The sequence below is a fragment of the Anopheles marshallii genome, chromosome 2 (assembly GCF_943734725.1).
Source record: "Anopheles marshallii chromosome 2, idAnoMarsDA_429_01, whole genome shotgun sequence".
In the NCBI taxonomy this organism is placed as follows: domain Eukaryota; kingdom Metazoa; phylum Arthropoda; class Insecta; order Diptera; family Culicidae; genus Anopheles; species Anopheles marshallii.
This window is the reverse complement of record NC_071326.1, coordinates 38,488,669-38,560,757: the sequence shown is the minus strand read 5'-3', so window position 1 is coordinate 38,560,757 and position 72,089 is coordinate 38,488,669. Positions and strand designations below refer to the sequence as shown.

At 41.5% G+C, this 72,089-nt stretch overlaps 2 protein-coding genes across 2 annotated transcripts; one reads left to right on the top strand and one right to left on the bottom strand.

Annotated features, from left to right (window-relative positions):
- Positions 1–37,702: 37,702 nt before the first annotated feature.
- Positions 37,703–47,270, bottom strand: LOC128708087 (uncharacterized). Its single transcript, XM_053803044.1, has 9 exons — positions 47,198–47,270; positions 41,901–42,020; positions 41,502–41,731; positions 41,147–41,285; positions 40,800–40,949; positions 40,474–40,617; positions 40,046–40,273; positions 39,637–39,920; positions 37,703–38,368 (listed from the first exon to the last, which is right to left on the bottom strand). The coding sequence occupies exons 1-9, from the start codon at positions 47,268–47,270 to the stop codon at positions 37,703–37,705; spliced, it is 2,034 nt and encodes a 677-aa protein (XP_053659019.1).
- Positions 47,271–64,006: 16,736 nt separating this feature from the next.
- Positions 64,007–65,026, top strand: LOC128719798 (protein MAK16 homolog). Its single transcript, XM_053813435.1, has one exon. The coding sequence runs from the start codon at positions 64,007–64,009 to the stop codon at positions 65,024–65,026; it is 1,020 nt and encodes a 339-aa protein (XP_053669410.1).
- Positions 65,027–72,089: the final 7,063 nt, after the last annotated feature.

The window sequence follows — 72,089 nt, the reverse complement described above, 5'->3', positions numbered from 1 at the left end:
TACTCCCTGCTAGTGTAACGCTAGGTACGCAATCAACACGGACATCGAACGATTTGAAATAGTTACTTCCCGGTTCCCGGCTATGGATGTGTCGGCTTCGGCAGAAAGGTGGATCGACGTGTGCGAAATGAGCTTCGTACGGGAGCAACAATTTTGCATTTGCACAACCCGTTAGCGTACAAGTGGGCATGGGTCAGTGGGATAATTTATAACGATTGCACCGCTAAAACTGGTCCACCTTAAACTTGTTTATGTCGTTACATGTAGCAGCAGCAGTATGGGTATGTTCGCCAATGCTACTGTCGTTTGATATGAGTCCTTTTTGAATGTTTGGTTTTACATGTAGGTGGGGCATTTTATTTCATTTGATAGTACAGTTTCGAAATAAGTTTTGGGTAAATTAACGTAATAAAAATTGATTTTATAAAGAGATTTGTGCCGATTGGGTCAAAGCTTTTGGGTAGATTTGTACAAGAAACCAGGCGTCTCCATCGTAAGTAAATTTAAGCTGATGTGAGGTTGAATAAATAATAAACAATTCTGCATCTGGTTAAAAATTAGTGTTTTTTAGTTTATTTGATATTTAAATATTTGACTGTATGAATACGTGAATGCATTTATGTTTTTAATGTAATGTGTACGATCATGCCGCCGATGAATTCAACATAATTATGGGATTACATCCAGACCAAACAAAATAAAGTTTAAGAAAAATTATTTGCTTTCAGTTATTTACGTTAACGATGATAAAGAATAACAAACATTCGAGTAAGGTATAATTTAGGAAGTGTCTCTCATTTCACTGTAACATCCGTTTTCTCGACAAGCAAAAGAAACGACATTACGCACACAATTAATGTTTCCCTTGAGAGCCATTTCATTAAACGCCTACGTTAAGGCGATTAACTACAGAACATCCTTAATTAGCGACTTCAAACGATTCCCATTCAGTTGCGCTAATCAATATATCGCGCCGCTCGGGCAAACGATTGTTTTATGCGAGAGGGAAAATGAAAATTGACGCCAGAAGCCACCGTAACCTTCCGTTTTGCCTCTCGCTAACAATCGCAGCCAACCGATACGGATGAAGGTTTCCCTGGTATTTTAGCTTAAAGGAACATTTACAAACGGCTGGCCGAAATACCCGGTAGTCCGAGCTAATTGTTTTTAATTAACTGCGATGTTGACGATACGGTGTTATTTGTAATCAACACGCACACGCATTGTTTTTGGGAAGCTAATTACAGTGCATTGATTTCACGTTTAAACCGTTCTACGGAGTAGAGCTGGCTAAAACTAGCGTCGGTTACGATTCACCGTCGGGAGGAAGATGATGTTTCCACGAAACTTTCTGTATAAATTGTCTCACTGCGAAATCGCACCATTTTAACTAGCAAACCTTCTGCGCGAATTCAGTTGAAATGTGACATAACAAACAAATCATCTTTTACTTTACGCGTAGCGAAAGTCGGATGATAACTGTGGCCGAAAGCAATAATTGAGGTGCAAACTGTCGCTCAGGTGGTTTGATAAAGCACACACTCATGCCACATCCCGTGTCGTCGTTGGGCACGTCTGCAAAGTTAAGATTATGGGCGTGTGGTGCAAACAAATGTGTTACCTGCGGGCTCATCCTAAACTAAAATGATAACTAACTGCAGTTCCTAGACACGGACCCGCAACTCGTTGGTGGAAGGTTCTCTTTTCCGCCTTGCTGTAGCACGTTATTTGTGAGCGTTATCACTCGCGAGGTAGCAAATGGTAACGTTACCTCCTAGCTTTCGTCTTTGGACCCGGTAGAACTTTGTCTGGAAGCACACAAACTTCTCCGCACTCACCGCACTCTCCGGATGTGGGTGTGTGGTTGTGTGCGTTTCTACTTTTCTCTTCTTTTCTGTGACAAAGTTTTAGCTTCTGCCGCGAACGGTTTTTTCGTTGCTCCTGTTTTTCGGCACTGTTGTTTTTACCACGGCGCACTAACTAAGGCCACCTTCATGCTTCGCTTCCCTAAATAGTGAACACTGTTGTTCGGAGCCGATCATCCGAACGGCCAAAGCTGCTGAATAATGTGATCCCTCTTCGGGAAACCCTGCCGCATAATATCTCAAACGGGTAAAGTTTGCAGTTCGCCAAATCCGTACGGAAAGTTGCTCCGACGAATCTTCTGTTGATGTTTATTGTGTTGGTTTGGCGCTACTCCCACGGTTTGGGCTTTGTTTTGTGCCCGTTTGAAATGTGCGAGAAGTAGGAGAAGGCGAACTAGTGGCAAAAGTTTTCTTTGCTCCTTGTTTAAAAGACAATTTTTTTTTATTATCACACCGATCGAGCTTTCTTGGGAAAATTATCCACACGGAATATGACGAATCGTAATCGATTGGGATGAACACCGAACGATGATTTCAACACACTGTAAAATAGAGAAGCACCTAAAATAGATTGCAAAACTTTTTCGTAACACGAAACCATTCGCCAGGAAACTTTTTTGGGAACGTTCGATTTTATGTCGTTATTGATGGTTATTGTTATGGAATCAATTGTTTGGATACATCTCTGTTACCGGACCTTTTTTTGTAGATGCGCCCATTTTGATCAGTTGGTGAAACAAAGAGCGCCATCGGTAACGCATCAAATCACTTTACTTATTGCATTTTAAACCATGGCGTTTCGAGTAGTTAGCATAATAATGCATTCCTGCTAACGTTTGGATCAGTCGATCATTGGGATGTAGCTAGAAGCAAAAACGTAGAATATAAACTTGACCAAACGACTCTCGGCAGAAGGACGTTGTAAAGTTTTAAGCTGCCTTTCACTTCTCTTTTAGTATCATGTTTCCTTCTGCAAAGGAATTGAGTTGCTTGCGTTCATTTATCCAGTCTGTTGAAGTTGCACTCTGTTGCTCTGACGCATACTCGCATAGTGATGGACATTTAGCAGGGAAAACTTTTAATTGGGTATTTTGGAGCTGGGCGACCAGCGTGTGTCTACTAATGGTTTGCTTTTTTTAGCTGTGACATACCACATACAGCCATATGGTCAGCTGTAGTTTGTCACGACATTTATTTCCTGTTTTGATAGAGTTGCGAGCTCGGGTGTGAGTGTAGTGGAGTTTTGTATGGATAAGAAGATAATCGTTTTCAAAAAGGTTTCCCTTTACAGTGGAGATCGTTCACGCCACCGGCGTACCAGCGTTCGAATAGCTTCGTAACCATTTGATCCACTTTTAACGAGTTTCTTTGTTTTCACCTATTATGTCGTTATTCGTCGTCAGCATCGTTATCGTTCAATTTGATACGGCTGCACAATTATAATGATATCTTTTTGACTGTGACTTGAAAGCGCGGACGCGGTTTGCATCGCTGTGCAGTGTTCCATCGCTTGCTTATTTATCGGGCATTACGATCGCTTTGTTGGTTTGCTTTTGTTGGTCGAAGGAATATCGAAAAGTGACACTTTGCGACTTTGCTGGATGTAGACGATAGACGATTTCATGGAGACTCCAACATTGCTTCCAATTTATTATGGAAAAGATGAGGTGTGTAGGATATTAAGTTAACAAGATATCATATTTTTAAATATTTTTTACTTTAAAGTCCACAAACTTTTAGTAGATTGGGAGAGTAAATATAATTATTTGGAACTGAACTTGACTCTTTAAGCTATAGCTTTTGTAAGCTGTTTTACTAGGTATATTAACAAACTGAAGATTTTTATACTTCATTTAGTTTCAGCAAGATAACCGTATTCATATATTTACAATGACGATTAGACGTAGACGTATTCCGTGGTTCTTTATTACCATTTTTTCTTTGCTGCATAACCGTTAGGACTATTTCTGCAGCTTTTGTGGTGTTCCAACAATAGTTTTATCAATCCGTTACTCAGTAAGTTATTCCGTAGTTCTTCTTGTGTACATACGTAGTACGTTGTGCTCCAAATATGTTGTTTGAAGATATAACATCAACTAGTAACAGTCTGCGATCGACATGCGATGCGAAAAACGACATGCGATCGATCAAGACGTATGGGTATGTACAATCAGACTTCATCGAACGTACCACACTAATAAGATGTCTAACTAGACGTTTTGATATGTTTGAGTTGCAAATTGCAGTTTTGTAAAGCTTAAGTCGTAGAACGATTATTTAGTAATAATTTTAACAATGTAATGTAAATTTTTTGTTCGTATAACTTTAAGTTCTGATAAAAATGATTAATCTGATCATATGATATTGAAATAAAACGACACTTTTCCATTGTTGTACTTATCGCTCATTTATCAATAAGGACAAATTAATTAGGTGCAAATAAGGCGATTCGATTACTTTTTATGAACGTCTCCAGAAAACGAATGTTTTATTGTGTTTCAATCTCAGTCAGAATGCGGATTCAATAGGCAAATCAGCATTTTTTCCCACACATTTTACCACAGAGAAAAGCGGGTGGTCATGTGCGAAAACCCCATACTGATAGCTGCGCCAAAGAAATTAATACTTACACAATCTTATCGTTGACGATGTGTTCCATTGGACGGTGGCTTTATGTGTCTGCGTCGGTGCTAAATGGCTATTGTCTGCCGCAGCATAATGAATTGCGATAATCGTCTGCAATAATAATGAAAAAGAACGGCACTGATGCCTGGTCACGGAGTAGGAGGTTACGAGTCGTAGCATTAAGTATCGTCTAATCATGAAAGCAAACGGGGCAGCATGCTCGGTTGCGAAAAGGGGGACGATCGAATAGTGACGGTATCATGAGCAAACAATCACCAACAATTGGCACTCAAACAATCGACTACCGTACGTTACGGCTAGCTTCACTAGCGGCAAGTGAGCAATCGGGCAATCGAGGTTTGGCGTTCCGACAGGACGCAACTGGTTTTGTTCGGTACAGGTAAGGTACTAATTCTACGTGTACATGATATGGGTAACATTTTGCAACGCAGTCGCTGGGATATAGTGAACTCAACCGTCGCCCATGGCCGGCATCGGGTAAAGGTTAGTTTTAGTCCGTCATATAACTTGCTACGCAATGGTTTTGATGGTTCTGGCTTGCTCTTTTCTTTTATACTTGACGTACGTTTCGAAAATATCTGCTATTGCTGTGAAGGAAAACGTACCAATTTTATGGACGTAGCGTACCTGATTTGAGAAGCTACTCTCCCGGTTTTCATGATGCTGCAGCTGCTTTTTCGTGCCGTACTATTCCTGACGTATTCATCACTGGTCAGTTGATCTTTACGATCTGTGGGCCAGAGCGTGCCTTGGCAAAGGCTAACTGGACCAAGAACCGTTCTATCCATTGCGTTTCATTTTATTGATTAACTTGCTGTTCTACGGATGTGTATCGCATTCCAACCGAGCCCAAGATTGCTTTCTTACGTCCAGCGAGGCCTTTTATGTGGGAACTTGCTAAACTCATTTGTGAAACGCTATTCGATACGCCACTTCCCCACGGCAGCTTTAGCGTTGCTTTGCTTCAATGCGTAAGGACTGGAACGTCTTCTCGTGTGTTTCAAGGTACATGGACCCAACAAGGTCGGATTGCCGCCAGTTATCCGGCCGCCCAACTTCGTTCCTGTCCGCAATTCTGCTACACCGCTAGCATTGCTGCTAGGTCATTTTCTAAGTAAGATTTCATTCGCCACGAGCCCCAGCTGGGTGAAGGTACGTCAAGCGGGCAGGCAAACATATCGTAAATAAAGGCACGCCTTACACACGTGCACTATTCGTGAGAGCACTGCCTAATGAACGAAACGGAGAATCAATTTGTTGCTGCCAGGTTGTATGATTTTCTCGTTTCGATTCCACGATGCCCTACCCCCGGTGGTTCGCTGCTGCCCGAATGAAACAAGCAAACGCCAATTTAGGACAAAACCTTGTGCAAACAGCGTGCCCAAAAACTAGGCTACAGATGTGGGTTTCGTTGGCAACGTTCCTACCTGTCATCTGATAAGCCTTCACGGGCAGCTACATTAGCAAATCAGGCGGAAAAGACCAACAAATCCGATATTTCGAGCCTCCAGCCAGCAAGAGTATCTTTTTGTGCCGGTGCTCAATTTAACGGGATGATTGATTGATTGTTTGATTGATTTGATCAGCAGATCATCGGGAAGTGCAGTTGCAGTTTCGTAATAAAATGATTGTCGTAGTTGCTAATTGGTTTTGGCAACAGTGACTGTGTGCGATCGACGGCATGACATTATTGTTGGAAAGAACGGCTGTTTAGCACTCCCAAATCTCAGGCAGTGCTAATATCATGAGATGCAACGATGTTCAGTTGTTTGCACAAAATTGAACCAAACTGCATCGGTCAACTCACAAAGAACAATAGGTAAGTTAATGAATACACAGTCAGATATAACAAATAGGGTATCTTTAGTTATGAGAATAATTCCCGGAATGAGCAATGTACTTCTACTATTATCGCTACTGTTAGTGATACTGAAGCAACGGAGGTATTGGATTCCAGAAAAGTCTTTTAACGATTTTCGAATTAATTATATTTAGTTGCATCCTCAGCAGGATACTTCTTACAGAGTCTGCCTACAGCGTTCTTTGGTACTCTTTCTGTCGTGTGGGTATCTCCGCTCCAAAAACCTACAATAATATCAAATAAAAAACTTGTTAAAAAAGTATAACAGTTCTTTGCTTACTACATTGTTCACAATATTTCCAACAATGCTGTGATTGATGTAGAAATCCTTAAATGTTGATTGTAAACTGGTTTTTGTTTCTTCTTTCATTTTTCTGTTTTCCCTTTTTTTAATTATAAGTAAAGATTTTTATTTCTCCTTTTTTAAACGATTATTCAATAAACATAAACGAGGTTTATCGACAATGGAAGGCAATCTTAGTTTCGAAAGTCGTTGAACAAAAATGATGTTCTTTGTTGATTTCGGAGGTATTAATTCAGATCATCTGAACAAATTATACCGTAAAACAAAACTAAAAATAATACCTGGAGGGCATTGTTTATTCAGGGTTTAAACTTAAACAACAATGCGTACGTTCATCAGATTTGGAGCTAAGGTTCGTAATATGCAACAAAAACAAAACACATTACCAACAGTTCAGGTTGGAATACTTCAGTGAAACCTTCATTGAGAGTGTTTTATTTATTCACACACAGACACACCCGTGCGTAGGTTGTCGCAATCATCAAAATTAACATAATCATGGCTGTAATTTCCAATTATATGATAATCTTCACTGCAAGGAAAAATATTGACTTAACCGTCACATATCACGGCTGAAATCATACTGCCGATCTTTCATGCACCGACACATCTTTGGATTTATTTTGCTCTTTTTTTGCTGTTGTTACAATCAATCGGGGAAAAAGGGGAAACACCAGCTGCACCCCACAATTCCCTTTTTCCCGTCAGCACACCCCACGCGCGCGCACGCCACTGGCTCTTTGCGCACGTAACACCGCATGATTCCGACAAAACAAGCAAACTCAATTACACTTCGGATTCGGGGGTTTTTCCTCCACAGTTCACAGCTCGCAATCGTGTACCCCGTACCAGTGGGCAAATCCGTACCAGGCCCACATCAAGCTTGTCATGTAGCCTGGGCTAACGGTGGGGTGCCTTGCCATTGCGATACGGTTGAGTTATAAACAACCCATAAGTAAATTATGACATCGAAGCGTCAGATCCGAGCAGGATAACATATGCTCCGTGCCGGTATTACTCATGTTCGCTGGCTAAACCTTGAGCTAAACGGGACCCTCGGTCTCGATCTCGGCCGGTCGTACGTCTGCTTCACGAGCACGTTTTGGTTGCGGATTGGACACCCAGCAAACCTCCGGGCTACAGATGACAGTTGTTTATTCTGACACTTTTCAGGCTTTTGTACCGATGGGGCTAGTAAATCTTTAGTACCCGGTACTTTGGTAATCATAAATTCATCGCCTGCAAAGCGAAAGCTCGTCCCAGTTCGTTTGATTCGACTAGTGGAACGTTTGGTAGACCGCTGGTTTACTGGTAATGGCACCATTAGCACCACTAGCGGCGGGTCCCAACAAACCCGACCGCTGTCATTAGACATTCAGGTCAAGTTTAGCATAAGGTCGATGGTGTATTATCGATATTAGCATTCGTCGCTTGCTTTTCCTGTGCTACCACTGTTTGCATTTGTACTCATGGCATTATTACCGAACGAAGTTTGACGGGACAACTCTGCCACGATACAATGGCACCACGAAGGAGTGCGACGGCCAGGCTGACTAGAGAACAAGTCGTAATACATGCATAAAATAATTAATTCAATCTTTAAACACAACGTTGCATTCATGATCGTGCACGTGGTTTCACGATAACAACCGACACCGGACGACCACGACGCACGGGTGTGTTCGACGGTATTAAATTTCAACAACGACTTTAAACACTCTGTACTCGGGAAGGTACAGATATTTGCGTCACACCCGAAACATTCCTTGCGGTGTAGTGATTGAACCAATTTTATTCTCCATTTACCACATCAATCAACGTGCCGTTTGGTGCTGTTGAGTTTTGATTGTTGGAAAAACGCTTAATGTGAAAGTACAAAAAAAAGGCGGCTACGTGCTCCAAATAATTCCATCAGACACCATGCCGCAACTGGAAAGCAAAAATCATGTCCACTGTATAATACAATAAAGCACCACCAAATACCATCGGAGGTTTTTTTTTTCGTGTGGTCCCGTTTTTCTATCCAGTTTTTTTTTTCCTTCCCTTCTTTTTCGTGTCCTTTTTTTTCCTTCGTACAGCATTATGCATCAGTGTTGAAGCTGGTTGGTGTGAAACTGGGTTTGAAACTCTAGCGAAAGTTTGACTAGTACCCAACCACTTGCTACCATATGTGACCAGTTGGGACGTTTGGCCGGGCCGAAAGGATGCAGCACAAATCGTTTGCAGCGTGGTAAACTGTATTTCATACAAACGGGAACGCTTGGGAGCCAGATTTTTCCCGTCTCCCGGTTCGCCCGGCAATCCCACTGTACCCGCACTGCAGAAACAAACTGCACAAACATGCATATTTGTGTACGTTCGAAGTTGGTATGTTTTTCGGTTCTACTACTAGCTTCATCGGCAGCCGTTGCCTCGTGTCGGTGCATTGCTGTTTTTGAAACTAATAGGATTACTGTGCGGGTGTCGAAAAATGTCACGGTAGTCGGGTGTGCGGGTGGACGACACCAGAGGGGGAGTTTTGTGGAAAATATGAATTTTAAATTACGTTCCTTCGTTCGCGAAAAGGGGTTTTAGCTGTTTTCACACCCCTGAAAAATGAAGGATGCTTCTAGAAGAAGTTTTATGTCGGCGCTTGATGCAGGGAGGCCAATATTCAGATTTTGTCCTGCTTTTTAGTTGTTATTAAAGCAACGAAACGAGCTGTGATAGGAAGAGACTTTAAAGCTCTCAATAAGAGGTAGATGAGAGAAGAATGAATAAATGCGTAAAGATGAGTGAAGAGTTTGATAAAATAACATCTTCAGTTATGGATTTGAGATGTGAAGTGAAGTAAAGATTGCATTCAGTGGCCTTCGAAACCAAAACAAACTGTCCTTCGCAGAGGTGATGTACGGACAGGCGATCGCAGCTTATACGGGAACCAAGTTGTAAGTTGGCCAACCGCACCTTTAGAAGGTGCTTTGTATGTAGGACCTTGGCGAAATTGGATTGTAACTTGAGCGTAATGTCCTCGCTTCCGGAAGCTGAATCCCTTTGAAGGGAGTAATACTTGACAGACTTTGGAGGACTGCTCTAGCCGTTCGAACGACACCGGAAGATCCAGCCTTTAGTACCGTTTTAGTCCAAATACGTGGACAGAGTAGTTGTGGTAGATCTAATTTATGATGGAGTTCTGGTGTGGCTGTGTAAATCAGAATGATCGGAATAATGGATTGTTTGTCGACGGCGTTCAACCGTGGGCCATTTAGAAGGATCCTACCATAGCCAAAGATTGGGGAGCTGGCGGATTTAAGCACCAAATAAGAAAATAAAAAGGGAAGAATTTGTACAAAGGCACATAACCAAATTTTCAGTACGAATAGATTCCACAGCTTTGCAAGCAACTCATTACATCATTTCGTGTGCCTGACGTTTTCCTGTCAAATAGCAAACAAATCAAAAATTATTTATCGTCTTCGTGGTTATGGGCAAAGTTTTTCAATTGATTTCCGATGTCTTTGCCACGTTTCCGGCTGGGCTGAATTAATTGGATAAGTATTTATTTCGTTCGACAGAAAACGCACTTACTGAAAACCATTGGAGAAGAGCCTCAGGTGCCATCACTCTTACCATCCGGTTGGAATTGTTGGTGCTGGATTAAAAAAAAAACTTATCACTTGGGTAAAGGAAGCGACAGAAACGGTAGGGAAAATTTACGATATAATATTCATCGACGCAATAACCGTACGTCACGTTCACAGCACACGCAGCCCAGACACGCCGGTTAGTTGAATTCCTTCCGGGTTTCCGCATGCAATGCTAGTGGCATATCTTGGGATGCTAATAAGGCGCAATAATCGATTCTGATGATTGACGCTTTTCGAACATGATTTGAATGGTTCGAATACCCATTCGATCTAAATGCGCTTTAATTGAATTTATCCACAATTCGTAAGATATTGTTTCCTTGACTGGGAGCGTATCGTATCAGTTTGCATTTTGACAGTATATTAACATCTTGTTTCCGTCGTTATTCTACTGCAATAAACTCCAGAAAATCACCATTCATTATTGCGTTTCCTTTGCTCATGGTACGGTAACCAGCATACCAGCTGTCCAGCAATACCGGTGCCGGGGAAAACGTGATGAAAAAGAAAAACGAAACAAAAAAATCAAAGTACGGAACTGATCGCCACAAAGCGGTAAATGGATCCGAGCACAAAACTCGCCAAGGGCGTTTTCATGGTTTATGAGCTGAAGCGAAAGAATCTATATTACATCCTTTTTCAATTTTGCGATTTCAATCGCGTTTAATCTCCCGATAAGCCCTAGACGGTAAGATTGATTTTTAGTGTTTCGCTCGAATGCTTGTACATCACCGAAACGGAAAATGTTACTGTTGTTGTTCTTTTTGTTGCGCCAAGCATGCTGCAAATAAACCAAAATTGGATCTATTCAGCTAGAATTAAAATGCGTTTGCAGTAGACTGAAAGTGGCCACCCCGTTTGGTACGTTTAAATCTTTTTGTTTTTCTTGTGTTTAAAAGCATAATTCATAAAACGGGAACTGCCGACTCAATGCGAGGCATCATTTTTGATGTGCTGTTTCCGCACACGTGCTCGTTTGCTGATCGCTGGCGAGATAGACCGGGTACACAGAACGGGGGATGAGATGTATGCATATATAAATTCACTCACCAACAGCAACAGTGTGGTAACTGCGAAGAATCTTTAACAATATCCTTGGTTGCCAGCGAACGGTCGCCCTTTTTGCCATCCCTCGCAACCCAGGTACATACATCATAAAGCCAAATTGAACAATCCCCCGGCCGACCGATGAGGAATTGCCCGGATGAAGGATTGAAGGACACGTACAGGTTAGCCCATCGACTACGGTCGAGCCTGCTTCCGCACCAGGATAATGATGCCCTTTTTTCAGCCACTTTCTCACAAACCACAGCACGTAGTGGAAGATGTAGTTGGCACGATTCGTTTCGAGAAGGCGGCGATGGCCGGGAAAAAGGGAGCGGGGATGGTAACGCTTTTCGGTGTGCTTTAACAAACCCCATTCCCGAAGCCGGCTTGTTTGGCCCCTTTGGCAGAAACGTTATTGCACACCTGGGCCCCAAACCGGAAGGAACGGACACTCGCATGCACCGGGGCATCGGCATCGTTACCGTTGATGGAGGTAATGGGTTTGAATATATTTAGATTAACAACACACACACACATACGACGACCCGTTGTCGTCGGTATGCGCACTCACCGAACATGCTGTACAACGGCTATCGGTTGTACTTGGAACCGGCACTTTTCGTAAAACGGATACTAACATTCATAAAGCCAACCCCCGGCCAGCAAACGCCACGCTAGTTATGGTCACTCGTTATATCTTAACGAGCCCTGGCCCGATAAGGTGTGTTTATGTGCCGGGAGATGTAGTTTATGTGGGCCGAAAATGCAGACAAGTGGAACCGGAGTTGAAACTCTCTGGAATGATAAACACGATTTTTCATCAGACATAATCATTGCAGATGATAAACCTGCGCAGGATAGTACACGCTGAACAGTTTAATAGTAGTTAATAGAGATGCAAGGCAGTTCGTGTTTATGTGACGATCTAGTGTTATTGTAACAAAAAAAATATCTACAGTAACAAAAAAAAAAAACAAGTAACAACAAAAATGCAGTCAATTGATACTCGCTAGGTAAATATTATAAAAATCTCGTGTTCATTCATTCGATTGCTAATTTTAAACTCTACTCCATTTACTCCATTTCGACATCTCATTCCGATTACATTCCAAGTCCCAAATGTTCTGCATGAATGTTTGTAAAAAATCCTCTCAGCAAGGATTACTCAGCAAAAAGGTGGACCGAAAAAAGATAGGAACAGAAAAATAGATTGAACCATCGGCTATTATCGTATCAAAGGAGTTTTAGCATTCCTATTCACTGCGAAACTGCTTCGTCGATTGATCTTGGAAAATAGTGTTATCGTGATTGCATTTTTGTTAAAATCCAACCCCTTTTTTCCCCGAGCAGGTATGGCATTTTAAGGGATACCTTTCGTAAAATCCTCCTTGTGGAACGGGCATCATCCCCAACTTGGTTCATAAATCTTTGATGAGAAGGCATACCGCCTGTTCACCTCAAAGGTATTTTAAACCTTTTTAAAGCAAAATTTACCTTCGAATCGGTATTGGTCGGTTGGTCTAAAGCGAGCAATAATTCACATTAATGTAACAACGAAATGGTTGCACTGTATATTGGGAGCAGTGTTTTGTTCTGTTATATTACAACTTATTTAAGTTTTATGTTTCTCTTCCAAAGCATCATGATGTGAACAGTGTCAATTTTGTGTGTTTTCACACATCATTCCTCAATATAACTGATGCTCCGTTTTCTATGTTACAATTTGTATTAAAAATTATTGATTTAAAGCAATATGAAAACAATAGAAAGCATCGTAGTCATACTTTAAGGAGCAATTTACCTCGTCACCAAACCATGGTCCTTTAATACGTTACGCTTAAATGATACCTTCCGTTTTCTGTTCCGTTTTAATGATGCTCACTAACTGTACCATACGTTAGGGCGAGCAGTTGACAAAAATGTTGCAGTGAAACATGTTAAATGTTCATCATGAACAGCCATGTGGGCTACAGTCCTGGTTGAGGCAACGTGGGCAAGCAAATCGATTCAATATAAATGCAAATGAGCGTACAGTGGTATACACGGGGTGTACGAGTTCCTGTCATGAAGTGGCGGTGACTCATGAGAAGAAGTACCCTTAAAAAAGCCAGCTACTAGAATCAGATGAAGCAAGGGTACTTACATGCGAACCTTCATCAATCTAAAGTGCTTGCATTAATTTGTGTCACACTTGAATTTGTCACCGCTTTGTAAGGTTTCCACAATGATTGCAAATTGATTTTAGCCCTCATTTTAGTGTGTAATATTTTTCCCCGTGAGTAGAGTCACTAAACGGCTAAATTTCTGTTACGTAGGTATTTGATTTTAATTAAGTTATGTTTTTATTTTGGTTTAATATATTGCAGAATTCTCGAGATGAAGTGGTAAATCGGGAACCATCTTCGGTTTCTGTTGAGGTTGAAGTTGAATTTGTTGAAGTTCTGGTTTTGAAATTTTCCCATTTTGCGGAACTTATGCAAGCTAGCTTATATGACATCGATTCTGCTCAAAGCTTGTTCAGACCGTCAAGATGACAGTTATGTAGTTTGATGCATTGAGAATGGCCCAGAAAAGGATACAGAAATTGGGGAGGATTCCAAGTCTACCTCGCCAAAATTTTGGTTCAACTTTCAACAAAATATAGAAATGGTTCAAACTTTGCCACATGACCACAAAATCGTTATATTATTGCCAGCACTTCCAAATAACAAACAAAACTCCATAATTGTGTCACTCGTTATGCGTCCTGTTAGGATTGCTATTTGATCATTTTTCAATTTCGTTGTAAAAAAACTGTTTTAAAGCCATGAAAACAACGAAATACGATTGTGGGCGAGTTTAACATAATTTTCTCTTGTGAAAGTCTAGCACGTAGCTGTTTCGTTCCACAGCAGCCAAATATTATTCTCTTTTGGTTAGCATCATTAATCATTTCTCACACTTCGCTAATGGCGTTTGCATCAAACATCGGTACGATAATTATAGGTATTTTGTCAACACTAACGAGTTGACGAGTTGATGCCGACGAGCCCCCGAACTGGCCCAGCACCAAAAGCTTTTCATCAACGGCGTGACAACGTGTTTTATCGGTGAAACGTGATCGCAGTCCGTTTGGCGTCTCTCCTTTCTTGTGCTACCGTAGCAGCGATTGATTGCATGGTGGCTAGAGATTTTACTGTACGGTGAAACGATTCATGCTACTCATTATGCGTTTGAAAGCGTTCAGTGCCAAGTGCAACTCTTTCAATCACTTGATCGGTTGAGGTGTTATCGCAATGGTACAGAGTGCTGAAAAGGGCAACCACACAACTACAGAAATGCAAACGATTACAGACGAACTGGACGGCGAAACATGTTGCCATGTGGTGCATGGGCGTGAGAACGGGAAAACTTATTTTACCGTAACCACAATCCATGGAACAGCATGTAGCATGGATGCATGGAGTGTAGAGAGATTGTTTCCCCCAAACCATTTTAATGCTTTTTTGTTTTGCTATCCGGAAAAAAAAACTTTTGTTTGGTTTCTGTGGAGTTTGCAGCCCGTTGCACCTTTTTTCGATTTGCTTAGGAAAGTTTACATTTGTATCAGCTGAGGATGTAGTGGATTGTATTACATTCATCGTTTTACCAAAGCAGCGCTTTACCACGATACAATTGAACTTTTTTCGGTGCAGCAACTTTTGATGAAACGCTTCGTTTTGTTGTTTTGTTTTATGAAACACATTTAGAGGGACGGATGGAGCAGTGAGTTTACAAAAACTGGGATGATATTTCCTGCATAATTTACACCCACTGGTATCGTTCCACAAACATTTGAAGTGTTAATTAATAACGTAGGTAAATTATTTAGAATTTTATCAGAGTTATGATTATTAATCAATGTGAGCAAAAATGCAGATGGTCTTTTGTCATAGCTTCATGAAATCATAATCAGCATTTAAGAAATGATTTACCGTCATAATTTTCCCTTGCATTCAACCCAGCAACAACTCTGGCAATCAAGAAAAAAAAAATCTTGTGCAAAAATGATTTTGAAGGCTGCTCTGCTTGAACGATGGACATGCTTTTTCAGGATTTGTTATACCTGCTCAGTGTTTGGTATAGGTACCGGAACACCTGTACACGATCTGACCCAAGTGCAAGGAAGCCGGAGCACTGTTTCGATGGTTTTCGCTTGCAAAAACTTTGAGGCCATTTAGTGGTGTACGGTTTCGCATTAAGCGGGGCAACTTGAAACGACCGAAAGAAATAACAAGAAAGAAAAAAAAACTCACTCCGTCTGCCACAAACGCATTGAAAACTCGGCTAAAAGTTCTAGCTTACCGTTTTCCGTACCGGACAGATGGTGTTCCGAAAGTACAACCAGTTGGTGTGTGTGTGTGTGTGTGTGTGTGTGTGTGTGTGTGTGTGTGTGTGTGTGCGGGCAGCATAGCCATCCCAAAAAGGCTGCAAGTGGAAATGAAATTAAGAAAGTGATGAGAAAAGTGAAAATGCAGCTGAAGTGAACCACCGAGACGGGGTGTTCCGTTTCATCCTTTGCTTTATACCTTGGCTTTCATTATTTTCTGCAATTGCATAGCCGGTATGTACAACCGTATGCCGTAGTCGACTTTTGACCCTTTCAACCCGTTCACCTGGTAACCATATCTTTGGAAGTGTTTCAGTCCGATCGTTTCGTTTGGCACATTAGACTGTAACTAACGTTAATTGCAACGGACGGTATGGAGTATGTGTTGAAGCTTGAATTACTCATGACACGCTCAGGTCAAGCTGTGCCTGGTGCTTCGCTGTACGCTTAGATATGATGTAGATCGTACAGACAATGGGTTGAACTTGTGATGAAAGTTGCGGTATATACCATTCTTAGCATCACATTAATTATTACCGTTTCTATTAAAAACAAAATTTGAGTGTACAAGGCTTGACAAAATACTCGTGCAGTATTAAGAGTTTTCAGTATGTTTGAAAAAATCTATTTTTTCTATCTACATTCACTTCAAGCTCAAGGTGTAAAGAACATTCAGATCAATACACTGATGTGCAATAAAGCTACGGTAGAAAGAGTTAATACAATGACATGCGTAACTTTTAGATGGTTCAAAAAATTGGTACTCAAAATGCATCGAAGACTTGCAAATCGATTGATTCGTTGTCATTTAACAAATACACGCCAAAATCTGATGAAGCCAGTAGAAGACTTAAAAGCTTCAGTGTTTTCTAACTAGATATTTTAAAAATTTGTTTGTTTTTGTTGATTGGAGCGGCCGGGTGACATGACGGTAGTGGCACCGGTCTTCGCACGAATGGGTCGGACCAAAATCCCATCCGGACCCCTATACGCTACGGGTAAATAAAGTCATAGAAAGCCAGAAATGGGAGACCTAGACCTCTTGAGGTTGTTGTGCCGATAAAGAAGATTTTGAAATTCCAAAATGGCCCTCTTAAACTCTGTAGGGTCCGCGTGTTAGTAACATTTGAAAATTCATTCTTAAATTGGTCGATGGATTCGGTTTTCAGGATTATCACGGTAATCTGATTAGATTTAATAATCAATGCATCGGCAGATAACAAAGCTACAGCGAAGTGGCCTCCCAAGCGTCGTATGCTTAATGTGAAAGTGCGCTGTTCTCAAAACAATGTTGTACAAATCGGTTCCCAGAATACCTAGCACTTGTGTCTTTCTGACGAATTTGGATTTGATGGTTGTTGGAGGAATGCTATTTAGAGAAAAGGCTATTAAATCGTTTTGTTTTTAATATTTCGTTTTTTTTATCAGCTACAACAACAATACTTCTTTACATCCTGGGTTATTTTCTTATATGTGTATACGTATTCGCTAAAAAGTACTGCAAAAGCGACATTCAAATTAACTGTTATTAAAAAAAACTCGTATATAACCCAGTTTTCGAACTGCTGAGAGTAATATCTGTCGTTAATCTGAAGTATTTAAGTTCGAACATTAATCAATCGATGTGGATACACACAAATGAAAAATTAACATAATAAATATTTGAATCAAATGAATAATGTTTTTTGAAGTTAATAATTCATCGGCAACATATTACAGCTTGGTTTTTTTCCTTCTCTTGCTCAGCTTGCTTGCACCATCTAGCTCAGCTGCAGCAAGCACAATAAAGCTTTCCAGTGTGCTTCATTCATTCATCCTCCAGTTCGTCGAGCAAAGAAATTGAACGTTGCTGTAGAAACGCGTCATTAATTGCAGCATGCTAAAGCGACACAAAAACAAAGCAAACAAAAAAACAGAATGAAACCATCATCGTTCTCGAGCATCTCGGCAATGCCTGAGGTATGCCCGCCTAGGCCGTCGGGTCCGCCGCGAACGAACGGAATCGGTGCCAAGCGACCGGACAGGATTAAATGGGAGTCCATAAATAATCGCCAGGCACTACCTACCAAGGCTAGGTAACACTCAGGCGCAGAAATAAACCCCGAACTCGAAACGTCCATAAGACTGGACGCCACCATTAGCCTGGGATGCATTTGGGAAGTGAGTTCCCGATACAGCTGCACATGCATTGCTCCCGGTGTGCATTAAAATACAAAAGGCGAGCAAAGCAAAAAAAAGGAATATGCAGAATGCGGCATAAAGAAACAAACAAACAATTGCTGAATGCAAAATGTGGCTACTACGGTTTGGGCGGGCGTGGCAACCAGCTGTATCCTATTGTAAACAGTGTGGGAAATGTGTGTTTCATTCCATACTCTTTTTTATCACACCAGTGTTGATGATGCCTCCGTCACTGTATGTGTGTATGCCTGCATTACACCAATAAATTTGTTTTACTGTGCTCACCAAAGTGTCACTTTCCCGGACATATCGTACGACGTTTGCATTTTTTATGGCAGAAAATTATTATTATCATAATAAAGTTAACACAGGCACGTTGGAACACGTCATGCCGAACAGAAATGCGCAGGTACGGTGATGGGGAGAAAACACCCATTTACACGTGTGCCATTTAAAAGTGAGTGAGAGAAAAATCAATGGCACGTTAGTGTGCCTGATTGTGACGTCAAAAAATTGCGCAAAAATTGTACATCCCATTTGCTCACTTTCGTTCGTTAGTGTCCGCACCGAGGGTAGCGAACTGGTTCACACTCAGTATCATCAAGGGAATACGGGTGCGCTGTTAGTTAGTAAAATCAGTACGTGAATGCTCGTCAAATTTGGTTGTCAGCATGCAGCATCACCGAGGTACAGAGATTATCGATTTCTGCTTCCTATTAGGGTTACGAGGAAATACATCCCCTTCCTTTATGCCCCCAAACGGACGCCTGCAATGATTGATGCTGCTGTCAAAGTTTCGTCAGCTTGTCTATCATTCGGGAGCACATTTTAATTATTCTAATGTGTATGCGTATGCGTGTCCTGGATACGTTTGATGTTGTTCGGCTTTGATGCTTGCAGCGTTGATTAAAATTTTGCATTACTTTTCTGCCAATGGGTGAAAGCAAATAAAGAAAATTCTCACCTTAATCTCCTTCCAGCTGCAAGGAAATACGGTTTTGGGACTATACTTTCGACGGCCTGATCCAGCTGACACATCCGAGTGTGAAGTGATCGGAATTATTTAATATGCTCATCCCATCAGTTTGTCAAATGCTAGCAAATGCGGCTTCCATCCGGCATCCTTTTGTGTGTGCTCAATCGTTCTTCCGGGTTTTTTTTGCTCCTTTGCTCTATTATACAATATTGATGAGATTTCTGTGTAATCAAAACGGCGTGATTTAGACCGAATGCGATAAAATCCCGTAGCGCCACAGACACACATATGGATCGCTTACCTAACCCAAAAGGCGTTCTGGGCATGCTCGGATGGGGTTAGATAGCAATGCACTGAATGGAGGCAGATTCGATTTACGAACTGTCTATGGTGTCCCCGTCATCGCTTAGCTTTTGTTGGGTGCACACCTATCGACACCTCAGCTGGGCGCACACGTCAACAGGTCCTTCTGCGAATGGGTTCGGGAGTTGGTGTGGTGTGTCTTGCGGAAGCCGGAAAACCCTGGAAACCGGATTGTATGGTACTGGCCCGGTCAGGGTTGAAAATTTCGGAAGGATGTTGTGGTGTGTGATAGATTGAAATGTGATTTCCATCATCTTATTCCCGTATGTTGATGATAAATGGGTATGATTTTTCGTGGGATGATTTTTTTTTGCGTTCGGATGGGTTTATTTGCGTTTTTATAGCTAGGGATTTCCTTTATTATTTACTATCATATTTTGTTATATTATTTTGCTCACTTACCAACGATTCATAATGCAGATGTTTATACCAATAAGTAGTTAGATAATGTTTGAAAAAAAATATCGCATGCAGATATAGCGAAAACAGTTTCCATAAAGCAATAAACATTCATCTTCTACACGCTTTCGACTAAACCTTCGTACAAACGCTGCGAAATACCATTTGCAACGGTTCATTTGAAGTCGTATTATCTTTCCATACACAACCATACACGCTGTGCAGAAATTGAACAATTTGCTGACGCCTGGTTGATTACCACGCACCGCGTTGGTTGATACGTGAAACATACATTTCTGGCACGCAACAAAATCCTTCCGGATCCGGGTGAATGCGCCTCGAACAGTTAATCCTATTAGGCCCAAAACAAATTCCCTATCGAGCCTACCTAAACCGACGACTAAGCACCTTGACGGTTCAACAGTTTCCGGTCGAAACTACAAAAGGCACCGATTTTGAGCTTTTGCACTGTATTTCCCTTAGCTTTACTCGGCGGAGTTCGCACTCTCGGCCTAAAGTTTTGAAGCGTGCTATGCGTGTCCACAGAGGCTGCACTTTGTTTGATTACTTTTGCTACGGGTTTCGTTGGCGAGCTTAAGTACACCAACGTACGAAAGTTCCAGCTAGCTACGACGCGAAATGGAACAAGTACGAGAAGGAAGACATATTTCATGGTGGTCGCATAATGCCTTGCCCCTAGAATTGCAGCTATCGCGAAACGAGCGTCCGAAACCCTATACGGAACTATTTGTGTAGGGAATCAAAAGGAGGAAAGTGTGGTCAACTTTAATTTGTACATTGCTTTCGTGGTAGCTAAATACTCTCGGGATTTCTAGAATTGCTGCCAGAGATTAAGAGTATCTGTCATTCTGCACGAACTTAATCAAACCAAATTCAACCAAAACCCTTTGAAAGTAATACGCAAACAATTTGGTTTGTCGTTTCATTGATGTGGAGCAATGGACAACACGGCTAAAAGGAACAAGTTTTAATGGTTTTTGCATGGTGTTTATCAATCTCAAAGGTTTGTGGTTTACGAGACATGTGGCTTGAATTATCGTTCTGCGTTCTGTGTGTAGCTTTTACCAGTTGGAGTACCATACAAATTGTCATCCTTTAGCAAACCGCACATACTAAAGGGAACACAAGCACAGAATTTGGAAAGAAAGCTTGCAAAAATTATCCGCAAACAAAGACATTCGAGTATATAGGAACTTACAACAGAACTAGAAAATAGTGGCTGTTGTGTTAAAATCCATACGGACCTTAAATCACCGATGTATAATTGATGATCAAAAAGAACTGGAACGAGACATAAAAGTAGATAAAATGTGACATTCAAATTCATTACAAAAGAAACGTAGATCATACACAAAATGTTTAAAAAATGTGTAAATTGAATATCCCAGCAAAGTTGTGGTATATTGCAGCTCTATTTCATCGATCAATCTCACCAAATGACACATTTGTTTAGGGACAAATAAAGAATTCCCGCTCCAATGCTAATAGTTTCCCTAAAAGAGGAGACCTACTGAAAATGCTTGGTAGATCTCTTTTCATCCACAAATAGTGCAAAGAAATAAATTTTTTTCGTTAGAACGCCCTGGCCGTATCGACTTATTTTACCACGTAGCCGGATAGTCAGTCCTTGCTACGCGGGTTTGGCCCGTATGGGATTTTGGTCCGGTCCGTTCATGTGAAGACCGGCGCCGCTACCATCATGCCACAGGGTCGCCCCTATGCAGAGAAATACATATTGTCTGAACAATAAAAACAATTCAGCATACATCATCCTTCCAAAACCATCACAATCAAACACGAAAAAAATCTGAAAAAATGCGTCTTTCGTCCCCTTATTACCTTCATGAATAACTCATATAAAATATTTCCCAGCGCTAACAACATACTTATTGAATATTTATTTACTTATGAGCTTTAGAGGATAAAATGGAGCATTCGAATAAATAGCTTACTAGTATTTACCCTATAATGCAAATAATAAACTTTAATGTTACACAATTGAAATTCGCAGTCTGATCTTTGATCATTCATTTTCTCTTCGTTCTTATCATTCTTTCTATAATGACATTTAAAAACTCGATTAAAACCTACTAATATCGCATTAACGTGGAAAGCTTTCTTTGGCTATGAAGAAGTTAAAAATTATCCGCAATATTTTGAGCAATCATTATCATATTTAATTTGCAAAGGTCCCTTCAAGCACTTCCAGCTAACAGGAACAGTAGGACAATTTAAAAAGAATCATTAATTCTGATCCAATGTGCAAACCCAACATTCCACCGCTTCCAAACAGACAGCTAAACTTTACAAATTAATTGAGTCGGTTTTCGGTACTTCGACTTCGAAACTTGCGGAAAACGCAAAAGTCGAAAATTGTATTATGAATTTTAATTAGATTGTGTTTCGTATTTTTGCACATTGCTTTCGTCAATCGTTATCGCGAGACGGTTGCTTCAACAACTAGCTCAAATCAATGATAAAAAATGTCTTTCTTGTAAGGACAGTTTTTGTTGTTGTTGTTGTTGTTATTGTACAGCTCGCTAATTGTGCGTCATCTCATTATTTAAATGCAGTGCGATATTCCTGTACCAGGCACGTAAACTGTTTGTTAGTGTGGTATTTGTAATGAAATATTTGAAAACATACCTCCGATCCTTCCATTTCGTTACGCATAAATGATGGTTCAAAGTTTAACTGGTTGGTGTTGCTTTCGTTAATATTAAATGATGTTTTTTTTTGTAGAATACGACATTTTTATCTTTGTTTTCACAAAAATATCTGTTTTAATAGTCAAGATATAACTTTAAAGCGAAATATCAGAGACATTCGATTTAATCGAAACATCCCAAAAAGTTTCAAACCAGTCACCGTTTCTTCGGCAAACTCAAATTTATTCTTCTAAGCTGTTGAAAAGATCAGATTGAAACGTCCTGGCAAGAGCCTTATACTTTTCGTATCCCAAACGCACAAGCTCCGTTTGGTGCCGAAATTGGTTGTTTGGGCGGTACGATAAGATTTCTGTCATGCTTATCTGCGACTGGCTCTGTGTACGTTCGCGAATCGTACCGACCTTTCTCGTCCCTTGAGGTAGAGATACTCTATCATTTGCCAACATTTCATGCCAACTCATCATAGCATCATAGCAAGACGATGGCAATCATCTTAAGATTTCATCACTTATGAATCGTCTATCCCTCGGCTTTGAACTACTACCGAATTCGGTGTTTGTCTACCGGGAAGGCAAAGACACTACACCTAAGCCGGATGGCTTGCCTGACTGTCTGACACCTAGCTGTGCTGTGTGAGATAGACTAAGGGCTTTTATGGTATTATGTTTTTGCATTGCTCGTGAAAAGGTGAGCTTTAACAGTTGACAGTATTTTAATACTGCTCGTCGATAGAAACTGTATGTTCAGCCTTAAGACACTGATATGAAGTTATTGTATGATTGATTGAAACGGAACTCATTGAAATTTACTTTTATCCGGTGCAAGCTTTGTATAGAAATATCACATAAATTAATCAACACTTCTTTCTATTACAAAAAACGATTGAAAATTTCGAAACCAGGTCTCATGCATGTCCAATTTCCAGCACCCTAATCATTGAACATCTCGTTTCACATTACCTAGCACCGTGGTGCCAAAGCTTCAACTCAGTTGATCTGTTTGTTTAATCAACAAGCGCTCCATCCAACTGAAAAACAATGCCGATAGCACTGCCTCTGCTGTCGATCGGTTGATGTAGTGCAACTTTTAGCCTTCATCAGTCTGTTTTGAAAACAGCTTCAAATTTGGAGGGGAAAAATCAACAATCTAGTTCGAGCGAACCAAGCACGGTACAGCGCGGTTCGCATTCTGAATTCCGGGTAGGAGTGCGTCAGATAATGGCCAACCGCTGCCGCTTTTCGGGGTTTCCGATTGCTCTCGGGATATTTTCCACCGTTTGACGAATTTGATTGCTAGTTGAATACCAGCAGCTGCCAACGCCAGGAGCACCGAGCGCAGTGGGTGAATTTTCCCCCATTCAATTGTTTTGGGTTTTTAGAAATAGCGTTCCCAGAGGAAGAGATGATAATGCTGCTTCAGACAAGCCTGTGACTAGCGGGTGAATCGTTTCCATTGTTTCTGTATCAGCTATACTGGGAACACGTCGTGAACCAAATGCATTCTTCACTGACGGATAGCGTCAAATTCACGCATTTTTGAATCGGAACGCCTGCATGAGATGGTTTTTTTTCGTTGCAATTTGATGTACGAATAGTAATGATTCCGCTGTTGGTGAGTACTAATGAATGCTTTATTAGCTAAATATTCCTTTAAGAATTGCAACGAGTTTATTATTACAATTTCTCCAGAATTGGAAACTAATCGATCCGGATTCGTACGTAGAAGGAATATTTTTTTGAAATAAACTATTGCTTATGATGAGTCAAAGGTTCGTGAAAAGCAAAATCGTATCCGTTTCAAGATCGTATTCAAGTTGATATGCCAAGATAAATCTGGAATCCATACGCCACGCCATCATCTCTTCATCTTTTTATATAAAGTTTATACCTCTCCCAACCTTCTTGACTGATGCTTTAAAAACTGCAAATCCAATGTTTGCTGAGTGTTGACAGAAAATGCCAAAATTATAATAACAACTCTACTTTCAGAACGTCTAAACTTCTACCTGTACAAATTCTAGTTCAACTTGAAAATAATCCTGTAATGCCTTCAAATAGTTATCCTTAAAATTCCTTTTCACGGGAAATACGTAGAACGAACAGGACTACGATAACACGCAAAACAATTACACGTAGTGCTGATAAAAAAAATCAGATTCTGTTTATTGTAGCACAATTCATCAGTGAAAAAAGTTTGATGCAAGAACTTTTTGTTCTTAATAAATGTTCTTTCCAGCGATCGGCACGCTTGACCCACAGCTGCAAAGTATAACAGATCATGCATGGCAAAAAAAAAATACACCAACGTTACCTCAAACATCCCTTCTTTGTGGCTGTGTAATGGTGCACACGAGCAGTTAAACTCTTGAAGCACCAGGTGTTGGCACGATACTCCGGTTGGAAATATTGAATTAAATTTCCTCAAGCTGCACACTACAAATGGGCTTCCGGCAGTGAAAAGGTAACATGGCGAGCAGTTACGCTCAACGGGCTGAAACAGTTAGAAGTGGGCACACCGGAAAAAATCCGCAACCAAAACGAAACTATCGCAAGCGGTAGTGTGTCGGATGGCGCAAGGAAAATCTTGAGCTATCCGCATCGCTACGTCATTTGACCTTTTACAAATTGCTGCTTATTATGTATACCGGCCCGAAGCGTAGAAACAAAGGTACAAAAGCATTTTCTCTACTATCCACTTTATCTTCCTATCTGTAGTCCTTTTTATCTTTGGATAAGTTTTAAATCTACCTTTTTCTTTCAAAGTAGTTGCAGATGTTAAGTTTTTTTGTGAAATGAAAATTAAGCATATCTTATCAAAGAGATGGCACTTTGCTTAACTTTACGTACTGCTGCATAGATCACATATCCGCTTGGATGTGATGTGATTTAATTTATTTTCTTTGTTCTTATCAAATCTGCTACAGTACCTCATACCATTTCCGTGAGCCATCATTTCTCGATCATCATCACTTATAAACATGTCCAAAGGGATCTGATCTTTTGCACAGATTGCCAATGGCCACGAGCATTACGAGCCCTCACACGGTTGACTTGGATACCGAAAAAGAAAAATGCTTTTCTCGAGGACATCATCGCTTGACTCATATATGTGTTTGTGGCGCGGCTCAACATCCGCGGTTGTGTGTAACTACACTCGTGGATATTATCATTACCATCACCATAGTCTGCTGTCGTACCGCAAGATGCTTCGACACTGATGGAGCAACAAATTTTTCGCATCCCCATATTGCTTCCGGCACGATACTGAAGTTGCCGGTGATGTGAGTAGGAAAGCCGTAGAACCCTCACCTAGACACGTGATCTTTTGCCAAGCAGTCCAGTCTAGTGGCCACTCTGGAGATGTCTCTTGAAGGCAAAGCCCAAGCTTTAGCGCTGCCCCGAAAGAAAAGTCGTTCAAAGCGAACCTATTGTCAATTACGAAGCTGATATGCCATCGAGTGCCTGGAAAGTCTCTACCCGTCCCGTCTTGCGATGGTGCTGAAAAAGAGACGCCAGCAGGCACCAGGGTAATAATGGATGGAATGTAATCAAGTGTAATGCAGCAATCCGGTAATCCTTTCGGCCAGACGGGTGTTTACCGCAAAGAGAATGGCAAGCACAATACGCAGACGTCATGCTAGAAACTGAGAAATTTATGTTGCACGACCAAGAATTCAGGAAAAACGGTAAGCTTTGTTCTTCTATCGTGTCGAACAAATTCTCGTGAACGATGAACTAGTATTTGCGTTTGTGTGCTTGGGGTTTTTTTCTCCTTTCGATCTTGCAGGCACATTTTCATTTGAAGAATGTTATAACGATGGAAATACTTTTATATTTTTATGTCATCCGATTGTTGGGATGAATAGGTTGTCCTGGGAAAGTTTCTCGAACGATATGATATGTGCCTTTCGTCTCCATTACGTTATTTATGAAATAGTTTGCCAAGAGTTGACTCTTTTGTCAACTGCAAAAACAACAATTACAAAGAACAAAACATTGTTTAACATTATTGGATGAAAACATATTGAAACTCAAAACGAGTGCTGTGTGCTAAGTATTTTATTTATCGCTCTTCCGCTTGTTGCTTCAGGCTGTTATACGCCGGGCTTACTAGCAATGCTTCCTGTTGGCATGGTAGTAATATTACGGTTGTAATTTAATGCCTCCCATACTTTCAAAAGGAATGCAATCTTCACACGCTCATTTATTCCTCGGCAACAACAAGGAATGTGTCAGCAGTGAGGTTATGCTATTTTTTGTGTTCCTTCAGTCATGCGAAAGCTTTCCAGCAAAACATCAGCTAGACACCGTAACCCATGACGCAAAAGAGGTGGCGCGCTGGAACGTTTCTTATGCGCCAACAAATGCGGCAGAAGTGCAAATGTGCTCAAGATGAATACCACCGCAGGTGAAACAGCACTGTTTTGCGGTCTTGTACTAGTATCCTTCATTTCCATAACCGGTAGGTGCAACCGTGTAATAATGCCTCACATTCTATTGCAGAAGTGTTTGATGTACCTTTCCATCATCTTGTACTTAATTATATGCTTCTAGTTGTTGCTGCTCGGTAGCAGCAAGAGGACAAAACCAAATTGGGCTCTAAATTAAGTAACCGGTAGAAAAAATTGCTTTCCAAATAATTAGGTATTTAGTATGTCAAGTTTAATAAACATTTTTATTGTAGTTTTTTTTTATTGACGGCGTTCCGATTGTCTTTGACAATTAGATCATAATTCTTCGCTAATGCAATTTTCGTGAAAGCCTAAAATTTTCAAGAATCTGGAATAAATTTACTGCTGCTCTGCAAACCTAGGTGCATTAAGCTGGTGTGATGGGTTTTTCTTTGTTCCCCAAAACGGTTCATCAATCACTTTGCAAGAAGCAACACCGATACGCCTTCGGTTAGACTTTGACGGCAAAGATCATCAGTCAACTGGTTCATCATTAATCCATCGATGGTGAGATAACTGTTGGGTGGACCCGTTCCATTTGATATGCGGCAACATTCTTCACGTGAACTTGTGCTGCTACTTCTTTGCTAGTGATTGCGTGAAATAAAGTATTGTGAAGCAGTCGAAACACTCATTTTTTTTGTTTTCGTTGAGAACAGTGGTCTGGGAATGGAATTTGATAGGACGTTTTGTGCTCAACAAGCAGTCATCCTTATCTGCCATACGAAAGTTTTAAATCGCAAGTTTTTTATTTCTTTCCTCACTACATCCATAAGAACATTAACAAGCACTTGTTGACATACGTATGTTGATTCATCTGACATAGGTATATCTCAATAAATTGAGCATTGTAACCTCAACAGATATTGCATATAATCTATCAAGACGTTGACTGAGACATACCTGGTTAACACATTTAATTTGTTCGTTTGAAGGGGTTCAGTTTTAAGTTAGACTTAGTATTTGACTCTCAAGCCGAACTGTTGTATCAAGTTCTTTGTTGATCAATCCCCAAACAACTTCTAACAAATTTTCATAGAAGTTTCTCTTTCATCATTCGAAAAATAGTGTCTGGAATCAGATTACCTCGTTTAATTAGATTCGTTTAGGTCATTAACAGAGTGGCTTGTCAAGAAAAATCTTTAGCGCGATGTATAACGGATTGATGCTATCACTTGTTTTTTTATATTTTTCATGGGCAACATAACGATTTGGTTTTAATTTTTCGTGCAAACTAAAATTGCATGCAAACACGTTAAGAAAACGTACAGCATGTGCTTTGCAACGTGGACAGATTATCAACTCATGCTTGTAAAACAAAAACAAAAACAACTACTAACTCCAATTCTGCAAACCATCATAAAACTGCCATGACTGGTCTGCACACTCAAAACTAGCCATCCGGTGGTACCTGAGGTACACAACACATCTTTCCGCAGTGTAAGTGATACTGTCACAGTCGTTGCCATTTCGAGGGTTAGGCAAATGACAAATATTGGGATATTTTCACGGTTACGATTTGGCCTGTAACATTCCCTGCATATCCTTGGAATAAATTACCCTAAGGGAGGGTCCAATATGCAATTCAAATAGTGAATCTGCTTCTAAAACAATGTTTTGACAGGAAGAAGACAGAAAAAAATACAGTAAGGACACAAAGGCGAGCCAACAAACTTTGTACGGAACGTTGGGTTAGGTTCGACTTGTCCGTTGTGTAGCGTATCGGTAACAATCATTTGAGATATTCATGAGATTCGAGAGCTACACGTGCAACATGATGTAACGGTCTGTTAGTAAAGCGAACGCTACAGAATTCTTAAGTTATTTTAAGTTCTAAGTAATGTAAAACATTTTTGTAGTTACGAAAGGCATTGATGTGAATGTGTCCAATTACATTTTTTTCCCCTTTTGGTTATCAAAATAGCACAGTTTTGTGAAATATTCTTTCATCTTTACACAAAGGTATACAGAAATTTATATGTTGACTCAGTAGATGCAAATGTTCTACGTCGTATTTTCAGGACGCATGCTATAGCTTCACGCTTTCAACAAGCTTTTTAAAGCTCAAATTTAATGACCGTAAATAACATAACCAGCATACTAAAGCACACCTTGGAAACAAACAAAAAAACATCATCACTAGCATACATGTTTCAGCAGCTCGCTGTCAGCCAATTTTCCTTTCATTGTGTTGTCTTTGACACTTTGTTATTCCCCATTTTGTCAACTCATCTCGGAAGCATAAAATTGAAGCGTCATTTTAAGACTGGTGCAGGGAAGCCAAACAAAAAAAAAGGAAGGACTTAAAATATCTTAGCTTTTGAAACAGTTTGTCGCTGACCGGGAGGTGCAAGTGTTTGTATAATTTAATTATGAGCCATTTCCCTTCACTTTCCGGAAATGGTGCAAGGTTTGCCGTTCCCGTCCCCGGAGGGCTTCGTGAGATTTCTATTATTCCCGTAGCAGTGGCCGTTAGGGTCACGAACGAGTTGTCCATTTTGACGGTGCGCGTTAAGTATGTGGTCATAAAATGTTTCATTATCTTTTTTTTTGTTGTATTTTTTACAACTTTTTGCCACAATCCGCGCGTGGTCCAATACGGTTTCGTTTACGGTCGTGCTTTGTGGTTGCCTTTTATAACTTAAAAAATGCTATAGTCTCAATACTGAATGACTGACTGGGACTTTGTCACGTTGTGTAGAAGGTTTTGGGTGTCCGCCTCCATTTTGCCGAACCGTTCTAAGCACATTCAAATGACAGTTGATGGTTGAACGGACGATATTAAGCGTTCCATTCGCATGCGGGCGGGAACCGTTTGAGAATTTTTAAGACTCCAACAGTTCAACAAAACTCCGGGAAAGATGAAATGAATGGCTTCGAATGGAATATTTTACGTGAATCTTTTCCACCACTGATATATCTTCCTCCATTTGTCATTTGTTTCGCACCGAAGCTTTTGTCCATTTTGCCACTTTCTCCCATTTTATCGCAGCATAGATACGTTATTTTTTTTACATCATTGTGAAGCAAAAGGATACAAGTAAAAGGAGAAAAGTTTCTTTTACTCGCTCTCCTTTTTGAACAGTCCTTTTGGATCCGTGCTAGATCCGTCCCGTGCGATAAAAGACAGAATGGTGGTGCAAAAAAAAAAATTAACAAATACGCCTCTGCATTGCTCATCAACTGTCACAAAATGTTCTTGCGAGGATATTATTAATTCGAAATGAATTCATTCCGGATGAAATTACAAGTTTTAATGAAGCGAATGAATTATCGTTCTAATTGACTGAATTTGTCACCATGGTCGAAATGGAGCCGGTGGGTTGAGAAAACAAAAACAAGCAAACGAAACAAAACGGCAATGAGAAAATGTTTTGCTTTTTGGTTTCTGGCTGAGGTTTAACACAATGTGTTTTAATATTAAACACCAAACCATGAGCTTAATTGTATGCTTTCACTCTGTGATGGGCAGAGCTGGATCATATTTTTTAACATATTTTCAGTTTGGTGGTACATCAGAAAGGAAGAAAAAAGGTTTTCGAAACTCGTTATAAAAAACAGTAGAAAGTTGTTATGCATTTTTAGATGTTACGTAAAAAAGGTAGTGTAAATACGATTTTACTTTGTAGAATGTGTTTTGTTCAATGTTATCACTTTTAAATGTACAATATTCATTGTTTTTACCATTTTCAGACACATCCATTTCACGTTGCGCTGAGTACGGCATTGCTGGCAGCGATTGGGTAGGTCATCACACACATTTGCATATAAATTGAAGAACCACAGTCTAGTGCTAAGTGACCGAAAAGTGTGCGTATGTGTCTAGTATACGTATGATTGTGTAATATTATACGTGTGCTTTGTTCACCGCTGTTGGCCATGTGTGTCGGGCATTTGCTGATGAAAGTTGGCCACTGTACAATTGTTTCTTGATTGTGTTGCCTCACAAACATCCAGTAAACCCGGACCCTGTCGGTGCAAACAACAATCCTGCTTGTGCTTGGGCGAACTGTTTTGTTTGGCAAGATTTTCTGGGGCTGGTTGGATTTTTGTTTGGTGATATAAGAAAAAAAATGTATACTTGCAGGAAGAAAAGTTGAGACCTAACGCCAGTGAGTGCCGGTGTTTGGCTGGCGGCTACAAAGAAAAGCCATTTCCTGAGGAATTTATATTTTAAGGAGAATAAAAAAAACTGGCCCTGGAATGTTTTCGCATACTTTTTGCTTGTGGCAAGTTTTTTAGCCGTTCCATAAACCACGACACAGACATATTTTGGTAGTGAGGGAAACGTACGGCTTTGCCGACAAACACCGGGATATGAGAAAACTCGAAATGGATACCATCAGTTGGTAGGAAATTGAATTCTATCCTATCATAATTGTATGCCATAACGGAGAGCTGAGTTTCAAAATGGCTACGCATTACATGACGATGCTGGACGTTTGGGTTCAGTGTGCTTCTGTACTGGCTTGGTAATTTCATACAGTGCTCCAGATAATGTTACTGGCCTACAAGCTAATTTTATGTTCATGTTTATACGTTTTAGGCTGTGATTAGTAGCAAATTAAGTTGCATCGGTTTAGTAGATCAATTGAAAATTGCTAAGCCATGCAATGCTAGGCAAATTTAAAGAGTTTTTTTCTTTCCAATGGGAATTCAATTTTCGATTTCAATTGACGAATTTAATTCGAAATTAGTGTTATGATAAATAACATAAGATACGGAAAACTACCTTATAACGAATCTTATGATATAAAATACTCCAAACTGGTGTGTGGTGTCAAATCACGACAACCTCGCACTCGTTTTGAAATGATTTTATTTTTTTAAATTAATAAAGAAACTGATTGTTTATTGTTTGAGTTATTGCTGAATTATTTGTCATTTCCAGATTATATTTCTGATAGCTTTTCCAATAATTTTTGAAATGTTAAGTTTTGGACGTGATGAGCTTACCTTTTGAAAAATGTGATTTGTTGCAGACGTGCACTACTTTCGATTGTAATGTGATTGTAATAATCAACTGAATTCAATTATTAATATACGCATAACAAATTGTTTCTCTCAAATTTAAAAGCATGTGTTACAAACTTCAAGCCTATAATTTCATTTGGAAACCTTCACGAAATGAAGTCATGCACCGTAATCATTGTAATCATCATTCGTTGTGAGTCTGCCAGGTTGTATCAGCCGTTACTTTTACGTACTCCGAAAAAACTTCGTGTGTAAAGCACGAGCTTCACTTGTATTCTTTCTTTCTATCGCATGCCGAAATACGTACCAATCACACCTGCACAGCATGACCCCGTTTGGGCACCTTCGAGCCAAAGAATAATCTGCTGCCAAACAAACTGTGCTAATAAATTAACACACTTCAGCATCACTGACGGAAAAGCAATTAAAATTAAGCTTTTGCCTGCGGGGTAGAGACGCCCTGGATGCTCCTTTCACATTGGTTACGCCTTTTCGGTGTTACTTTTTCGATAGAAAGTCAGTCGAACCGAGAAGGAAGACATGGATTTTTTCCAAGCTCATGCAAGCGCACAAAACTTTAAGAGGTTATGCGAAGAAAACAGAGCAATCAAATGCGTCTGCTTCAACACATAACAGGTAAATATTGAGTCGAAAAATCAGCAGCACGAAGGTGATTATCCGATTTTGTGAAGATTTTAAGCTTCTCGTTTGGCGAACGTTCATCAACAAGGTACATTATTTCCGTTTAATATAAAGATTGTGCTGCAATGTGATTTATGTTTAGAATTCAGAGGAACGAAAAAATGGTACGCAAAAGCGAACATCGAGGGAAAGCTGTGTTTTGGCGTGTTCATAGGGAAAGATTTGAGTTTGTCTGAACTTTTAACGCTTTTTCGAATGTAAGTTGAAGTACATTTTAAGTTACTTGTCTTTCACTAAATTAACATTAGTTGTTTAAGTTATTGTAGATTGTGATTGTGCCTTCTAGAGTGGTACATTTACGTTTATATAACCATGAATATTAAATAATAATGACAATGGTAATTGATGCTAATTGATTATTTGAAGATAAATTTAAAATTAATAAATAACTTTTTTCCTTTCAGCAGTTTTTCTGTCAGTCTCAAGCATGGTTTCTCATCTTCCGTTGGACTCGTTTGACGCAGAGCAAGAAAGTTTGATGTACAGATAGTCCACCTAGGATACACGGCGTATCAAGCATTCGGATGGAGCGTTTTCGGTATTCGGTATCAAGCGGATTCGGAGAAACAGCTAGATTTTAGATTTGACAGCTGAGTTAGTTTATAGCACAAATTTGAAGCATACAAGTTAATAAATGGTTGATAAGAATTTAGAAGCAACTAATTTGTTTAATAGTCAATAATCAGTAATAACTCAATATCAGTATAACTCTCAAGTATAATTGATTTTACTCCCAGATTCGGCATTCCCGGGTTTATCGCGGGTTCTCGGAGGGGTTGCCTGTATATATTTATAGAAAATAGCAATGGTCCATGATAATTACCCAAGGGTGTTATCCACCATGCCAAACCTTTCTTATTTAATCAACATTTTCATCATGGGCCATGCTGTCGCAGTTGCGCAATGCGATCAGTGTACATACTTGTTTGCTTGTGTCCTAGTTACTTGATTAGTCCGGAACGAATTCAAGTTAATTAAAACGCACTAAGCCGTATGAGGCTCAAATTATGTAATGACAATGTGGGCGATTTTTTACACATGAGTAGTTAAATTAAGTTATCGAACGCATACAATGACGTTACTTCCCTCTACACCGATGTTAATAACAGGACGCTGTTTTTAGAATTGAGATGATATACAGATGATTTCCACGTAAGAGTTAAGTTTTTTTGTCCGAATGACCGTCGAAAAACATGCACCATGTGCTGGTAAAGCGAAGAAACACATCCTTTCAAGATAAACTACAGACGGTATTAGAAATATTTTTCTTTTTTCTGTTGTTGTTTCAGTATTGATAAAAGTTCCAGATAATCCGATTATCAGCAGGTAATTAGTTGAACCGAACCAGATATACATCTATACTTTTCGCTGAAAGATTCCAGAACAAAGGATGTAGCAAAAATACGCTTTTGCAGAACGAGATTATGAGCAACAGCTAGCTAGGCTGATGAAAGCAGTTTTTGGAAGCGGTCTAATTCCTAAAATCAGGACGGATGTAGCCGATAAGCGGTCGAGGCGGAACAGGAAAGCTGCTGCACTGATTACGTTTGGGTTGGATTTGTCTAATGACAGGAAATTACCTGTGTGTTACGCTTTCCATCTTACGCGCTCCTTGTTGGAAGCGTACTTGCTACTCTATCCAAGCCTTCAGCCGTGCTGGCGCATTGAATAAGGAAATAGTTCTAATTGTTCAAACTCAGCAACTTTAACATACTGCTAATGAAATTTAGTTAAAGCAGCACACGAACACATTCCGTTTAGCACTATAGGCAAAAGATAATGTTCACGGCAAAACGTGCAGAGTTTGTCGTTAAGTCCGACCGGTATGGGAGCGTGCTATTTGCGCAGCTGATAGCGGAAGTTTGCCGGACTATCCGTTTACACTTCTGCACCACGTCCATTTGCCGGCGGACGTTGATTTGCTGTAATGGAAGTGAAGAGGAATTAAACACACTCATAATGTGTCCTTCTGTTCCACTGTACCGTCGGTGGAAAGCCAGATTTGGGCCGTTACGATCACGGTAGCACTAAATAGATCTTGTCTAAATAACCCCATGCCTGGGAGAAATGAAGTGAACTCTCCCATCAGTACACAGCCGGCAACGACGGTGGCTTCGTTTTTCTGACGGGCTTTTGCTGGCAGTCACATCCGGAACTAATCCGGCCGGGACATGTGTTTGTGGCTACAGTTCAGCTTTTCAGCACACAGCATTTACTCCCAAGGGTATGGTATACTTTCAACGCTAGTCAGCCATCCAACCGGGATGGCTTTCAAAGCGGAAAGTGTTTGATGAAGGAATGAAGTTCCATTAGCATCACCATTGTTTACTTCCCCCGGCAACTTTTCGTATTGGGAAAGATAGAATTGTGTGTGATTGTTTTTGTTTGATATTATTTTTGAGTGGCTAAAACCACTAGAGCATATTTTTGTGTACGGTTACGTTTTTCGCAACCGTTGTCCAATATCAGAGAAAAAAATGTAATGGTGTTGAAGTGAAACACTTGGCAGAATCGTATTTTCCATTGTCCTAATGAACATGAGCAGTTGCTGTGTAAAATATAATGCCAGTTATTTGGAATCCATCCTGCAATGACAGCTTTTGAAGTTGCTACAGTTTGCTACAGTTTACTAATTAGGTATAGAAGTTTAGCTTTACACAGGAGTTTGTCCGATATCATGATTTCCCGAGAATGAAATTAGATAACATGTATCGTAAGTGCGTAAGCAATCGTTTCTACCGAATGTATATGAATCAGAAAATAGTCTGGATTTTTGTAATGTATCAATCTCTTTTTTATTTAAATTTTACATTGTGAAAGATGTAAGATTACTTTGCTTTTGAAAATGATTTTTATATCTTCTGTCTGTAAGTATATAAAATATTATGGAAAGAACATGCAACATGAACATGGTACACGCACGTAATGTTGTTATGTTCATTAAACCATTCAAATACTTTATTTTCTGATCACGTTTATTGCTCCCATAAACCTCAATAGACTAAATAAATAATAACCCTTTCAAGATGACAGTTACAAACAACAATATCGCAGTAAACAATGTTGCCACTCAACTTTAGTATGAACTAGACGTGTTTCGGTACGGCACAAAGTTACAACTACTGTTGAAACACTAGCATACCTGTCACTCGGTGCTCTTTTTTGGGCACTTTTCTAATTCACGGCAGAAAACGTTAAAAAACAACGTCAAACTCAATGCCGCATCATGTCACCACATCAGCGCCTGCTACGCACGTGAGGTTCGAGGAATGGTAAGAGAATGACGTAGCTTATCGCTACGGTACGGTTTCGCTACGGCGGCAGCTGACGTTCGCCTGACTAATACAATTCTCTGTAAAGGATGAAATAGGCTGACACCGTTAACAAAAAAGTGCGTTCGGCAAATAGCATGCATTTGTATGGTGTTGTTCCAGCTGACGGAAATGGCAAACCATTGTACAGTGGTAGATCGCATTTGTTGGAACTGGTGATGTAGGGTTGTTAAAAACAGAAAAATTATCTCTGCACAATGTGCAAGGCGGGTTTGCGAAAGCATGACACGGGAAATGCTTCAAAATTGAATACTTTTTAATACGCTTAGTTTGATTAAGTCTAATTAATGATGTACCTTTGCACTTTTTATTCGTTCACACAACCCCCGAACGATATAACTTAACAACCCCGGGCAAAGAAAGTGGCTATAAAAAGAAAGTGCAAAATTACATCACAACGTAATTGTATGCAACATAATTATTGTAGCATCGTGTTTTTGGTCCGGACAGCCTTAATTAGGTCACTCGCTTAAAAGCACTTTAGCTTAATTAGCGAATGCCTAGCTGCAACGATAACACACAAGCACGGTATCAACAGAAAAAGCAACGCTGAATGTTGAAAAGTGAAAATAAATGAGCTCTATTGAGATGTTGCAAGAAGTGTTGCAACAAACACACTTACCGTTAGTACTTACCGTTCAAAAAGCAAATGTTGTTTAAATAATATCCAGTCAAACATACGCCAGTAAATTAGTTGAACAGTGATTTAAATTGTATATTTACATTATCTGTGCTCATGTTTGATTTACATTTACGTTTCCACCATGGTTAGTACTAAACGCAAGTTTAAAGTGACAACTTAATGAACGTTGGTATCTGTTGCTGATCGTAATGCTTTGCATGGTTTTCAAGTTCAAGTGGAAAAAGTTGGATTCTGGACTCTCTTTGAGTGCACCTAAAATTGTCTCGAAGTAGATCTAGAATATTTTTCACTATCTGCATCTTGTATCAGATAAAGTTGATTCCATCCAAAGCTTTCTCGACTTGACACATTGAAAGCTCTTCGATGATGCAAAAAGAGAACATTTAGAACCTAAACAATTTCATCTTGAAAAAATTGCAAAATTGAGCATAAATCCAGATATGTCTCAACAAATTCAATTTCTCATTGAACAGAATTCATAAATGGTTCCAAAATTGCTACTGGAACTCGGAACCCCAATATATTATACCACCAAAAACGTTTTTACAAAACAAAATCTACTTACAGGTTTATTAAATAATTACAAAGAGATATAAGAATGGAAAATTAAAACAATTTTAATTTTACGGACATTGCATTCTGATTGTTCTATATAATAGAACATAGCGGAATATGCTCTTCATAATCACATGCCGATAACTGAACAGGCGACACGTCGGCTTGCTTCTGCTGCGTTCTATCGCTTTCGACACGCAGTTCGCCTTCAGCTTGGTTAAGCTTCACAACGCTTTTCACAGACCTAAAAACACAACATACTGAACCGTTCCTCAGTACATCCTACAGGGCAAGAGCCATTTGTACAAGCCTCGGTAAAACTCACAATTTGTTACTATGTCTCTAGTGTCATGTTATTTTCTGTTTACTGTTTGTCTTCTTTTTCTGTTTCGGGTTTGCCGATTCGCCAAGATTCGATCCAGGCTTCGTTACGTTTCATTGCGACAAATCGCCGATAAAGTTGTTACGGGTGCTCGGGTAAAGCTGTCAAGCGGTGGCGTTTGTTTAAAAGAGGACGGGCGACAAATGGGAATCCACGCAGCCGATCTGTACAGCCGAATGTTTGTAAAGTATCTACATCTTGGGGTTGAGTGGGAAGTGAACAATGGGAGGGAAAAGATGATGAAACTGAAGTGAAATAGGATGGGATAGGCTACGCGTTGGAGACCCACCAATAAGGTTTAAAATGCTGCACGATAAACTATCGCACAGGTCGATCTTGACAGCTTTACCCTACAGCTTTACATCAGCCCGATTTTCAAGCCCAGCCATAAAAAAGGATGCGACTGTGTTAGGGTGGCCCCCGATCCCACCATCCCCATGCCCAGCCCACCGCTCTCACCCGGTTCGCCAATATCCGTGCACCCTTCCGGCTCACCGGCAGACGCTTTTAATGATTGATTGCGATGATACGGGTGTGACGGTTTGTTCGTGGCACTGGCAGCTTTTTCTACTGCGAGCACTTTTCCACCGTAGATTGGGCCGGCGGTTGGTTGCCAGCCGAGCGCGGTACACTGGCCACAGGAGGCGCTCACACCGTACGGCACGTGATGCTGCTGATGGGGCTGCAGATGTTGCGAATAGTATGCTGGGCTGGGTGACTCCACGCGGCTGGTAACGGTTGTGTTGCTGCTACCGGGTCGGTCGGTGGCGAGTGTGATGGTGAGATTGTCACCCGGTGGTAGCGGCGAACCAGTGTCCTTGGGCCGCCGGTTGGACAAGGTACCGGGCAGCGGGCCAGCCATAAGGTAGTTCGGCAGGATGAACATGGTGGTCGATATTTGTGACAGGCTACCACGCGGCTCGGCGAACTTGAACGCCGGCAGGATGGTGCTGGTAGGGATGGCCGTAACTGGGGCGGATGCGGTGACCGGTTGCACAAACGTTTGCGGTGGCGGTGGTGGTTGCTGCAGTGCGAATGAAGCAGAAAGAGAGAAAGATATAGACAGAAAAAAAGCCCGTGAACACATGCGGAAAAGTAGAATTAGAGATAAGACTGGCATGAGTTCAGGTTGTGTACGTGGGTGTGTGCAGGGAAGAAGGGTTGGAAAACGATCGGAAATGAAGAGGATTTCTTTCCTGCTCAACAAACGAGCACGAGACACACGAGTACACGCAACGATACTGCAATGACGTCGAATTGGAGAATGGGCACATAGACGACAACTGGGTACTCGTCGATTCGTTAGTAAGATTACTAGCGTAGAAGCTTTTCTACGGCGTTTCTGCCTGCAAGCCAATGTTTGCGATATGTCCCAGGTGCAATTGAATTGTGTGCGGACCGTCGGACTACTATGATGTATGATCGGTGTGATAGAAGCTTCGGAAATGCGTAAGCTTGATTTATTCCAGCAACGGTACCGTAAGCCACCGGCGAGATTGTGGTGTGTGAGACGTTGTTGAATATTTTATGATAGATGGAATAAGTGTCCATAAAGTGGTTAAATTATAGGCTTTCCATGTAAATGATTGCCATTGGGAAGTCATAATGCTATTAGGATACAATACGTGATATGTAAGTTTTAAGTAGGACCATGATAGACTTTCTGTAATTTACTCTCACTATTAGAATATTTAAACAAATCATGTAACTATAATTCAATGCCATATAAACTTAAGTTCATATTTAAGTTTAGTTTAGGGTTCCTGAGCGATAAATGTATAAGATAAAGTAACATAATTTTATGACTAAATAGTTTTTACATCGCACAGAGAGTTGTGAGAGTTAAAAGAATTTCTGAGGAATTGAAATCTCCTGTAGCCATTCCATCATCATCATCGCATAATTGTACATTGTTTCAAGATTCAGAACTAGTATTTTCAACAGCAAATTGAACTATTCAGTGATACTTAAAGCATCATTTTTATACTTATATTCTGTAGTACGATTTCGAAAACATAAAAAACCTTATAACAGTTCCTCGGAATTGCCAGAACAGTTTCCCCAACCTAACAGATGTCATTGTATTATGCTTTATATTTTCACCAAATTCAGCAATTCCTCTTAAAGTTCACCAATAAGGCACAGGACGTGGGACAAACTATTCTGACCTAGATCAAATATGACTATACCACAGATCACTCCACTATTTAGGCAACAGTTTTGCGTTAGGCCTACCCGCCCGTACCCGTTGGGCTGCCATTCCTCACTGGACAAACATTTGCACAAGCTTACCTCGGGTGCCTTTTCCGTCATCGCATTCGTATCCGGCATGCATTCAACCAGATCGAAGTCTTCGCTCGGTGCCCGGTAGCTGGATGGTGTCGAATGGCTGTCGCTTGACTCGGACGCCTTGATGCACCGATTACTGCTCGGCCGGAACAGCTTCATCTTGTATGCCAGCAGCGCCCCGAATGAAACGCAGACAAAGCAGAAGAACAGTACCGCGACACCGACGATCAGCAGGTGTCCATCATCGAGCAGCGATGGCTGGTCATTTCCACTGGAGCTGTCGCCAGCTGTACACCCAGCCGTTTCCCATAATATCCATAGCAAAAGTGTTAATTTGTGATGGTAACGAGCAAATGCGTCAGCAACACGCCGTTGACACGTTGCCAGTGCCGGGTGCATCGTGCAAACTTACCGTCTTTGTTGAATGTGACTATATTTTCCGCCTTGACCGCTGATTCGCCGCTGCCAGAGTACTTGTTGTGGTTGGTACCGACACCCTTTCCGACAGCGGAACCCTCTATCTGGTTCGGAGCCGGTGTCAGTTCTTCGTCGTACAGCTCGTTCGACTCGTACGGACGCTCGTCCAGCTCGTCGTCCTCGAGCGGTGTGATGTACCGTTCCCGGAAAACATTCCTCGAAACTGAGTCAGCAGCAGCCGAGCCGTGTTGCGAGATGAGTTTTGTTTGAGTTTCAGTGTAAAAGGAGTCGGACACATGACAAAGTTAGTGCATCATTTCGGGTTTCAGGCATGTGTTTCATGTTGGGTGTTTTAAGGTGAGGCGAAGAAAACACCCTCAACCGGGGATCAAATTTCAAACGCTTTCACCTGGGGACACTTACCGCAAGCGTAGATTACTTTCAGGTAGACCCTGATGTTCTCCGGACATGGGTTCCCGAATGTTGAACTTTCCACCGCTACTGTGCACTTTCGCCGGCCCTGGCAGATCTCTGTCAACGTGAGACTGGTGTGATCCGAAAGACATGCTACCAAAGTTCATGAAATTTAGTGTGTATGAGAGGGAACACAACAGAGAGGTCATTTAATATGGGGACCGCATCGTTTTAAAGCCGGCGAAACGGCAAAAGGTTTGATTGATATAGCGGTCCCCGAAAGGCGATCGGTGACCCAAACTGGTACGCACCGAGGAGCATTTTGTACTACTTACTTTGTTCCTTTGAAGCAGCCGCTTGCGTGCAGTGTGAACTTTCGTACGCGGTTCGCCCATAGGTGGCACTGTAAATTGCTATGCGGGTGTATTGACCACACGTCAACCGAACGATGTCCTTTTCGCACGAAATCAAGCTGCGAAATTCAACTGAACGGGGTGTTGAGATCGGTGGGCAGCGGAAAATGGGCAAAAAAGAATAATGAAAAGTACGTTGGTTTTATTTTTCAATCCATGAAAAGGCTCGACTGAACTTCAAACGATTCGATAGCATTGATCGAACGAGTGGGAAAGCTGGGAAACGAATCGTCGGGGAAGTAGCTCTGCACGCGTGGGTGATCACTTACATGGGCGACATTTGTGATTGACCTCTACCATACGATGTATGCCCGGGCATGGGGCTGTTGCGAAGTTTTTCGGTGTGGCCTGTATCCGACACCGTCGTTTCTTCTGACATGCTTCAACAACGGTCTGCAGGATCGAGTACTGTGTTGGCGAAAAGAGGGAGGACAAAAAAATAACACAAGTTCTATCATGGGAAATGTCCATCCGTTGGCGAGCTGTCGATGGTGGACCAATCTATTGCTTGTTAAAGCTCTTCACCAGTAACACGGTGCTAAGGAACTCATGCATGGTTCCTCGCCCGGGGTACAGATATCGAATCGCTCGCCGGGACGGTTTGGTGCGATAGAAAATACATACCTGCAGCACATACAGGGGAGTACATTTGTCTTTCGGCCGTTCAACCGTGGCCAGCGTATCGTTCGTAGCCAGCTCGGTGCTGACCGTCGATACTGTGGGCGTAATGGAGGTTGCGTTTACTTGGACAGCTACGGAGAAGTCAATCGTACTAAGGGCGGGTGTGGTGGGCTCGGGAAGGTAATAGCTACTGTCCACTTCGCTGTACGCGCATTGAAGCGTTTCGTTACTTTCTGCATGAGAAGCGATCCAATGACAGTAAAGAACATACACATTGGCAAAGTGATTAAAGTTGATCATCATTCGGATGCACCGGGGCCATTGGTGTGTTGTTTTTGTCTTTTTTTTGATTGTTCTTCAGCACTTCCAATATAAAAGGTAAAAATTGAAAGGGATACCTACCTCTGGTGCCATACTGGACGAGCTCCACGGAGATGCTGGTCCCGATGGGGCACGACAGATTCAGTAGCTCGTCGTCGCAACAAATCGTTCGAAACGCACGCAGTGTGCTGGAAAGTAACCCTGCAAAGGACGAAAAGGAATAAAACAAAATAAAATATTTAGCTTCTTAAATATAGATAATTATCCCCCTACTTTAAGAATATAGAAAAGGACAGATGTTTGATGTGTACATGTTCCAACTCTAATGCTTATGTACCAAGTTCGACAAAGGAGTAGTAAACAAAACACAGCATCGGTAAAGCGGGATTAAAGATCTAAGAAAAAAATATAACTCTCATACGAGATGATATGCATTCTCGTGCAATTTAAGGTATTTCATTAAAATAGTATGAGAATTCTACTTTTAAAATGCAACCGACCTTAAACAATAACTTTATGTGAAAAACTGGTATTTTCCAGTGCTCTTAAATATTTCTCTCGATTGATTTCAAATTGAGAACAAAATTCGATTAACAAAGTAAACCAAGCTTTGTAAACATATGTAAACTTTCCTTAGTTACAAAACCATGTACATTTTATTCATTGAATGTTCTCGCTATTTAACTGTGGACACGATAAAAAAGTTGATGGGTAGTATGTTTAACATATCTACTAACGTATGTGCTGCTTTTATTAAGTTTTGAAAGGATTTTCAATGTCATGTGGCAAAGTTGGAGCCATTTCTAGATACTTCACAAGTTTCAGATGTGGGATTTGATGAAATAGATGAGTGATCCTATTCTCTCTCTCTCTCACACACTCTCGATCCCTCTTTACCTCTCTCACTCACTTATGTTACAAAATTACATTGATTCTATACAAAGCGTTTTCAACTTGCAAATCCGGCATATCGGAAAGCATTATAATATTCAATGTACATAAGCTCAACATCAACAAAAAATAAGCTTTTTTCTACCTTCTCTAACTCTATGGGAATTGTGGGTATAGCCATCGTAAGGTTTTTACCCATGTGCAAATATTATGTACAAATTTTAAACTCTGAAGTATTTGATAGTTATAAATAGGTAATAATTCTGATTGCTTGACGAACGGTCTGAATAAGATTTGTTGTCCGTTGTATCTCAAGAAAATCTGCTTTTTTGCCTACTCTATGCATGGATTGTGCATAGAAAGCTGTAACATCCTCATATTAAGTACTTTATTGTGTTTTATAAGTATTTTTGTTTTTGGTTCAAAGTTTTTCGGTTTTTGTTAATTGGTTGTATCGAATATTTTAGTAAAATTTATATTTTTTTTGCAAATTACACAATATGGTATAGTTCTTACCGAAAAATATGTTTATCCCAATTACATCACCTTTAATCGCACCCCATGTGTAGCATTAAACTTTGCCTTGACCCTGTAAGACGCTTTGTTCTACGGTGTCGATCAAACGCTGATTGGTCTAGCATCTGTGAAACAATGGACAATTGAAAAACTTTTGCCCATTTCTTCACAATGACCGGCCTAAGCATCCAAATTGATGCCCCACGCTACGGTGTCGGTACAATGTGACCAATCTATCAAATCCTGCCTTTAACGTGGGCGGTGGCAAATGGTTGTCTATGAATTTTTCATCCTACTTAAAATTATTTCTTTTCTGAGAGTGCGCATATTTTACAATCGTTTTGGAGTATTTTCCGGGCCGTGGCTAGTGGATGCGGGATGGTGACGCGCGAGCTTCAGGATGCAATATATTATATTTATTTTACGTCGTCTACCGTCTACCCAGCGCTAACAACCCTGTGGTTTGGCCACCTCCAACGGCGGTTCTAACTTTCTTCAACATTACCGAGTTCCACCGAGCTCTGGAGTTTCCCGGGGTGGCAAAATTTTCAAATATTTACATTTTTTGTTGTTGATGTTGGTGGTGTTTACTATCACCCGGAACGTTGCGTTTCTCCCTCCGGTTTGATCACCGCGGAATCGCTCGAAACGGCAACTAAACCGATGCGAACAAGTTAGATGAATATATTATTATGCAATCAAGACCACTGGAAATGACATTAGGCCTGTGGCGTGCGCACCACTACTAGGCGATGATGATCCAATGTGGCGGCGATGATTTATTGCTCAGCTCGAGCAGGAGCTCAGGAAGTATTTGGCCTCACTTTGGGCAGCAATTCGCTTGCTTGGTGTGCAACGATTTAAAAGTCGCAGAAAAGTCACTGTCGCTATACGAGACGGGTGTCACAACCTGCAGGATACACGTCCGCTAATGCTAATGAGAAAAATATGTTTTTCTGTTTTTAAACGCAACCATTACTGTCACGGCTGTGTACCACGGTTCAACGTCCGTAATTGAATAATGACCCGGGCTGATCGAGTTGCCGTGCTGCTCGTGTCGCCTGCTGAATTCAATCGGACGACCAAACCAGCCACATTCTCCAACGTCCTTGGGCCAATCGTGCGTTCGATCCCTACCAGGGAACCGATGATTGGAAAGAGGAAATACGCTAAATTGAGCGCACGGCGGAGATTCAGTGTCGCATTCAATTACGGTCTTGTAAAATTAGGTCTACTTCCCCGTACCCAATGTGGCAGCAGCACCAACAGCAGCCTGCGGGCGAGCGGACCAATTTATTTCACCGCAAAAAGCGTCACGATGCCGCCCGACCTACGCGTAATACGATCGCCCGGTCTGGTTTGACTTATTTCGCTACGACAGCAACGAACGCTGCCAAAGCTAACGATGCGATGTTGCGCCGAACGACCGAAAAGCGGATACGCGAGCGCTGAGTAGCTACATTTTGATTGATATTTTGATACGATCCTTGTCAACACGATCCATCAGCGAGCAAACGAGATACCATCAACGGAACATTACCTATGCCGTATCATGTTTACGAGCCATCGCCATCGCCATTGTCTCCCGCGATGTCGGTGTAAGCGTTTGGTAAGGACGGTCCATTCCCTGGCAAGGACACGGTTCATTTTATTGTACCACAGTGGAGCGTATATGTCAGGCTCGCCTGTCAATGTGGGTAGATGCCACATTTTTTTACCACTCTTAACGTGCAGGACATGTTTCACCGTAGAAAGAAATGGGATGGGATCCTTTGAAACCCGTTTTTCGGTTCCACTAACAAACCATGACGAAGTAAGGAGGAAACAAACAAAACGAACTAAATACGACCGTGACACAAATGGCAACAGTAAATGTGGCGTATCTTGCTGACGCTCGTCAGGGTCTTCCGGTGTGGGCGATGGGTTTCGATAGAGGAATGCAGCAGTTGTTGAAAGCAACGTGAGTACCATAAACATATACTGTTTTGTAGCTTTATTGCTACCATGGAGAAAGCTACCATGGTTCCTGACACACATGCCGCTCACACAGGCGCCGATTGTTTGACCTGCTAATCGCTCCTTATCATCATCACTTTCTGCAAACAATCCGCCATCGTCAACGCTTCCCACACCATGGAAAACTCCCCACAGCAGAATGAAATGTGACCTTGGGACCTTGCGGGACACCGTTGTGTCCCAGCGGTTGCGTTGTTTTATGTTGCGCGCTGTTCGATTTATCCACCCAGTGGCAGGCGGCATTTCGGGCGAGAAGAAAAATATCGGTACCGGTATTCTGGTAAGTGTTTCGCAAAAATGTTCTAACGAGCTTCAATACATCATCAATAATGCAATTGCGCCGGGCCAATGTGACAGCTTGGGAAGGTTCGGGGCTTCCGTACCGGAACCGCTTTTACCGCACGGTTCTACCGTTGTTTGCGGTGTAATATTCAATCTTTCAAACATTTCTCGTCTCCATTTTCCGCGTTCATTGTGCTGCGCCTGCCTGCCAGCTATAATTCATACCATGAAACAGTATTCGCCATTCGCCGCAAACGACTGCAACAACAACGGAAAAAAGAATGAGCGGAAAAAATATCAAACCACTCCATCATGCTTCATTGCACGCATAGATGAATAAGCTTTCGTCGAGGGCCATTGAAAATGGAGACGTGAGATGGAAGGGATTTGGCGAACCGAGCGCTTTTGGTAAACGATATCCTATCTTTCATTTCCGATACCATTCGGATTCCACTCCTGTCGTCCGATATCATGATTAACGAGACTTCTCCGAATACGCACCACTGTAATGCTCGTGGGTCCTATGTTTCAATATGCTTTGCCAGTGATCAATCGAAAGCACAGCTGGCACCAGCAGCGTACCGGGTTGAGTCCACTGTATGGGTTTTGTTTTTAAATGCCCTTTTGTGCAAACAATTGACTTATTGACAGGTAGGATAAATTAATGGTTCGAATATGATTAGAGCCGTGAGGATGGGTGTAGCTCGTTCTGAGAGTTTTTTCCGACCGATGCGGTTAATTGAGTATAAAGTTTTGATTACCAATAATCCGAGGAAAATGACAAAATTAATTAGTTTTTTCCATGAAATTAATATCCAACTGAAAATATTATTTACTGTGAGTTGAGGTAATTGTTTAACGTTGTAATTTGAATTTGTTTCTGTTTTGGAGCTAATAAAATGATCATTCTTACTAAATATTTTGTTTATATAGGACGAACACAACGGAAACACGGAGAAATTGAATCTTGAAACTTGAACGCGTCGTAAATTATTTTAATTACATTCGAAAAGAAGGAGATAATCGACAGAGTGTGTGTACCAAAAATCTGTGTTAATAGAAAATGCATGAGATTAATTGAACATTTTTTTAGAAATTCTTTATTGATTATCTTCTGCTGCTCATCATAACTATGCTGTAACTAATAGAATAAATTACAGGCTCTTATAACGCGCTAGGATTTGAAGATGAATTCCACACGACAGTTTATCAACTCAGAAATTGTAAAAGACAGCTCTTTTGATTATTCTTCCATGTTTATTTATCGAGCTTTGACACGTCATGACAATGCAACATATCAAACAATAAAATATTTAATATGTTGCATTGTCATGATGTGTTTAATTTCATTGCCAGGTGTATTAGTCCGTACGAAATTTTGTATTATCTTATGTAATGCACGTATTGTTTGCCAGATGAGAGATAATGGTACATCAAGTCCCAGAAGGTAAATTTAATATGAAAATAACTTTCTACTAATTTTATGTATTTGTAATGCATTATGAATCGAATATGTTGCAGGAATTTATAAAGTAGAGAAAAATAAATAATGTAGCAACAGTTTTAATTATCCAATATCAGTTAATACCTTATGTTATCAGGATGTATCCAATGCTACATTTGCACTGATTGAAACATTTGTATTGAGTGGTTAATTGACAGGGTAATCATACCTAAATCATCTCCAGCAGCTCGTTGAACGATGACGATAAATCCAATGATAATGTGCAACATTTTGCTATTCATCAATGTGCTCTCCTGTTATTATTCCGATTTGACATGTTCTCATCCTACCGGCACGGTTCCTCACACTCGATACGGCTGTCGGGCATAGCTCGTAAAACCAACCACCAACCACTTATCAAAACTCATCACTAGCAGCGTGATATGGGGTAGCACCTGTTTCAATAGCAATAATTTTTCAACCACCGAGTGACTGGAATTATTACATCGTTGCCCGATGCTGCCTTTTTTATTCGTTTCAACCCTGACACCGGTTTGTGTACGTGTGAGTGGTGTGTCCTGGCAGACGATCACATCATGATTTAACACACGCCATATCACCCGGCACAACAGTCACTGAGTATAACTCACACGGCGAAGCTAACTTTAATTTATGACACTCCATCTGCCAACTTTACCATCGTATCACACTCACAATTTACCCGCAACCATGCGGAGTGTTACACTTTCACCTTCACCAAGACACAAATATCTCACGCCTGGCCACGCTTTTCCAGCATCGTACCGATGGTGCACTCGGGCTGGTTAGAACAAGCGGACAAATAAAAACAACACACACACACACACACCGTGATGTGACGCCACAAACAGCGGTTCTGTTTTATTTTCATAAGTCACACAGGATGGAGACGTTCTATGTGAAGCGTGAATAATCCATTACAGCCATAACTTGGTCCGTATCGGTGGGGCAGGACCAAGACGAGCATAATGTTGGCCGTTCCGCGAAACACTTTTTGCCAGCGGCGCTTTGGCGCTTTTCCACCGTAGCAACCGTACACGGACTCACACGCGTGCCTTTTCCGAAGAGTTTCCGCACAATTTGACGCCTTATGGTGGAGAAGTTGAAAACTCATCAATCACTCCGAGCACGGATCGGAAAATCTTGTGCACTTTCTGGCACCGCATCTGCCGATGGTAAGGGACTCCTTGCCCTCGACGGTCTTAAAGGATTTGGTAGAGGTTAAAACAGTTGATACGACCCTAATAAAAACGCACGTGGAAGAAACGCGAGTTCCAAAACGCTGGACGAAATGACACGGGATACATGGCGGATTTGTTAAAAGCACAAAACTCGTCTTTCCATACACTTCCCGCCTAGAGGGGATCATGCGTGTGTTAAATTTTATTACAGCTTTTATAGGCCAACCGGCCAAAACATCCTGGTACGGGCGTCCGAAATTTGAACCACAATTCGGGATGCACAGCACACAATCCCGCGGCCCGACACGTCCCGATATGCCCTATATGGGAAGGGTATTTGTGACACCGAGGCTTCCGGAATGTATTCGAGCCACAACCGTACTCCGTCAAGCACTCCGCACGACTACGAACGGCTGACTGTGGTGTCCTTTACAACCGGAGCTTCGTTCTACGCACAGACTCACTCACAGCCACTCACTCTCGAAAGAGCAGTTTTTGGGGACCAGATTTTCTCTCATGTTTCATGCGCTTCATGCCGGGAGCGTGCTGGTAAAATCTGCACGAAATGAACTCTGGCGGGCAGCAGTTGAACAAATTGCAGCTTCCGGTGCATTCGCCAGAGACCCTGCCATGGCTGTGTGGGGAGGGGTGTGCAGTACGGTAGAGTGGTACTGCTTGTGAAACTGATTTATTTCTTTGTGATTTGCTGAACGCTACAAAAAACAAACGGCTAAAAGCTTTCTCCGTCTCTTGAGGAGGGAAACTGTAGATTCTAGCAGCTTCTGGGTGGAGTTTTATTGAGGTCAAATGTAAGAAAGGAAAAGAACAATAATTTCTGTAGCTATATGAATAAAAACACGTTGTACTGCTGTAGTAAACTGGGCCGTGAACGTATGAGTTATGCCTAGCAAACCTAATTCCGATCACGCATATCATGTCTTCGCTAGTTGGTTTCGGTTTCGATAGTAACTAATTACGCCGTTCGATACATCATTACATCATCGCTGCAATCAACGCATTTTCCCTCACTGAGCAAAGTAAACGGGTGGTTCTGGAATACGCTTAGAATATTGCTCGGTGAAACGTGCCTTATAGAAGTCCTTTGCGCCAGCGCTCCACTAGTAATGTTGGTTTAGCATCGTCATAGGCAAACATTAAAATGCCATAAATGTGCACGCTTGTGGGAAGAAGGCAAATCGTTTCGATGAGAGTTTACCGTGTATCGTGTGCAAACTATAAACGCTTTACACAAAACCATTCAACGGGAGCGGCGCTTCTCGAGTGTGATCAAAACTCTCAGCCATGATGGAGACTCCCCAGCTCGCCCCAGGTTGGGACGGACTCGCTAAACTACGTGCTCGTTAATTGCAGTTGCATCGATGGCATAAAGTAATTGCTGCCGGATCGGATTACATGGTGCAGCAGGTATCTTTGGATGTGATGCCGATGCGCAGGATGGACGCGTGGTTGGAAAGTTGAAAAAGTCTGACCCACGCTTGGAGAGCAACTTTTCAAACATACCCATCCACTGCAGGATAACGTTTAACGCCGTGCCACCGCGCTGCTTTACCGCTTCAATCAGCCCTCCTAAACAGGCCCGAATTGCATAAGCCGTTTTCCCCAGCTCGTATTGAGCGAAGAGTTCCCATCGGATGTTAGGACTAGCACGAACGCACATAAACGCATTTGGTGGACCCCCTTTGCTATCCGCTTCACCGGTGTGAGCTGACGTTCTCCTTTCCCTTAAGCTCAGCCAGTCTGCCGAATTCGGGAGCAATATTTTATGTTTGCATCATTAAATTACAATCACAGGGAATGGTAGTGACAGACGACAGGGACACCACTAGCGCGTCGAATGGCTACCGCGTGTGCTTCCCCGGTAGTCGCAGGGTAAAATACGCACAGGTACTGCACCATTTGCGAATGTGTGGAAGGAAGAGTAAATTCCGCTCCACCCACCGGGCTAAACGTTGGGAGCATCTGAGAGGACACGTGTCGTAACGTCGCGCTGAGTGCGAAGGTAGGATCACACCAAATCTCGCAACCCAACGCTTGAACGCCGCAAGCCTTTTTTTTCCCTGGTTCAAAGGAAGGATAAACTGACGAGCAGTAAATCCATGCTCGGATACAATAATACCGGATAGTCAGGATCGGAACGGATTTGGTGAGCAAAAAGGGAGAAGTTTTGGCGGGCAAGACAAAAAAAAACAAAATCGAAATGGCCACCAGCGAACAGCGTGTGACGTGCGAAGCATTAAAGCCAACTACGTGAGGTGATCACCGGAAAATGAATATTGCTATACCAGGAGGAATACGATCAAAGTGGGGGAGAAGATATCAACCGGAAAAAAAAACAAAAAGCTCCTATCGAAATCCAGGGTGTGTACTTGTGCCTAGAACCATGGCATTCCGGGGTCGCTGGCGTGCTATCGTTTGAATTCCCTCCGGGCCAGGTGGAAATAGTCTTGAAGACGTCTACTATTATTTATGCTGACTGAGGTTTTTCGCCAGCGGTTAAAACTCAGGCACGACTTCGGGAGCTGTGACACGGAAACAACGCGTCACAATACGCAGGGATTAGATTTTGGGAAAAAACCTTACCGCCAAGAACGAATTCTAAAGCGTGCTTTGTTTTCTGCGCTTGGGGCCTTTCGGGGGAGCTTAGCATTTTCAATTTTTCCCCCTTCCTGGTGCGTAACCTTACAGCCGAACGCGAGAAGCAAGCTAATCTCATTGCTGGGGAGGGTATCGTTTCGACATGATTTACCTGCTGGCTACCTGATTTTGTTTCGGAAGCGTTTGGCAATCTGGAAATCAATCGGCTGGATGAACGCCAACGTGAGGTTAAGTTTCGACCCAGGGAATTCAATATATCTGTGTTGATTGAAAATCATGTTCATCGCCCGCACGCTCGGTTCGCCGCACTCAGCCAAACGGGTTTTGGGGTTTCAAGTAATTGATTCTCCCAGTGCCGGCGAGCTTTCAAGACAAGCCAAATTAAATGTACCGATTCGATTTCATGTACCGCCGGCGGATGTTTTTCAGCGTGGTTTTGTGGGTCGTGTAGTACAACCCGCCTTTGATCCGTGTTGCATGAAATTCTCGCACGGCACGAACATTTGCTTGTCAATCATGGGGACGTCCGTGGATGCCAACCCCAGCCGTACCGTGGTCGTCACCGCAAACCCACAAGCTCACAAAATACACGTAAAATCGCAACTTGGTAAGCCGTGAATGCAGGATCAGTCAAGGGGACTTGTTGAGCTTCGCGGTTAAATGATGTGGGAGGTAAGTGACTTGTTGGAAAACATGCTCCGGTATGTAGGAACGTTTATCTCACTCGTTCCCGGGACGGACTAATGATTGCCATCGGATGTCAAATTCGATGTTCTAGTGTAATGTTCTAGTGTTATGAGCGATAGCGCTGTTGCGAGAAACATGATTACTAAACAGGGTTGGATTGCTTTATTTTATCGAACAGAGTGCGCCAGACAAACAATGCTCGATTCCAAAATATTTTTGCTCTGTCGGACGTATTTGTTAGGAAAGGATTTACTTTGCTGTAAACAGGATACATGTTTGTAAACATTTTAACATTCGGCCAAGGATAGCTTGACCGCACCAAACATGTGTATTGTTTCGAACCAACCACGTCATGAATAGATAATTGATTTATCGAACAACGCTTCCAAGCTACCGGACCGGAACTTCCCCGAATTCAGGGATTAAATGCAACAGAGATTAGTGAGACCAAACCAGTGGGAAATCAGTGATTAAAATTGGAAAGCTTTTAAAAACGTTTTGCAACGGGTGGCTTTTCGAGTGGACAAAGCGTGATTTATGCACTTTTTTCCCTGTTTGCTTCGTTGCTATAATTTTCGATTCAACGCAACTACATTGAACGGTTGCCGTGCGGTTCGGGTAAGCGGACTAGCTGCTGTTTAGGATGCCGAGTGCTGCATGGTGCTGCCTTGGTAGGATCTATCACTGCCATCCCGCATACCACAATGTGATTGAAAAAGCCGGCTTACGGTTGGTTGGGCTAATGTAATCTCTGGCAGAAATTATACCAACCCAAGCATCTTTCGACTAACGAACCTCACTGCCGGCGTTATGTTGAAATCTGCACTGCTATGGGGACACGGTGTGCGTTCGATAGAAGACGGCAACGTACAGCAGCAGCACCAACGTGCAAGGCGCAACATTAAGTGGTAAGTGTGTTTGAAAAGCGAACGCACTATACCATCTAATGTGTAGGGCGCTTTCTCCCTCCCGGGGGTGAGCTTTGCTGGAATTTAACTACAGAAGCTGTACCAAATTACAGCTACCAAGGTGTATCAAAGGTATGCCAGGCGGGGCATGTGAGATGAGCATGTGTCGGAAAGCAATAGAGCACCTTGTGTGTGGAACTCACACGCAAGAACGTGCCTGGGATATTTAACATGTTTATACACAACGCACACAGACACACACACACACACATGGAACCAGGGTGTGTATGCAAACATGTCGGCAAACCTACCATTGAATGCGTATTAATTTTTCATCTCATGTTAATTGAAACCAAATACGTCAAGCTATCATTGCTCAGCTTTTGACGATAACGAAAGTGTGTTCGGTACGCTCAGAGGGTGTGCGTTTCGAGAAACTGGCAGACCATTTTACTCAACTAATAGCGCCGGGTTTCATTTACCAACACAGATGGGACCCACGAGATAGGTACAAAATGGAGGAAGATTACGGTGGATGCGTCATAAAAGTCGTACACACGATTTAACCTCCTGCCACTTTTGCTGCCACACAGTGAAAGGTAAAATTGCAAATGTTCGGTGTCAATTGGCGCTGGTAGCAAAACAGGCATCATCTAACGCACAACCAGCATCCACACCAGTTTCATGCGCTTCGTACGCAACACGAATAAAACTCCCATTACCCGCACGATGAACCTGTCACATTCGGTTCCAGGTGATGGGTGGTGATGGGTCAGGTGGCATTAATATTTTGCAGCTTCATCATGTCAATGATTGCAGCAGCAGGAACCAACCGGTGATACTGTGGCTCATAATTCATTTAACCAACGACAGAAATGGCCTCAATTAATCGGTTGCAGGTGTGCGTAGGACAGGGCCAATTTTTTGCTGTTTTATCACAACCATAGAGCAACCAATAGCTCGCGCGCTTCGTGTCGCATTGTCTCATATTCAATAACTCTTCTGCTTAAAATTAATTAAAAACTGATTGAAAATTATGATCTATGCCCCTTTTTTTTAAATTGACCCCAAGGCTACTGGTATGCGTTTGGGGATGGTTGCACCTGCGTTTAAGCTGTGTTTTTTTTGCTCTGTTGATTGCCAATTTAAAAAGAAACAAGAATGATTAAAACAAAATCTGTACGGGCAGCAGAATCCACGGTGAGCAAAAAATACAAAGGCATTAAAATTGTTAGCAAGGGAACTGGTTTGAAATTTGTAATGAAAAGAAGATATTAATGCTCCTTACAAAGATCAATTTGTTTTACTTGTATAATGTACTGTGGATGGCCAATGATCAAGGTTCTTGAAAAATTGTTTTTGAATGGCTTTGTATTGGAAGGTTACGGTTAGCTGATCGGCATTAATTTGATATCTGAATAATCAATTCAATTTACTGGAAAATAACGGAGTAAATACATTTCCCAATCAAATTTAATGATAAAACAAGTTGTTTGCAACACAATCTACATTTTGCTGATTGGGGTCAAGAATTTCTTGATAATTTGACCAATGGTGGACCTAAAATGTTCTACATCACGGCTTCTTTTCTTAAATTATTTAGTTTTAACACATTCATTATCTTTTTCTCATGATCAAAACTGTGACAAATACTAACAAAAAACCAAGTGGATAATAGTAATTGCTAAATTATAATTGAATAATTGCTTTAAAAACGTTTTCTTAATGATCGGCTTTTGCAATTTTGCACGTTTATATATTTCCTTCTTCAACAAACTTCTGTTCGCAATATACTACAATCAACGTTCACGCAATGGTTGAGCTACCAACGGTTATAAATTTTCATTCTAAATACACACAACCGTATGTTTTACCAATAATCGGTCCTGCCATTTGTGCTGAAACGTGTTGTAAAATTGTTTTAAAAGGTAATGAATAAAATGAAATCAATGCTCTCCTGCAAACCATCGTATACGGGCAGTACACAATATAAATCACATCCGTTAATAAAATGAACTCGAGGCAGGTTTGAGAATCCTCTAAGCATGCACACATCGCCCATTCTGAAGCAAACGGTGTGCTGACTTTTGCCTATACCTCAATAATTGAATACTGAACTTTATTGCATCGAAAGCTTTTTTCCACAAATCGAGCGAATTGGGAGTCCCTCCACAAGATGCTTGACTTTTGTCTACCAGATGAAGCTTCTTTGAACGGTTCGCTGCTTAAAATCTTTCATCGATCACAAGGCAAGCACACATAAAGGCAGCTTCGTCTGGTCGAGTCAAATGGAAAAGTCATAAAATTACCGAAAATAAATAACAAATAAACAGTGGAAAAAATGGTCATAATGTTTTTTTTTACTGTATCCAAATGACGACTAGAATTGATGTACGAGCAGCGTAACAGAATGGCATCGTGAAATGGGTGTCAATAAATTTGGCCCCAAACTCTGACATTTGTCAGCTCGCAACTGGCGATGGGTCCTGTGCCAGGCGTGTGGTGAAAAAAGAGCCGTAGGTGTAGTGGCCAACCTTTGGCAGTCGATCCTTGCGACCATTTTGCCCGAAAACGCAAACGGGCTTAAACAGCAAGCACATCATTCGTGGCTTGCAGCGTATCCATTCACATCTTCGTACTTTATGCTCGGTTCGATGGAAATTGAAGCCCGAAATGGAGCATATTTTATTTATGCAGCCCCCGTTGCTGCTCTTGCTTTTTGTGTTCAGCAAAAGGATCTTTACGCAATTTCACATCCGTCGCTGATGGTTTGGCTTCCGACCAGTTCGCTTCTTCCAGTTCAAGCACACCATTTATGTCAATTAACGTGGCCCGGTTTGTTGTATCGCCGAGTGACGGGAGCAGTTGAAAAATCAATTTCCCTTCCGAATACGCACGATGGATATGTCCGGGTCCGGGGGTTGGATTAATTCATAAAAGGACATGTGCTTAAATATGCGCTGACTGTGGAACGGCCGATTGAAGGAATCGATCAAACACCGAGGTACCGAGGTTCGCTGTATCGAACTCGGATGAGTGACACCGATGGAAAATCCACTTCAACGGTAAGAGATTCCAATCACTCATCTCGAGTGTGAGAACGGTTGAAATTGATTTCAGCTAGCTTCTGGCGTCCCAGAGGCGACTGACAATGGATAGACCGCCGATTCGAAGTGTACGTTTGCAATCTTCAACCGTGGGCGCGGTGTACACAGCAGTAGTAGTAGTTATAGCAGCAGTAGTAGCAGTAGTACGAACATTAAATGATGATAAATTACGTTCCTGGTTTCCGATTTAACGGACTTAGCAGATGGCAGGCCGAACGTCAGCAGAAGTCACATCGTGATTGAGCTTTTGGACATCGCGTTCTACACCATTACGCTACTGCTCGGACCCAATCCTTACAGCAGAAGCTCCGTTCCTTATGAGCATCGACCTTCACGAACCAATTCAATCAGTTTTGCCAACCGTTAAGCTGCATCTATTTGAATAATCAATAACATTGCTGAGAGCCTGCGACAAGGAGGACTTCTCGGCAGGCCTGCTTGACATTCCGTGCACCGATGACGTACGATGTGAGGGCAACCTTTCAGATTTGATTGGCCCTCGGTTATCATTTATCGAATTTTAGTCATGCCTTAAGTTCGAGCTCCAGCAGTATCGAAGAAGCAGAACGCTGAACAGGCCGTTCTACGTGGTAACGGTGAAGTGAGCTTCCGTTCATAAATATTTATGATGCCGGAAATGTGCTGATAATACCAATAATCGGTCAACTTCGACAATTTTGCTTGCAAGCTTTGGTTGATTCGTAGATTATCGGATTCCGCGGATGAAATATGGTTATCCAACGCTAGGTAAATGCTCCACTGAACAGATGTTACTTCGGGGGTCGTTCGAACAAATGTTGAAATAGTTCACAAATTTACACAGAATAAAAAATATGTTTCATGCGTCGAAAACGAACTGTTAACAAAACATTTTCAAACAAAACCAGCTGGTTTATAACATGGAGCGACAAATCGTTACGCAGAAAACTATTGGGGTTGGGTTTTTTCTTTTGAAAGTGAAAACATCGAATTGAATTTAATCTCATCAATCAGCTTATCACACTAGGATTTAATTAGTCGAATTTGCAACATAAACGCCAAATATCTCAAATACATAAAGCTAGAACTCCGATTCAGGAATGTGTATTTAATTCATTAATTTGTTTTATGTAACTTTTCAACGACCAATTGTAATTTTGTTTTGTTACATGATTATTCACCATTAACGGTTGATGGCGATGTTTAAGGTGTTTACATCGTAACCATCAAATATCATCAACGAAAGTGGCCCGGTACGCTGAAGAGCAGAACAGCTGTTCTAATCTGCATTAAAAAAACCACAACGCTTGATGTTGAAATATATGATTTTCATAATGAAACCGATCGAAATAATACAGCCACAACGTTAAATAACACGCGCCAAAACCAAAACCGTAATGGTACTTTAGTTACAGATTAGTTTCAATACGAGGAAACAGGCAAGTTATGAGAAATGCCACAATATTAACCGATAAAGGAACGCGTTCGAACCGAATTGTAATTCCCACACCGGTGCTTGGCAAAAGTTTCCCTAGCGATGTTCGGACCATGCATTGCGCTAGAAGAATCCGTCCGTTCCCGTGTGCCATTCCCTGTCCATGGATTACCGGCTCCACGGAAGCGGTGTGTTCCGTCGTCGAAAAAGGCCAACAACCGCATGTCAAACTTTTGCTCGTCGGCATAATCGTGGTCGGGTAATACCTTGCCTTTACCCAAAATCTCTAATACCGTGCCGTAACGAAACAAACATTATGAACGAAATGAAGGAAGGACACCCGGACGATCAGCATCGGTTCAAACCTTCAGCCATCAGCCACTCTGAAAAGCGGCACAACGCAATCTGAATGACGAAAGTTTGACCGTTTCGGAGATGACTTTGGACACCAAAATGGTATGGCATCATGGGCAAGCAGCAGCAAGTGTAACGGTCCAAACGGTATCAGCCGCTCAGCTAAGCAGCTTATGGTACAAGATTTTCCCGTCCTTCGTCTCGAACGCCACTCGACGGCATTTTCGGGAGCAGCCACTTGCGAAACGGAACAGTAGCTTGCGGAAGGACGACGGACGAATCTTATGGCAATTTGATGTATCGGCGAAAGTTGGCGCTGCGCAGTAATGTTACAGTTTGGTCTACTTCAAGCGAATCCCGAGATGCGATCGCTGATGCAGATCGCTCCAGCTGGAGCTCCAACGTGGAGCGGGTGTTAGCGGGTCGATAAAACAGAAAGCAAATTTATCGTCCTTCTCAGTTCATTTAGTCCGCGCCAAGACGCATAGAATGATGGCAATAAAAACTCCAATCTAAATACGTGCCACTTTACAACATGCACACACACACACTAAAGCTTGGGAAACATTGGGAACAAGCAGGAACTGGCAACAGGAATGAATATTCTCAACACTCTGAACAAGGTTTCATCAGGACCGTCTTCAAATAGAAAGTAAAATAAAAAGTGACACAACTACTTCAAAAACTCGGAACCAATAAGGCTTGGCAGGATGCGGACCAGAGATGGGAAAGAAAAAGCATTGCCATCCATTTATCCTGCGTCCTGGCGCAGGGTATATTAGGGACAGGATCAATATTTTATTATAGATTCAATTCAAACATTTAAACGCAATCGAACGATCCCCATCCGCTAACCCTGCTGTTCGAGTTGGCTCGGGTCACCTGGTGTCACGACTACGTGCCCTAGGTCCTTCCAGAAGACATGGATAGACTGCCGTTTTGCCGAAGCTAAGCTGAAAGTTACATGCGACACATCACAGTCGTTGGGCGACAAGAGCTCTGTCCTTTTTTTTGTCCCCCCCCCCATCGTTGACAAATGCAGTCCTTAGTTTTGCATGATAAAAAGTCGATGATTCTGGTGATGGAGATGATCCAGAGGTCGAATAAGTGGTTCACAAAAAGTTTCGACACTTTCGGCCGGTGTGACGTGGTGGCGAGCTGCACCCTTGTCACAGGGTGCCAATAAGAGATCAATAATCCATTGTTGCACGAAAGTGGGGACCGGGTTGATTGAGTTGGTCCGAAAAGAAATATTGATATTTTGCATGAACTTCGTCCATTGCCTTGCTTTTCCATCAACTGTGCCACCATCCACCACCACACCACAACATCACACGTAACACATTGTTCCCTTCCTTTGCCTGGATGGGGAGACCAAGATTGAAAAGCAGAGTTCCTTCACAATGGGCAACGAAACAACGCCGTCGTGCCACTCTCAAAGGAGTTGAGCCATAAGATGCAAATACACAGACGGAGCATGTGAGCATAGAATTATCGTCACACCCGTGCCGTGTTGTCGTTGTGTTGTGCAGAGGTAGAAGTTTCGTTTACAAAGCCAGAGACTCCATGGTGCGTTAGTTGGTGACGTTCCACGGGTGGTTCTTTGTGTGGCGGCTACACATACTGTGCGCGGACTGTAACGACACGGGGAAATAAACATAATTTTTCATTGTCACACTTACACGGTTCCGCCGAGCACGTGTTCCCTTCTGAAACGGGGAATGTGTTTTGTTTGCAAGTAGGTGATACGTGGAACGTACTTTAATTTCCGCTTTAAGCTTAATCCGTATTGGTAGGATTTTTTGTTCGCTATTGGGGAAAAAATGTCATGCCTGGAAAGTCTTACGCAGAAGATACCGATGTGGAAATGAGCGAAATCAGTTGAGGGGGAAAATAACTTATAATGTAAACATTATACTTCTGTTATCTTTAAAATTTATTGAAAATCAAAACCGTTCCTCTCGAAAGGCCACAGCTGAAATCTTAACCTCAACTAGCTACAGTTGCTCCACGCTGGTCAAGGCTGGCTGACGGGCCAAAAGGGTAATTCCACTGTATTGCTGACTGCAGCATTAAGATTTCGACCACACATTGTGTTTGGCCGCTGACCCGAAACGATGAGAATTCCTGCCAAAATAGGCAATGGATGAACCCCATTTCGAACGGCGACTGCCATATCTCGTTGCTAAACACTCTTAACGCGCTCCCGAGCATATTAATTTCACCAAACAAAAACCAACTAACGTCCCAAGATAAGGCAGCAAAAAGGGGTCGCCGAAGCCTTAGTGCCATCATCTTAAGTTATCGATTTTGAACGTCCCGTCCCGAACCGTGCATGGGGCTTTAAAAGGAGCAGTTTCCAGCCGGCCGGAAATTGTGGAAATTTCGCATCCACACACCCCCGGCACCCCGGGCTGGTGAACGGGAAGAGATTACAAAACAGTTTGGCATGCACTTGTGTTTTCGCCTGTCGGTGCACTTTTTTGCTTTCGGGTTTGCAATCCAATTGCCTGCTGGGTCTTTCATATCGACCAGTGACTCCTGTTTGCAGCTGGACGTGAGCCAGCGGTGCCCTCAAGGGCTTTAAGAAATAAAATTAATCATACTGAATAGAGGAGGGAAAAATATAAAAACACACACACACACATAAAGCTGTCAGCTTCAGTCAGCAGCAATCGAGTAACGAACAGATTTAACAATGCCATTTTACTTAAAAGAGTGAGATGGTAAAGCAAAACACAAAACCGAGCCAAGTGAATGATTTTGTGGTTTGCGATGGTGGTACGGTCGCCAACCAGCAAGCCAGCAACAAAAATGCTTGTTCGACAGAACCGTTGAAGGAACGCAGCACAAAGAATAATTTAATTATGTTTAGAAATTAAATGGCGCACCAGGGTAAATCTCTACCATTACCGCATTAATATACATGTCATACATCTTTGTAGTGCCATTCGACAGGGTCGCTTAACGCTCGTTACTCAGAAATACGGCAAGGGACGAGAATTCCCAGCAGGACGATCATCGCGCGGACCGCAGCAACAACTGAAATGAGCCACATGCCAACCCAAAACGTGTCGGAAACTACAACCGTGCGAGTTACGTGACCTCGTTAATCCCTGGCGAGCATTCAGAGGTTATAATTAGAGTTTAAAAGGTCTATTTGCACACCCCACCTGGTACAAACTGGGAATGCTCAGCAGCGTCTAATTGCTTTTGGGTGGAAAATGTTAATGCATTCTTAATAACGAGAGCTGTAAACGCCGATGGAAACGCCGTTTCGAACAGCAGTAATCATTCACTGGGAGGAAAGTCCCAGATACGGTGTAGCATGACAACCATAAGTAATGCGAAATTAAATGAACTGCCATCGTTGATGAAGTTATCCCGGTTGTCGTATTAACATACTTTCCGATGTCGAACGTGTACGTATCGCGCATTAACTTTTATATCGCTCAAGTACACTTTTTTATGCAATGGTCGCTTTATAAAATTCCCAACTTGTTGGAAACATTGTAACATATCGTATGAAATTAAAATCATAACACAAGCATTAGTGTTTCCCCCGGGCCCCAAAGTTTTAATGTTTCATTCGATCGAACCCGAAATGTCACCAGCTTCTGGCGTTTTTGGTTGTGTTTGTTTGATTTTAGTTCTTATCTATAGCATTTTATTCCACTTCGCAATATTAGCAACTGTCATACCATCTCCACACATTCCCGTTTACGTTTCGGTTAGCATTAGTTTCTCGTTTCAGCCAACCCCAGTACACAACGGTGGGTAAAGTTTGTGCATCCTTCGAGGCGATGCCTGGATGCCTGGATGGTTCGGAACACCCGTAGTACAAAGCGAACCAAAACCCGGGAACACTCGTAACACAAAGGATCCACACGGTTCGGTCCATTTGTGAGGCAAAAGTTGTGCAAAAGTCATTAGTAAGTGCAAGGTTCAGCGTGTTAATTCCAGGTGACATAACCATATTACTTGCTCTACCCAGGTTCCCGGTTATACCCATGGTAGGACTTCATTAGTCATTGACGTTAATTGGTAGTGACAATGTACGCTCTATAGGGTATTAGGAGAAAATGAAATAATTATGGTTTAAATTAAATTCTATCACTCTGCTATCAACGGCATTGGCATGATTCGGGGAAGCTGGATGGGACTAAAGCGGTGATAATTGATAGATTTTTGATGAAGTTTTTACTGCTCGAAAGGTTAATTTGTGCCTGCATACTTATTGGTAATTGTTTTCGTCGAAGCCAATTGCAACCCAAACGCAATAAACCTGTTTTCATGCCTTTTGAAATTGCGTAAAAGGTGCAAAACTTTTAAAATAAATTCAAAATCGCCCATCACTTGCTTTACGATTTTGCAAGAACTTAACATTCAATTAGTAACCTTAGAAGTCAAATAAACTTCTACAATGTGTGCTGATGTTTGGTAAGCTTGGCAGCAATTTATGTTGCAAAAAAAATCCTTACCACACTCTCGTGAGTGTCTGACGTATGGTGAGAATGAGTTCCATTCACTGCCGCGAAGGACCAAATGAACACGCTGTTGGTAAGAATTGCAATGAATGGAGTTGGTGTTTTTATCTTTTCAGAAGTGCATCATTCCTCCCGTAAATAACAAATAAAACGTAAACCTTTTTAAATGCAAAATTAAACCATGCATCAACATTTTAAACCGATGTAATTACAGAACACTGATGCATATTGCATCATTTAATCTTGCATAAGTCTTTAATGGTATTGCGTTTGTTACGCAAATTGCCCTGTTTTTTGTTACACATGTCGATACCATTACCACGGCAATGCCCACGCCCGTTTTGCAAATGTTTATTAATATGTATTCGAGGGCTATCATTTGTCGCTATTAATAAATCTTAACAGCAGTGCGTATCTTTATTCGAACCCGGAAGCACAAATTAACGCCCAACGAATGATTCGGCCATTAAAAACTCTTCATCAATCATATCCTCATATCCCCCGGAAAACCGGATCACACATCAACAGCAAGCCAGCGATGACAGAATAATCCACTTATTCCAGTGCCTCACGGAACCACACGACTTGCTTCCCTAGTTCCAACCGCTAGTACCTACACAGTAACTGATTAAATCCGTTTTCATGGGATTCGGTCGGTTTGATGCCTTCAAATGTGCGTTGGCATCGGCTTTACCGTCTGTATTGCTCACCGTACCGCACCAATGACACATGCAAGTGATATCTTAAATATTTTACTACCGCAATGTTGCCCTTAACATTGGGCGCATGGACGCCGTGCCAGAGCATTAGATCAATTTGTTTGCGTGATGATAATTATTTTACGACGTACATGGTGTTCGCATTTTGTGCCAAAAGCAATCGCTTGAATGACGGGAATGGTGGAAATTTGGCGTGCTGGGCCTGAAGTTCAAAACACATCCCGGGCCTGGAGGATTAACATGCCATAAAAATTATCATCATTTTGTATGGGCTCAGCAAGCCTGCTTCGAACACGGTGAATGACGAATAAACCCTTCATAAAACCATCAAATTTGTATGAAGCTTAGTGCACGGTGGGTGAAGTTGGGCGTGCAAATGGGTGTGGTGTTTAAGTAAAACATTTTTGCTGAAACATAGAAAATGGAAGCTCGTCAAAGAACATAAAAAATGTGTATTTTAACAATGTTCAGTTTAACCTTGTTTATTCGTGGTATTGAAATGCAAACAACAGTCATCCCTACAAAAAGGACATCTTTACGGTCACTTATCAGGGCTTGCAGGCGTTTTGCTGCACGTAGCAAACGTTATCCTGCTATCGTTATGCTATCCCCGATCCTAAATCTACGCATTACGATTGTTAATATTTGTTACTGACATTTTAGACGCGCGTAAATCTTCCCTGTTTCGAAAGGCAAAAGTTTGCCGTTGGGTTTCGTTGTGTTTGTGCAAACTGTACGTCAATAAATTGATAGGCTCTCTTTTTGTTCAGTGAGTGAACGGCTGTCAAAAGAAATGGTTTAATGGAGATGTGTCCATCAAAATGATCTAAAATTGTATGTCCAAGCCAGCTTGAACATAGTTTTCTGGGCATGTTTAAAGAGGGTCCAAAATAATCGAAAGTCTAACAATGTAATTAATTTTAATGACTATGAAAAGGCGTAAGACGTGGTTGGTCCGGAAAAACAAACAATTTCACTCCGAAAGAAACGAATCCTGGTCACGGCACCAAATGTTCGCGATCGATCCCTACGTTGTGTTTTAGTGTTTCTTTCAAAATCAGTGAAATGTTCAAATGATTGTTCCGGGTTGGCCGTTCGGCGTACGTGCTGCTCTATTTCGTGGTTGTTTGTGCAATGGTGATCATTTTTACGCATCCGAAATGGCCGTAGCCCTAACGCAGCCAAAGATTAAGCTAACGCTGCCCCAGTGAAAATATTGATACATTAAACAGGTGCGCGGACAGCCAACAAAAAACGTCACAACAAAAACAAACAGTGTGTGACGTGCAAAGCGTAAACATACTCCTCGCCTTGATGTAACATCAACACACATACTAATAATTTCACAATCTGCAACCGGCAACCGCGTGGTGCACGTAAACATCGTCGCGTGTATTTAACATTATTTTTCGAGTGCATTGATCGGCAATTACAGTGTTGGGCTTCAATACATTCAGTTTACAACAAATGACAAAATAGTCCTACGCGTCAATCGTTCCAGGAAATAATATCAATCAACCAGCAACATGCAGCAGGATGAGATCACCTGGAGCATCATCAGCAAACAGTTCTGCTCGTTCCAAGTAAAAACACAGACGCAAAACTTTTGCAGAAATGAGTACAACCTGACCGGGTTTTGCTCGAGGCGGTCCTGCCCGATCGCTAACAGTCAATACGCGACGGTGCGGGAGGAGAATGGAATTATCTATCTGTTCATGAAGACAGCAGAACGGAATGCGTTCCCTTCCAAGCACTGGGAAAAGGTGAAGCTGTCCCGCAACTTCGACAAGGCGGTGTATCAAATCAAAGAGAATCTGCTGTTCTGGGACCGGTGGGTACAGAACAAATGCAAACAGCGGTTCGTGAAGATCACCCAGTATCTGATACGGATGCGAAAATTGAAGCTGCGCAGACAGAAGATGCTGGTACCCTTGGCAACCAAGGTTGAGAGGCGGGAACGGCGTCGGGAGGAGAAAGCCCTGATCGCAGCCCGTATCGACAATGCAATCCAGAAAGAGCTGATGGAACGGTTAAAGATGGGCATGTACGAGGACATCTATAACTTCCCGCAAACGGCGTTCGATCGCGCACTGGACGCGGAAGAGGTGGAGGTAGATGAAACGGAAGAGATGGACGAGGAGGAGCGCGAGATGGAGGATGAGGAGGAACAACGGGTGCAGGAGAAGGTGCGGCACGTGAGCGAAGATTTACGGCGCGAACTGGAGATGGCAGACGAGTTTGTCGAAGGCGATACGGATGAGGAGCTGGATTCGGATGCGGAGAGTGAATCGGGTGTGAAGGAACGCGTCGAGTTGGCCAGTGACTTTGAATCGGACGAGGGATCGGATATGGAGGACTATGTGCCGAACGTGTCGCTTCAGCCACCGAAATCGGACGACGACGAGGAAGTAGCACCAGCATCCCCGGCGAAACCTGTAGACGCACCGAAGAAGAAGAAGAAACCGCGCAAGTTCCGCAAACCCAAGCTCGAGTTTGAGTATGAAGTGGAAGCTGAACCATCGGCGCGGGGTCGCGTACATCAGTGAGGTTGGTTGTTGTTTGGTCGACCTATTATTGAGCGCTTTTCACCATTCTTTATCCTATACTTTTGAATCGTAACATCGTACTTTTCTTTTACGCGAATGCTAAAATTTATTTGCATTGCGGCAACAGTGCGTAAGCAACCGACAATGAGTTGTGAGAATCATTCGTGACCATACGGCGTGACTGTTTTGAAGCGTATATGTTTCTATCTTTACTTTATCAGGTTAGATTCCGTCTGTTCTGCGTTACAACTCTATGTTTGTACCTTACCGCACACACGGCTATAATAAACGCTGTAAAAAGAAACGAATTAAAGAAATTGTTCCGTGTCATTCAGAAAAAAAAACAAACAGTGTGTGACGTGCAAAGCGTAAACAGGCTTAATGTGTCGACCATACGAAAGTGACTTCTAAAACTTCTCACATTTAAAGTGGCTTTTGCGGTACTACCCCTTTTCATTACACACATTTATGCGGTACAATAGGAGTTCGCTTTATTCTTTGTGTAGTTGTGCGAACCGCACGAAAAAGTAGCCTTATTCTTTGGGCAACACATTTGCCTATGAATGGGTTTACTTACACTCCAACTTTGGCGCAAGTCCCTTTTTCTGCGGAGGCGATAGGCCCTGGTGAAATATCAATTCCCACCGCAGCGTTTACGCCCCAACACACATTCGAGTATTTTCAGCCCTTTCTTTTGAAGTTTACCCGTCTATCTCCGGGATGATGATTTTTCACTTCTTACAATTGTGGCTTATCGGTCGCATTTTCGGCTGGGTGTACTTTTCAGAACCATCCCATGGGCAGGGTTTTGGCACTTTATGCTGGTCCCTTTTGTAAAAAGCGGTTGGTATTCATACTCTTGCAAGAAATTTGCATTTACGGCTGATCTATTAACATTTTATAGACGATCGCAAAGGAAATTATATTAGGTTTTATAAAACATCTCTCGTCTGCCGACACCAAAAGCATGTACAATGAAACAACACGCTGGTAAGCCGATCGAAGTGACCCAAGTGTTGCATAAAATTGTTTTAAATTAAATGACGAGAAACGTTGTAAAAGAGGTTTTCAGGAACGAAATTTGCTAACCTATGGGAAACAAATATACCGTAAAGAACTCAACGATAACTTTCTAAAACTCTTAATAAAGTGTTATGTATTGTGTTCAACAAAAAAGAAAAAAAACCAAAGTCTGACTCGTTTACCCACGTCCTGAATTGTTAATTAAAAGCAATCCAGCGCGCTTGTTTGGAGTTGTTTTATAATTCAATTTTATTGCCTCACAAGCTACTTCCTAGGCGGGTGTGTGAAACGAACCAAATGCAAAAAAGCACTAACTACATAATTAACGCACAGTACGAAGTGTGCAGGGACGCAGACTACCTGTCCAAAAGTATAATTTGACGATAGCCGCCCTGTTTACGCATGCAGGACACCTAAGCACGGTTTCGGGAAGATTTTTTTTTTCTGTTGGGTTGATAAAACATGCAGATAGGATGAAAAATGTGATAAAAAGTAGGTTAGCTTATCGGGTGCCTTTGGTTTAAATCTGTTCCCAAAAAATGGTGCCCTCGAAGTACAAAAATGCCCAAACGAAGTGCAAAGAGGTATTCGAAAGCGTTGCGCTGAAGAAGAGATATATTCCCACCTGTCCCATTTTGTGACCCATCCCGTTTCAATTTAATAAAGGCTCTTGTGTATCTACGGCAAACAGCTGAAAAGCTACGTCCACTGCGTGGTGGAGTGACTGTACACGGTGGGCAATTTGGGTGGTATGAAGCTGGATAATTGAATACACGTGTAGGAAGTTTAAACGTTTAGTACGTACGTTTAGTATAGGATTTGTCAGAAAGTGTTGCACTGTTCTTATCTTTGAATGTTCAAGGGTATAGCTACTGCAGGAGAGTAAATGCCGTTGGAAAATATTTTGATCAAAATCTATAAAACAAATTTTTTTCACACGGATCACCTTCTAAAGATGCAGGCATATATTTTGTGTAATTTTTGTACTGGGTTTACAATGTTTAAGGTATAACGATTACGTATAACCGTACTTTTTGTAATGGCGATTTAATTAGTTCAATCAACTCATCATAATTCGTTGGTTATTTCGCTCATTAAAACCAATAAACACTATTTATAGTCATGCTTATGCTTACATTATTATAAATGTACAGCTTTAAATATACACTGCTATCCAAAACGATGGCTACACTCAGTTCTTTCTATCCGGAGCCAAGAGCAATATTTAGGTGGTGTTAGTTAGCTTACTTAATTGGGTTGTCCAACAAAGAGATCTATAGTAAAATTCTATAGTACTCCCAATGAAGCAATGTAAGGTTATGGTACAAAAAAATTAAATTGAAGTACACTTAAAATAGGGTTTCACGATATTGTATTTTGCTTGGAATTAAGTACTTCCTTAAACTTGACATTCAATATTCAAGAGCGTATCACAAGAAATTGATATTGCATACGAGGGGCGGTGGTGTAGTGGTCGACAAACCAACAACTTTTTGTTAGCTTTATATTTCTTTGGTTCAGCTGTGTCATCTGTCTGCTTCATACACAAAAACGTCGCTTCCTATCTAAGTTTATAATTGAAATTGGTATAATTTCACGATATAAAAGATATGTTAGCCAATAATTAATCACTGATTCTAAGCACTCTACATATTTTATGTTATAGCGTAAATAAAGCATGTTTTTTTTTGAGCTGCTTTAAAGAAAGTATATCCGTTTCATTAGCTTTTGCGAAATTCACAATATTGTTCGTTGATAGTTGTTGTTAAAATTTATTTTATTTTTGTGACCACCCTTTACTCAAAACCAAAAATTAAACTGCATTACTACTTCTGGACAGACAATAAATGGGCAGCTTTATTTCTTTCGGCCCATATGAGTACTGTTCGCAGGGTTCATCAAATAATTCCACTTCTAAATATTACTCAACGATACGCTAAACTATGAATAAAGGAATGTGTTTTTAAGTTCTACTTTTGATTTAATGCCTTACCGCGAGACCAATGCCATGGTACCAGTACTACTGCGACCGACCGAATGATTAATGTAAAGAAAACGAGCAAATCGTTCCAGCCAGCATCGCGTCCGTGACCGAAGTTCCATCCACCGAAGACAAATGTTACGAAAGTTTTGCTGTAGTTGAGCATGGTTTAGGAAATGCACAAGAAAGGCAACACGGTGGAGGCGAAAAATTGCTAGCATGATGCGAGGAAAACGCAACGGACTAACGGATCACTGGGAGCATTAGTTTGTTCGGTTTACTTTTTTCAAAACATTTTTTTTGTTTGTGCTTTTTTTGAATCCATCTTCAGAACATCGTAAGTCGTAAGACGCCGGCATGAAGACAATTGGATTTTGCGGAAATTTTTCACCAAGGCAATTAATCATGCAGAAAATCACACCCAGAAGGTTAGTTGGTCGGCGATGAATTGGCATACTTGCTGAACCGTTTGCTGTCACCATTCCGGTGCCAAACGCACCGTACGTCACGTCATCGGCATCATCATAATCATCACTCGTTCGTTGCCCATACCATCGTAATCATCATTATTTGGCGTTCCCTTCGAAATCGTACAGGGAGTTACTGGTCTCCCAGACGTTTTGTGACGTTGACATATTTCGTTTCATTTCATTAATCACGGTCATGGATGTGCTTCTGGGTTGATTGTTCATTGCTAAAAATATTTGCCCCTTTTCAGGCACGAGGAATCGGTATCCGCTACTTTGCTACTGCGTATCTTCTTCCGAAAGCTTCGCAATCAATTTGAGCTTTTATTGAACGATGCTAGACATGGTTTAAAATATCTCTGTAGCATATCTGCTAAACAAAAAATGAAAAAGAAAATGTATAAAATTTGAAATTAGTTCTTCGAGTTGTTAACTACATCATCTAACAGATGAAGCGTGCACAGTTGTCGTGTTATCGTCCATCAAAATGTGAAGAACTATTGTAAACATTCGCACAAACACAAACACAAACCCTAAACCACTCATAAAAGGTGCTGCTAAAATGCAATAGCCGTCCATCCACCATCATCTTCTTCACAACATAATGCTACATAATAAACGTAACAATTGATAGTTGATGAGTTAGTAGTAATGAGAAACTAACTCATTACACATTTGCTAATTATGTTTTTGTTTGGAAACCGACGCTTTCCGTGGGTACGGATATGCAATTAGTTATTAATTGAAACACTCATGCGTTCAAATAGTCATCCTACAGTGTCATTCATTGCATTGCTTACCCAGCATGCGGCTGACAATTGATGGCTTGCACTATTAAAGTATTATGTTTTTGAAATGTTTTACAGCTCATTTTTACACCAAGTAAAAACTGCCTGTGGCTTTGGTTAAACTATGCGGTAGACATAATTATTTGTCATTGATATTGCTGATGGTGTTTTTAACCCAACACAATGAGGTCGTGATAAACGGTCGTGTGGTTATTGAGGTGTGGATTATTTAGTGGGTTTTTCAGCATGCTCAAGCCGGGTTGGCTTTTGGACATCAGGTTATTTATGATGTTTATAATCTTTTCCAACGAAATACGCATAGACATTTGCAATGAACCATTCATTTCATATATAAACGAGTGTTCGTTTTATTTATGTTGGTTTATATGATGTTTGCTCTTTGAAATAATTGGTTGTGGTATTCTGTTGTAATGCGCTCCTTTTTTTTTACTGTAATTTTTATGGGTTATTTGTTATATATAGCTTCCAGAAAGCCTCTTTCAATATGTATGAGATGGTTGGTAAACACATTGAAATTTGCAAAACATTTCACAAAATATTGCTATTTGCAGACAATATTCTTCCACATGCCCTTTCCTCCTGATCAATAATATTTCCCACCATTTTCACTCTAACTTGGCCAGATTACGGCTACACAAACGTCTAGCAATATTTTACACCGCAAATGATTGCATGATGTAATATTCTCCTCACGTTACTCGTCCTGCCCACTCCGTTCCGACCGCCTACCAGAATCGCATCACTTGTTCACAGAATCTTCCAGCCTGCGGGAGATGAATGAGAACTTTCTCGGCAGCACATGATAGATCATAAATCTGATCGAAGGTCGAAGGCACGGATGCGAAGATGCTGTGGTTTAATTTGCAACTTTCGTTCGAACTCTTGTGGGCTTTTGGTTGACCACCGTCCTGTATGGTGGTTCCAGTCCATCGAATGGCAATCGAAGCTAGAACGTTGGTCCGAAAAGCACTAACGAAGAATTAGACTTATCGAGATGCCTGAAGTACAACAATCGCCCCTGGGAGTTGGTAGCATAGTGCTGGTGCAACAACATATCATATTTGTTTTAGGTTACATCGATAAAATATTGCACTCGTAACGTAACGATGAAATTATTCATAACTTGTTGGAATAAGAGCCATTTATTTACATTTCGAATGTATCCCTTTTGCGAACTGGGCTTAAAATGGGAGCAATCAGTCGAACATCAGTCAATAACAAACAGCACACTATGCAAATAGGGGATTATTGCGGTGGGAAAAAGTATTCAATTAATAAAACCAGTAAGTTGTAATAAAAACTTTTTCTAATAGTACAAAAAACTTTCATGCATCAAGCAGGGAGAAGAACTCAAAAAAGTATCTGTCAAAGGCAACGATGCTTCTCCAATTTCTTTTAATTACACGTTCGGTAAGCAAAATTAATAGTTCCTCATAGTAAAACTTTTTCCATTTGCTTTCAGCAATCACCTTTTGACCGGCAGCTGCCTTTTGCAGTGGTCTGGTCGGACGACTAGGTTGCGATAGCAAATGGGATGAGCAGGATGAAGATAGAGCAAAAAGAAAGGCAAAACGCTCCGCCAAGTTCAACATAATGCATTTGTAATTAGCGCTAGAACGGAACGTTCGGAGACGGTTGCGAGGTCGAACTACAAGCATGAAACAAGTACAACATAAACAGGAACGCCTTGAGCATGGTACGAGAAACTGAAAGGTTAGCAAAAGCAACCTAAACACTCGGCGGAGAAGATGGCGCAGGGAAATGGAATTGCATGAGATTGTAGAAAAATGCTCGGTTCGCTCGTAGGTTGAAACGTTGACAAGGAACAGATCTGTAGTTTATACCACTCGGCCCCTGCCGGTGTAACATTTCAAGTGTAAAAAGAATATATAAATATACGTTGCCTTCACATTCAGTATCGCCATTCTGTTGGCAATTCCGCATCATTACCTTGAAGGGCAATTTGTTTGTTTTTTTTTAGTTTTCGTTTTCCTTCCATATCGTTATGATTTACATTCTGACTGGTTTGAAAAGGAGTAGAATTGCCCATAATAGAGCATACGGCAATTATGTCTGGGGAAGTACAAACATAAGGTTGAAATGATGTGAGGTGAGGAGTAAATGGGAAGACAAAATAAAATGTGTTGAATAGAAAATGTCTTAAAGTCAAGGACAATAACTTTTTCATAACTTTTAAGCCTGTTTTCACTACAGCTTACACCATCAGTATGCATTCGTCTTCCAGACTTTTACGATATAAACTAGTTCATCTTACGTTCACTGACTGGGACAAAATTGGTTGGATGCTTTGTTTCACGATCGGCAAGTTCTCTGTTGACAAATGAGCATCTTTCCACCAGGGACATGAGCACGCTATGCTGTGCCGTAAGAGTTTTTAGTTCGCTTGGATAAGAAGCAGAAGTTTGCAAATTTTTAAAGAATGTGCATGAGATTCTAACAACGTTGAAGAATGTATTTATTAGAAACGCTTCCAGTTACCCTTTGAAGCAAAATTGGCTTGGCGAAAAGCAAAGAGAACTTTGGGGAACTTATACCCTTAGTTGCGAACGCAGACTAAACTAAGTGTTGTCAATACATTGTTTTATGTTACAACACACGTATATTTCTGAAGCAGAAATAAAGTTCGTTCGTAAAACAATGAAAAACACTAACTTTTTAATGTCATAAATGTGAAAACTTTAATTTTACAAGTAAATTGCTTAACATAGTCGAGCTGATAGAATATTGCTTATCTTTTCCCGTAGCGTAACGGTAACTGAATG

Excerpts from the sequence above, each read along its gene's own strand:
- LOC128708087 (XM_053803044.1), bottom strand. The coding sequence starts at position 47,270 with ATGAATAGCAAAATGTTGCACATTATCATTGGATTTATCGTCATCGTT. Across the intron at positions 41,732-41,900 it reads CGTCCAGTATGGCACCAGAG|AAAGTAACGAAACGCTTCAA; the intron begins GTAGGTATCCCT and ends CTTCTCATGCAG. Across the intron at positions 38,369-39,636 it reads TGACGGAAAAGGCACCCGAG|CAACCACCACCGCCACCGCA; the intron begins GTAAGCTTGTGC and ends TTCGCACTGCAG.
- LOC128719798 (XM_053813435.1), top strand. The coding sequence starts at position 64,007 with ATGCAGCAGGATGAGATCACCTGGAGCATCATCAGCAAACAGTTCTGC.